Here is a 72089-nt window from a genome sequence, read left to right as displayed (position 1 = left end):
GCAATGAAAACAGCACTTTAACTCTGTAGTCTTCCTCTCAAAACCCACAATATCCATCTAATAGTGAGAAAAATCTCAGAAAAACCATAACTGAGGGACATTCTAAAAAATACCTAAACAATACTCTTTAAAACTGTCAGGGTCATCAAAAACAAGTCTGAGAAACTGCCACAGCCAAGAAGAGCTTAAGAAAATATGACAACTAAATATAATGTGGTATCCTGAATGAGACCCTGGAAGCGTTTGCACAGATGAAACTGTTCATAGTGCTCCATGTCAGGGTAGTTCTGTGACCTTAGCCATGTGACTGAATTCCTATACCTGAGGTTTCTTATTTTTATACTTGAGATAATTACAGTTATATATCTCATGGAGCAAATTGTGAGAATTAAATTAGACAATTCTAAAGTGCTTACATATTTAGTAGTAACAGTAATAGTTAATAGTAGTAGTACAAGCTCAATATGTCAGGTTCTTTTCTTCATTAGTTAAGGAATTGACAGTTTAACCTTTGTGTCAAAGCTACAGTTTTATCTCCTGATTTTGTATCTTATTTCTCTTCATTAACACCCGAGAAAGGAGATGAAGATGACAGCTGCACGTTTCTTCTCTTTTTCCCCCTTCTCTAATTTGATTTAAGTGTATATTACCAAGCATTCAGCATGGTGCTATACCCTATGAGAACTAAAGAAGAATAAAACAATTTATGCGGAGGTGAAAATTGGGGGAAGGAATGGAAAGGCATTATAATCAGGAGACAAAACATTATGTACAGCATCCCAGACCCTTCATAGCAATCTCATCCAAACTGTCAAGCTCCTAGCCTCTCTTCTTGAGATGTACCTACTTCAGCCACATGGGAAGGCTTTCCATGCCCCAAACTTTCCAATATCTGTGCAGTTGCTCATTCTATTGTTTTAAACTATAATGTCCTTCTCTCTTCTCTACCTATCAAAATTCTACTCACTCTTCAAGGACCGTCTCAAATGTTACCTCCTCTGGGAACCTTTCCCTGGTTCTTCCAGGTAAGATTAATTACCACCTCTCTCTGGCTCCACAGCTTGCTTATAGCACTACAGTAGCCCCAAAACTTCCTGAAAATGGGATCTTGTCTTATTAATGCATTTATCCCTAGCAAGAAAATTCAGTTAATTTTTATAGAAGATTCAAAAATAAAGATCTATATAGCAAGCATCCTACAATCACATTGTTCTTAAATTTATTTTAATAATATTTTATGATGTTGAGTGCTTAAAAGGTATTTCTTCCAGCTTGCCTACATAGCACCCAAATTTTAAGATTCCCTCATGTAAGCACAGTTACTAACAAGAAAGAGAGAGGTTTGGAGAAAACACTAAAATGGTAGACGGGAAACCTGGTTCTATCCCAGCTTTGCCACTCACTAACTGTATCACCCTGAGAAAATCATGTCTTTGTATCACAGTCAACACATTTGTAAAATAAGAAGTTAAGCTAGATGACTTCTAAGGTCCTTTCCAGCTGTATAGTCTACCATTCTACAAATACCAGTCCTCAGGTCTTACCATTACATTGCTTTCACCCAAGGATTTACTGATAATACTGACTTTAAGTAAAAGCTTAAAGTAAGATGAGGGCGGTGACTTCAAAACAACTGGAGAATAGTTATCTGCGGGACTTCCCTAATGGTCCAGTGGTTAAGACTTCGCATTTCCACTGCAGGGGCAAGGGTTCGATCCCTGGTCCAGGAGCTAGGATCCCGCGTCTGTGCGGCCAAAAAAAAAAAAAAAAAGAATTATCTGTGATTGGGATGCTGTGCCATTCCTTTTTTTTTTCTGAAAAGCTTGGGAAAGACACCACTGTTTGTAACCAAAAGCGGGGTCTGACTGCTCGCCACTCAAAAGCCAATAAAGAGGCCAGGTTTGTGGAAAGGAAAGTTTGCTTTATTTTGGATGCTGGCAACTGGAGAGTGGAGGGGGGGAGGGTGGACACCTGTCCAAAGGCCGACTCCCCCTGACCTTGACAATCAGGGGACAAGAGCTTTTATAGACAAAGGGAGGGGGCTACACATGGAAACGGTATAGTCAGCTCTGACAGTCATCATCAGTGGTCTGACCAGCGTCATCTTGACTATGTCAGGTACAGTTAATCTTCAGTTCCAGGGTCAGTTTGTTTCCATTTCTTTGAGGTCAGTTCTCGGAATTGTGGCATCTTATGTCATGGCTACAGCCTGGTCATCATGTAGTTAACTTCTTCCACCTGGTGGGAGTTTCAGTATCTATAAGACAGCTCACAGGATATGGCTCAGAATATTATCTATAGCCCTTAAGGAGGAACTAAATGTTCTTGACTATACTTAATGACTAAACTATTATTATTTGGTCTCCTTTGACCGTTTTCCTTTGTTCCTGCATTTTCTCACTTCTCTGATTAAACTTATTCTTTGGCTAAAGTTTTTCCACAGAAAAAAGGAAGGCTGAGGACATGGGGTGGGGAGGACAAGGACCATAGGTCCTGCTCCATTTCATGTTGACATGTGGTCTTGGTAGCTCTGAGTGTGCAATCGATGAGACCACGTTCCCTAGAAGAGTCAGAGGTGGAGATACCTATTCAAATGCCTTGTTGGAGGAGTGTTCTCAGGAGTGGGGTGGGGGGCGTGAGGGAAGAGGAATAGGCAGGGAAAAATAAAGCTGGCAGGGACGTATTCTCAGCTAAACAATAGCTTTGATCCCATGGAGAAGCTCTGGAATAGGAATTACACCACAGATTTCACCTTGAGGTGAAGGGGCTGACTTTTGGTCTCCTATGTCAGTCAGTCACTGGCCAAGTTTGGGAAGGTATAGCCTCCAAGGCAGGTCAGGTGGCTCCTGGCTGCCTCTTGACCTAGGGCAATTCTCTGTAAGAATTTCTCTATAAGAGAAAGGGGAAGCTTTGATTTGTTAGTAGTTAACACCTGGAGCCCCTGTAAGATGGGTGCTTCGGCTAACAAAAGGAATCTAGGCAAGCACCAACACCATCCTCTGATTAAAATTCCTTTACTTCCCAGAGCAGAAGCAAGTACTCAAAAAAGTAGAAGTGTTAATACTAGAATATTCTAAGTTCTGAGTGTAGCCATGCATGTACTCATTAATTTCTTCATATAATCAATTAATAAACATTGAGTCCTGCTTACTCTGACCTGCTTCAGTAAACAATGCAACTATGTTCAAGTCAGACACCCTTGAATGTGCCAAACTAATGGTTTTTAGTGATTTGGTATAAGAAATCGTTTTTTGTTGTTGTTGTTTTTTGTTTGTTTTGTTTTGTTTTGGGGGGGTTTTTTTGGCCGCAAGGCTTGTGGGATCTTAATTCCCTGACCAGGGATTGAACCCGTGCCGTTGGCAGTGAAAGCACAGAGTCCTAACCACTGGACAGCCAGGGAATTCCCAAGAAACCGTATCTTTTTAACAAAAGTGTTCATCACTGGATGGGATGGATCCTTACACTATCCTTTCTTCAAAGGGCCTCAGGAGAACTGAATGGACAGCTTAGACTGAGCTGTCCACCCAAGGCTGGACTTGAGCCTACCAGGAGCACCAACCACTGGCCTGTTGGTGTCAAAACCCAGGATCCATGGATATTACCTTTGATATAAACAGAGCTCTTGGCAGTATGAGTCCCTATATGACATAAAAGAACATGTGGGGCTTTGAATACATTTGCTCTAGAAGTTATATATTATCGGTTTGGTTTTGTCCTCTTGCATAATACGTGTTTTTTCCTCTTGATTAAACTTCTTTTGCATTATATGTGGCCAGCATGCTTGCAAGTAAGGAAGCTGTAGCCATCCTGCTGGAATACGCAGAGTTCACTACAACGCTCAATGTAAGCTAGGTTCTGTGGGTCAAGAATGTATCTAATAGCTATGGAAACATATTTAAATCACTTCTCTCCTGAAGGGAGTGACTGCAAAGAATGACTCCAAGGATTCTAGCATAATGGAGAACAGTACTGGCAAGTGAGACAGAAAATACTGGAAGAGGAAGCTTGTGAGTTTGAATTGGCTCAGAGAACTTAGTCCTTTCCCATGCATGCACATGTCTCTTAAGAGTTCTCCCATTGTGGAAGGCTTTGCTGCTGCTTCTTCTTTTTTTTAAACTTAATTTAATTATTTTTTATACAGAAGGTTCTTATTAGTTATCTATTTTATACATATGTGTATATATGTCAATCCCAATCTCCCAATTCCTACCACCACCACCACCCCACCACTTTCCCCTGTTGGTGTCCATACATTTGTTCTCTACATCTGTGTCTCTATTTCTGCCTTGCAAACTGGTTCATCTGTACAATTTTTCTAGATTCCACATATATAAGTTAATATATGATATTTGGTTTTCTCTTTCTGACTTACTTCACTCTGTATGACAGTGTCTAGGTCCATCCACATCCCTACAAATGGCCCAGTTTCATTCCTTTTCTATGGTTGAGTAATATTCCATTGTATATATGTACCACATCATTATTCATTCATCTGTCGATGGGCATTTAGGTTGCTTCCATAACCTAGCTATTGTAAATAGTGCTGCAATGAACATTGGGGTGCATGTGTCTTTTTGAATTATGGTTTTCTCTGGGTATATGCCCAGTAGTAGGATTGCTGGGTCACATGGTAATTGTATTTTTAGTTTTTTAAGGAACCTCCATACTGTTCTCCATAGTGGCTGTATCAATTTACATTCCCATCAACAGAGCAACAGGGTTCCCTTTTCTCCACACCCTCTCAAGCATTTGCTGTTTCTGGATTTCTGATGATGCCCATTCTAACCAGTGTGAGGTGATACCTCATTGTAGTTTTGATTTTCATTTCTCTAATAGTTAGTGATGTTGAGCAATTTTTTCATGTGTTTGTTAGCCACCTGTATGTCTTCTTTGGAGAAATGTCTATTTAGATCTTCTGCCTTTTTTTTTTAACATGTACATGAAATATTTTTATTGTTGCTAGTTTTACAAAATTCTGCCCATTTTTAAAATTGGGTAGTTTGTTTTTTTAATATTGAGTTGCATGAGCTGTTTATGTATTTTGTAAATTAATCCTTTGTCCATTGATTCATTGGCAAATATTTTCTCCCATTCTGATGGTTGTCTTTTCATATTGTTTGTAGTTTCCTTTGCTGTGCAAAAGCATTTAAGTTTCAGTAGGTCCCATTTGTTTATTTTTCTTTTTATTTCCATTACTCTAGGAGGTGGATCAAAAAAGATCTTGCTGTGATTTGTGTCTAAGAGAGTTCTTCCTATGTTTTCCTCTAAGAGTTTTACAGTGTCCGGTCTTACATTTAGGTCTTTAACCCATTTTGAGTTTATTTTTGTGTATCGTGTTAGGAATTGTTCTAATTTCATTCTTTTACATGTAGCTGTCCAGTTTTCCCAGCACCATTATTGAAGAGACTGTCTTTTCTCCACTGTATATCCTTGCCTCCTTTGTCATAGATTAGTTGACCATAGGTGTGTGGGTTTATCTCTGGGCTTTCTATCCTGTTCCATTGATCTATATTTCTGTTTTTGTGCCAGTACCATATTGTCTTGATTACTGTAACTTTGTAATATAGTCTGAAGTCAGGGAGCCTGATTCCTCCAGCTCTGTTTTTTTCCCTCAAGACCGCTTTGGCTATTTGGGGTCTTTTGTGTCTCCATATAAATTTTAAGATTTTTAGTTCTGGTTCTGTAAAAAATGCCATTGGTAATTTGATAGGGATTGCATTGAATCTGTAGATTACTTTGGATAGTACAATCATTTTCACAATATTCATTCTTCCAATCCAAGAACATGGTATATCTCTCTATCTGTTGGTATCATCTTTAATTTCTTTCATCAGTGTCTTATAGTTTTCTGAGTACAAGTCTTTCACCTCCTTAGGTAGGTTTATTCTGAGGTATTTTATTCTTTTTGTTGCAAAGGTAAATGGGATTGTTTCCTTAATTTCTCTTTCTGATCTTTCATTGTTAGTGTATAGGAATGCAAGAGATTTCTTTGCATTAATTTTGTATCCTGCAACTTCACCAAATTCATTGATTAGCTGTAGTAGTTTTCTGGTGGCATCTTTAGGATTCTCTATGTATAGTATAGGGTCATCTGCAGACAGTGACAGTTTTACTTCTTCTTTTCCAATTTGTATTCCTTTTATTTCTTTTTCTTCTTTGACTGCCATGGCTAGGACTTCCAAAACTATGTTGACTAAGTGGTGAGAATGGACATCCTTGTCTTGTTCCTGATCTTAGAGGAAATGCTTTCAGTTTTTCAACACTGAGAATGATGTTTGCTGTGGGTTTGTTGTATATGGCCTTAATTATGTTGAGGTATGTTCCCTCTATGCCCACTTTGCGGAGAGTTTTAATCATAAATTGGTGTTGAATATTGTCAAAAGCTTTTTCTGCATCTATTGAGATGATCATATGGTTTTTATTCTTCAGTTTGTTAATATTGTGTATCACATTGATTGATTTGTGTCTATTGAAGAATCCTTGCGTCCCTGGGGTAAATCCCACTTGATCATGGTGTATGATCCTTTTAATGTGTTGCTGGATTCTGTTTGCTAGTATTTTGCTGAGGAATTTTGTATCTATATTCATCAGTGATATTGGTCCATAATTTTCTTTTTTTGTAGTATCTCTGTCTGGTTTTGGTATCCGGGTGATGGCGACCTCATAGAATGAGTTTGGGAGTGTTCTTCCCTCTGCTATATTTTGGAAGAGTTTGAGAAGGATGGGTGTTAGCTCTTCTCTAAATGTTTGATAGAATTCACCTGTGAAGCCCTCTGGTCCTGGACTTTGTTTGTTGGGAGATATTTAATTACAGTTTCAATTTCATTACTTGTGATTGGTCTGTTCATATTTTCTATTTCTTCCTGGTTCAATCTTGGAAGCTTATACCTGTCTAAGAATTTGTCCATTTCTTCCAGGTTGTCCATTTTATTGGCATAGAGTTGCTTGTAGTAGTCTCTTAGGATGCTTTGTATTTCTGCGGTGTCTGTTGTAACTTCTCCATTTTCATTTCTAATTTTATTAATACGAGTCCTCTCCCCCTTTTTCTTGATGAATCTGGCTCAATGTTTATCAATTTTGTTTATCTTCTCAAAGAACAAGGTTTTAGTTTTATTGATCTTTGCTATTGTTTTCTTTCTTTCTATTTCATTTAATTCTGCTCTGATCTTTATGTTTTCTTTCCTTCTACTAACCTTGGGTTTTGTTGGTTCTTCTTTCTCTACTTCCTTTAGGTGTAAGGTTAGATTGTTTATTTGAGATTTTTCTTGTTTCTTGAGGTAGGATTGTATTACTATAAACTTCCCTCTTAGACCTGCTTTTGCTGCATCCCATAGGTTTTGGATTGTCGTGGTTTTGTTGTCATTTGTCTTTAGGTATTTTTTGACTTCCTCTTTGATTTCTTCAGTGATCTCTTGGTTATTTAGTAACGTTTTGTTTAGCATCAATGTGTTTGTGTTTTTTACATTTTTCCCCTGGTAATTGATTTCTGATCTCATAGCATTGTAGTCGGAAAGGATGCTTAATATGATTTCAATTTTCTTCAATTTATCAAGGCTTGATTTGTGACACAAAATGTGATCTACCCTGGAGAATATTCAGTGTGCACTTCAGAAGAAAGTGTAATCTGCTGGTTTTGGAGGGAAAATCCTATAATTATCAAGTTAATCTATCTGGTCTACTGTGTCATTTAAAGCTTCTGTTTCCTTATTTATTTTCATTTTGGATGATCTGTCCATTGGTGTAAGTGAGGTGTTAAAGTCCCCCACTATTATTGTGTTACTGTCGATTATCTCTTTTATAGCTGTTAGCATTTGCCTTATGCATTGAGGTGCTCCTATTTTGGGTTTATATATATTAACAATTGTTATATCTTCTTCTTGGATTGGTCCCTTGATCATTATGTAGTGTCCTTCCTTGTCTTTTGTAACATTCTTTATTTTAAAGTCTATTTTATCTGATATGAGTATTGCTACTCCAGCTTTCTTTTGATTTCCATTTGCATGGAATATCATTTTCCATCCCCTCACTTTCAGTCTCTATGTGTCCCTAGGTCTGAAGTGGGTGTCTTGTAGACAGCATATATATGGATCTTGTTTTTTTTTTTTTTTTAATTATTATTTTATTTTATTTTATTTTTTTTGCGGTACGCGGACCTCTCATTGTTGGTGCCGCTCCCGTTGCGGAACACAGGCTCCGGACGCGCAGGCTCAGCGGCCATGGCTCACGGGCCCAGCCGCTCCACGGCACGTGGAATCCTCCCGGACTGGGGCACGAACCCGCGTCCCCTGCATCGGCAGGCGGACTCCCAACCACTGCGCCACCAGGGAAGCCCTGGATCTTGTTTTTGTATACATTCAGCGAGCCTGTGTCTTTTGGTTGGGCCATTTAATCCATTCATGTTTAAGGTAATTATTGATATGTATGTTCCTATGACCATTTTTTAATTGTTATGGGTTTGTTTTTGTTGCTCTTTTTCTTCTCTTGTGTTTCCCACTTAGAAAACTTCCTTTAGCATTTGTTGTAGAGCTGGTTAGGTGATGCTGAATTCACTTAGCCTTTTCTTGTCTGTAAAGCTTTTGATTTCTCCGTTTAATCTCAATGAGATCCTTGCTGGGTAGAGTAATCTTGGTTGTAGTTTCTTCCCTTTCATCACTTTCAATATATTGTGCCACTCCCTTCTGGCTTGTAGCGTTTCTGCTCAGAAATTAGCTGTTAACCTTATGGGAGTTCCCTTGTATGTTGTCATTTTTCCCTTGTTGCTTTCATTTATTTTTCTTTGTCTTTAATTTTTGTCAATTTGATTACTGTGTGCATAGGTGTGTTTCTCCTTGGGTTTATCCTGCATGGGACTCGCTGTGCTTCCTGGACTTGGGTGGCTATTTCCTTTCCCATGTTAAGGTAGTTTTCAACTATAATCTCTTCAAATATTTTCTCAGGTCCTTTCTCTCTCTCTTCTCCTTCTGGGACCCCTATAATGCAAATGTTGTTGTGTTTAATGTTGTCCCAGAGGTCTCTTAGGCTGTCTTCTTTTCTTTTCATTCTCTTTTCTTTATTTTGTTCTGCAGCAGTGAATTCCACCATTCTGTCTTCCAGGTCACTTATCCGTTTTTCTGCCTCATTTATTCTGCTATTGATTCCTTCTAGCGTATTTTTCATTTCAGTTATTGTATTGTTCATCTCTGTTTGTTTGTTCTTTAATCCTTCTAGGTGTTTGTTCTTTTATTCTTCTAGCACTTTGTTAAAAATTTCTTGCATCTTCTCAATCTTTGCCTCCTTTCTTTTTCCAAGGTCCTGGAACATCTTCACTATCATTATTCTGAATTCTTTTTCTGGAAAGTTGCCTATTTCCAATTCATTTAGTTGTTTTTCTGGGGTTTTATCTTGTTCCTTCATCTGGTACAAAGTCCTCTGCCTTTTCATTTTGTCTGGTGTTTTTCTGTGAATGTGGTTTTCATTCCACAGCCTGCAGGACTGTAGTTCTTCTTCCTTCTGTTGTCTGCCCTCTGTGGATGAGGCTATCTAAGACACTTGTGCAAGCTTCCTGATGGAGGGACTGGGGGTAGGTAGAGCTGGGTGTTGCTCTGGTGGGCAGAGCTCAGTAAAATTTTAATCCACTTGTCTATTGATGGGTGGGGCTGTTCTCTCCCTCTTGGTTGTTTAGACTGAGGCGACCCTGCCCTGGAGCCTGCAGGCTCTTTGATGGGGCTAATGACAGACTCTGGGAGCAGTCACACCAAGGAGTACTTTCCAGAACTTCTGCTACCAGTGTCCTTGTCCCCACAGTGAGCCACAGCCACTCCCTGCCTCTTCAGGAGACCCTCCAACACTTGCCGATAGGTCTGGTTCAGTCTCCTATGGTGTCACTGCTCCTTCCCCTGGGCCCCGAAGTGCACACTACTTTCTGTGTGCCCTCCCAGAATGGTGTCTCTGTTTCCCCCAGCCCTGTTGAAGTCCTGCAATCAAATCCTGCCAGCCTTCAAAGTCTGATTCTCTAGGAATTCTTCCTCCTGTTGCCGAACCCCCAGGTTGGTAAGGCTGACGTGGGGCTCAGAACCTTCACTCCAGTAGGTGGACTTCTGTGGTATAAGTGTTCTCCAGTTCGTGAATCACCCACCCAGCAGTTATGGGATTTGTTTTTATTGTGATTGCACTCCTCTTACCATCTCATTACGGTTTCTCCTTTGTCCTTGAATGTGGGGTATCCTTTTTGGTGAGTTCCAGTGTCTTCCGGTTGATAATTGTTCATCAGTTAGTTGTGATTCCGGTGCTCTCACAATAGGGAGTGAGGGCACGTCCTTCTACTCCGCCTTCTTGAACCAATCTGCTACTTCTTTTTCTTTTTACACATTTGTTTTTTAATTAATTAATTTATTTTTGGCTGCGATGAATGTTCATTGCTGCACACAGGCTTTCTCTAGTTGTGGTGAATGGGGGCTACTCTTTGTTGTGGTGCATGGGCTTCTCATTGTGGTGGCTTCTCTTGTCGCGGAGCATGGGGTCTAGGCGCGCGGGCTTCAGTAGTTGTGTCTTGTGGGTTCTAGAGCACAGGCTCAGTAGTCGTGGCACATGGGCTTAGTTGCTCTGTGGCATGTGGGACCTTCCCAGACCAGGGCTCGAACCCACGTCACCTGCATTGGCAAGCAGATTCTTAACCACTATGCCGTGAGGGAAGTCCAGGCTTTGCTTCTTGAGCCTGATAACTCCTTCTTGCCTAACATCATTCCTATCATCCCTTTGGGTTCAGTTCTTACTTTTTTCTCCCTAATTGCAAAATTTCAACCTGTTTCTTGCTTCCTTATCCACTTTCACTAGTGTTACAATATGTGTTGTTCTGTATCCATGCTTCATTTATGCACGGGACTAACCTCATTTTTCCATGCATAGCATTGAATTGAGGAATTCCCCAGTCACCAGGGAGAGGAAATATTTTATTTATCCTGGGGCCTCAAGTCTTCAGGAGATTTTGGATCTCTGAGACAGTGGTTCTCAATCAGGGGCAATTTTGCCCCTGGAGAGACATGTGGCAATGTCTGCAGATATTTTTGATTTTCACAGTTGGAAAGAGAGTGCCACTGGTGCCTAGTAGGTAGAGGCCAGGGATGCTGCTAAGCCTCTAATGGTGCACAGGACAACCTCCAGGAACAAAGAATTAATTGGTCTAAAATGTCAATAGTGCTGAAGATCAAATCTAGGATACTAAGTATATTAGCCTCTCTCACTTCAAGCCTCCACAACTTGGCTCTTCTCTTTACTGAGGTTGCAAAATCATCTCTTCCAGGTAACAAGAAGACATCTGTCTTTACTAACAAAGGGCTCCCCAGTTTCTGCTCAGGCTACTTCCAGCTGCCGATGAATGAATTGACCAAGGAGTTCCTTAGTGGACTTGCTGCTCCTCTCCATGGTCTGATCCCTCCCTCTAGTGGTAAGCATTGCAAATGCAGCTGGAAGGACTGAATTCCCCATGTGCTGGCACCAATACAAGCAGGGTGGTATAGGGAATTGGATTATAATATTTAACAGACTATCCCCCCTGCCCAAAACTTCCAAGAACAAAGATATTTTAAAAGATGCTAAACACATCTTAAAAGATGTGTTCTTTCTTTCTTAAAAGAAAAAAAAACACATCAGGTAAGCTTGAAAGAAATTTCATTTATTCAGTTTCAGTGTAAAAATTATGCATTTTTTATGAAGATAAAAATGGAAACCTACCACTATCAAGTATAACTCGTCTGTTTCCTTTCAGCATTTTAGAAACCAACCCTGGGATTCAGAGCATGAATTTGAGCTCAGGCATTTACTAACTGTGTGATCTTGGTCAAGTAACTTTTCAAAGCCTCATTTCCTTCGTTTGTTAAAAAAAAGAAAAAAAGCTCCTTCATCTGTATAATAGTACCTATAGGGTACTATTTAGTACCCTATAGGGTTTAGTGAGGAGTAAGTGAACTGTTGTGTGTGAATCACTAAGAATTAAGTTATCTGGACACGCTAAGCTCTGCGTTTAGATGGGCAGCATTTGTCACCTTCTTGCTTTGCGTTAGGTGGGGAAAATAATAAGCATGCAGTGTCTCTCCTCTGTCCTGCTCAAAAACTACCCCAGGCCATTGCAGCCTGCTTTGTGACACTCTATAAAAACGTTCTCTCACAGTTACTGTTGACAACCCCATCAGAGGTTTCAACCTAGAAACCTCTGCCTACATCTCTTTCTTGTGACAGTTGGCTGCAGCAGTCTCCTTGGAGGTTTGGATGTACTGCCTCCCCAAATAATGTCCTCTCATGATCTGAAATTTCAGGGTGTGGCAGCCACAAACTCCCACCAGAAGATCCTTTGGTCAGAAAACTTTGTAACCTTTTATCCCACTTGAGCCAGCAGATGGAATGAAAATTATTCATAAATAAATGTGTAGAAAATAAACTCTGAATATATTTAATGTACATATAGTATATATATATATATAATGTATACACATTATATATTTAAACATTAATAACAGGAATTACAATAATTCCAAAATCTTGCAGAAAGACCATTTACATAATAAATGATTTTTATGATTGCAATTGAATGCTACTATACATGGATATAATCTCTTCACACACAATGGCTTTGACATAATTGCTGACATTCATGTAACTCTTCACTTACTTAAAGCAAAGAATAACTAACATATTCTAATCATAGCAAAAACCTGTTCACTGACCTATGATAATTTAAAAGCTTTCTTACCTTTCCAATTTTAGGAAATTTAGGGGTTATTTTTTAATCCCTTCAACAATTCATAGGTGGTGATTGGATGAATGAACAAATGAATCACTCTGTCAATCAACAGATTTTATTTATGGCTCCTATAGAAGAAAAATACTCTCGTGGAGCATATAGAGCTGACAACTGATTTCATAAGGGACACATTGAATGAGACAGTGTACTTGAAAGCATGATGAATGATGTTTGGAACATAGTAAGGATTTAAGTAAGGTTATTAGAATTTCAGTCTAAATGTAATGCACCTCTCAGTTGCTTATTGTAACATAGGTAAAAATATGGAAATTATAGAGACAACAATATTCTGAATAAAAATTCCTGCCATAAAATAAGCATTCCAAAAATATTTTTATGAATAAGTGAATTCCAACAGTTCTTAGAACTAATTATTATTTTAATAGGTTTTTCCTCATTTTTTCTGCACATTTTTTATAGAGGTGAGATCATACTCTATAAATTATCTCATATTCTGCTATTATGGCTTTCTATTATAAAATGTTCTTTCCTCATAAGCACTAAAAACCATTTGAAAATATTATTTTAATGACTCCCTAAAACACTTTATATCCCTTAATTTACAATTTCCCTGTTGTTGGACAATAAGATTGTTTAAGTTTTCTTGTTTTCTGTTTTTTAGCATTAAAACTAAAGCTGTAATAAACACTGATGTAAATCTGCATCTATTATTTCTTAACATTGATTCATAGGAGAGTTATTAAAGGGTGAAATTACGTAGTATCTATTGATTTTTCCTGACTGGCCTTTTTTCCCCTTCTTTTGGTGGCAGCACCTCACTTTGTATCCCAAGATGTTTGAGTAAAGTCATCTCCATCCCTCCTGGCTGCAGTTACTCATTCAGGACTGAATGGGAGACCCAACACAGGCACCGAGATTCAGCCCTGGTTTTTCTAAGAACTACTGTGGAAGAGTCATTCCCTTTCATTAGGGATTGCTAATGTGATCTGATACAATCCCAATTTTCTATTGCCACCGGAGAGAGCCAACCTTGGTATGAAGCTAACACAGAGGAAGGGCAGAAGCTAGAGATTTAAAAAGGCAGATTCCTAATAACAGAATTTCAGTAGCAGATTCCATCCTAAAACTAGGATATAATAATTTCTTTTTTGACCTAAGCAGGTGTAAGGTGAGAGTTTCTACAACTTGCAATCCTCAGAGACCAGACTAGTTAAAAGAGTGTAGCATGTTTAAGATTGATGCTTTATTGCTACTTTCAAGAAATTGTAATTTATATACACAGTACCATTTAATGAGGGTATCATCATATCAATGTTTCACATTGCTATTTTTAAATCTCTACTAATTTTATAGGGGAAATGCTATTTTATTTTAATCTATATTTCTTAAACTAGTGGTGGTAATTTTTAAAATGTGTTAACCATTTTAATTTGTTTGTTAATCAACTTTTCCCATTTATATATGATGATTATTGATGGGGTTTTATGCAACCTCTATTAGTTTTATACAAAGTTTTCTAGCTTTTTTTTCCCATATGTGTTACATTTTTTAAAATCTGTTGCTTAACTTTTAGATATGTGATATCTATTTTTTCCCCTAGTGAAATTTCTCCAATTCAAACTTGAGAAAGAGAGAGATTGGGTCAAGATGGCAGAGTAGAAGGACATGCACACATTCCCTCTTGCGAGAGCACCAGATTCACAACTAACTGCTGAACAATCATCAACAGGGAGACACTGGAACTCACCAAAAAAGATACCCCACATCCAAAGACAAAGGAGAAGCTGCAATGAGATGTTAAGGGGGGCTCGATCACAGTAAAATCAAATCCCATAACTGCTGGGTAGGTGACTCATAAAGTGGAGAACACTTATATGACAGAGGTCCACCCACTGGAGTGAAGGTTCTGAGCCCCAGAACAGGCTCCCCAACCTAGGGATCTGGCAATGGGAGGAGGAATTCCCAGATAATCAGACTTTGAAGGCTAGTGGGACTTGATTGCAGGACTTCGACAGCACTAGGGGAAACAGAGACTCCAATTTTGAAGGGCACACACAGGGTACTGTGCGCATCGGGACCTGGGGGAAGGAGCAGTGACCCCATAGGAGACTGAGCCAGGCCTGCCTGCTGCTGTTGGAGGGTCTCCTGCAGAGGCGGGGGGTGGCTGTGGCTCACCACAGGGACAAGGACATTGGCAGCAGAAGTTCTGGGAAGTACTCCTTGGTGTGACTGCTCCCAGAGTCCACCATTAGCCCCACCAAAGAGCCTGCAGGCTCCAGTGCTGGGTCGCCTCACAAACAACCAACAGGGAGGGAACCCAGCCCCACCCATCAGCAGACAAGAGGATTAAAATTTTACTGAGCTCTGCCCACCAGAGCAATACCCAGCTCTACCCACCACCAGTTCCTCCCATCAGGAAGCTTACATAAGCCTCTGAGATAGCCTCATCCACCAGAGGGCAGACAGCAGAAGTGAGAACTACAATTCTACAGCCTGTGGAACAAAAACCACATTCACAGAAAGACAGACAAGAGGAAAAGGCAGAGGGCTATGTACCAGATGAAGGAACAAAATAAAACCCCAGAAAAACAACTAAATGAATTGGAGATAGGCAACCTTCCAGAAAAAGAATTCAGAATAATGATAGTGAAGATGTTCCAGGACCTTGGAAAAAGAAAGGAGGCAAAGATCGAGAAGATGCAAGAAATGTTTAACAAAGACCTAGAAGAATTAAAGAACAAACACCTAGAAGGATTAAAGAACAAACAAACAGAGATGAACAATACAATAACTGAAATGAAAAATACGCTAGAAGGAATCAATAGCAGAATAAATGAGGCAGAAAAACGGATAAGTGACCTGGAAGACAGAATGGTGGAATTCGCTGCTGCAGAACAGAATAAAGAAAAGAGAATGAAAAGAAAAGAAGACAGCCTAAGAGACCTCTGGGACAACATTAAACACAATAACATTCATTATTATAGGGGTCCCAGAAGGAGAAGAGAGAGAGAAAAGACCAGAGAAAATATCTGAAGAGATTATAGTTGAAAATTTCCCTAACATGGGAAAGGAGATAGCCACCAGAGTCCAGGAGAAACAGACAGTCCCAGGCAGGATAAACCCAAGGAGGACCACGCCAAGACACATAGTAATCAAACTGACAAAAATTAAAGACAGAGAAAATTATTGAAAGCAACAAGGGAAAAACAACAAATAACATACAGGGGAACTCCCATAAGGTTAACAGCTAATTTCTGAGCAGAAACTACAAGCCAGAAGGGAGTGCTATGGAGAACAGTATGGAAGTTCCTTAAAAAACTAAAAATAGAATTACCATATGATCCAGCAATCCCACTACTGGGCATATACCCAGAGAAAAACACAATTCAAAAAGACACATGCGGGGTTTCCCTGGTGGTGCAGTGGTTGGGAGTCCACCTGCTGATGCAAGGGACGCGGGTTCGTGCCCTGGTCCGGGAGGATCCCACATGCCGTGGAGCAGCTGGGCCTGTGGACCATGGCTGCTGAGCCTGTGTGTCCAGGGCCTGTGCTCCACAGCAGGAGAGGCCACAGAAGTGAGAGGCCCACGTACCACCAAAAAATAATAATAAGACACATGCATCCCAATGTTCATTGCAGCACTATTTACAATAGCCAGGTCATGGAAGCAACCTAAATGCCCATCAACGGATAGAGAAGATGTGGCACATATATACAATGGAATATTACTCTGCCATAAAAAGGAACGAAATTTGTTCATTTGCTGAGACGTGGATGGATCTAGAGACTGTCATACAGAGTGAAGTAAGTCAGAAAGAGAAAAACAAATATCGTATATTAACGCATGTATGTGGAACCTAGAAAAATGGTACAGATGATCCGGTTTGCAGGGCAGAAATTGAGACACATATGTAGAGAACAAACATATGGACACCAAGGTGGGAAAGCTGTGGGGGGGGGGGTGATGAATTGGGAGATTGGGATTGACATGTATACACTGATGTGTATAAAATTGATGACTGATAAGAACCTGCTGTATAATAAAAAAATGTGATCAAATGTATTCTATTGGAAAGAAGCAAAAATAGACCATGTTTACTGTCTAAATTATATAATAATTTAATGATATTTAGCATCTGTTGCAGATGTATTTATTATTGCAGATTGTATTTGCTTTATCAATGTCTTTGCTTTTGTAATTAAAATAAAATAAAATAAAGTAAAATCTGGAAAAAAAAATGGAACACTTCATGAATTTGTGTGTCATCCTTGCGCAGGGGCCATGCTAATCTTCTCTGTATCATTCCAATTTTAGTATATGTGCAGCCAAAGTGAGCACTAGACTAGGTTTTATCATTTAGTACTGTGACTTCAGGCAAGTTACTTAACTTCCCAGAATATCTGTTTGATCGTCTGTTAAATAGATATATAATGCTTACCTAATTTAAGTAATATGAGGATTAAATGAGATAGCATATTGACATGGTAAAAAGGAAGAAGGGATTATGTTCCTGTGTTACATAGCAATCTTTCTAGATTTCATTGACATCTACTTGTCATTGTTCAATAATGCCAGGACTGTAGTGAGAGAGTCAAACACATTACCAAACCATTCAGTTATAACTAGCAGTCAACTGATGAAGCTTTTTGGGGGGTGAGAGGAAAATTTTATTTATTTTTTCGGTAAAAATAATTTTTCTGACCATCCCGGTCTTAAAAAAAAATGGATTCATGATTATTCTTCAGAGGAGCCTCTCCTTTAAATGCTCTGGTTCTAAACATTCCATTAGCTCAAGATTGGTAATAGATTTTGTGTGCCAAACAAACTAAAATGCAGCTTTTTTTTTTTTAAGACACCTTTTATAGAAAAATCTTATGGGAGCAGTTCCACTTCTAATGATGATGGAATAAGATCAAACCAGACTGAATCCTCCACAGAAAACAACCATAAAATCTGGACCTAATACAAATAGCAGCTACGTGAAGCACTGGAAAGTAAACAGAAAAAGATCGACTATAGTGGATTATACTTGTCTAGAAAAGTGGGGTCCCCATTTTTTGAAACTTTTAGCCTGAGACCAGGTGCAAATTGTGCTGAAGGCAGTGGGGACATGATGGAAAATGGCCTCTGGTAAACCAGAATACTGAAGCCAGAAAACTGTGAGAATAAGTAAACTCTGGAAGAAAAAAAAAATCACAAGAGCGTTATCAAATTCTTCCCTACCCATATCTTTGACCCATTAACCACACATGCATGAAACATAGAAAGCATCTTGGCCAGTAGTAATCGAACTGAACGGAGACTAAAGCTGCCACCCAAGAAACAAAGTTTGCATTTTCAATTTTGCATAGATTGATAATTGAAAGGATTTATCAGACTCCACAGAGCACACAGTTGGCCCTCTCTATCTGTGGGCTCCACATCTGTGGAATCAACCAGTCGTGGATTGAAAATATTCAGAAAAAAAGAAATTCCAGCAAGTTCCAAAGAGCAAAACTTGAATTTGTCTTGTACAGGCAACTAGTTGCATAGCATTTACATTGTATTTATAACTACTTACATAGCATTTTCATTGTATCAGGTATTAGAAGTAAATGTACAGATGATTTAAAGTATACCAGAGGATGTGGGTAGGTTATATGCAAATACTATGTCATTTTATAAAAGGTAATTGAGCATCAGTGAATTTTGGTATCTGCTGGGTGTCCTGGAACCAATCTCCCGTGCATACCGAGGGATGACTGTACTCATGTAAGACTTTTATTAAAGGCAGAGGATATTGTATGTCGAGAGGAAAAAAAGTTAAAAAAAAAAAAAAGCACTGAGGGTGCTTGAAACCTCCAGGCACAGCTCCCCAGGGTCTGTTATGTTCACAAAATGAATATGTATTTCACCTTGGGATTGAATTGCCAATATTTCTCTGATAAATCTTGGTTTCAGGAGAGCTGCCCAAAAGTTTCTGGCAGACTCTTTTATGCTCTTCTGGGTATAAAAGCCAAGCCCAAAAGTTTAAATGGTCATGTCAGGTGTAATTCATCAATAAACAAGCTGATCTTGGGTGCCTCCGGGGAAGTTTTGAACTTAAAACAGAATATTATAAATCATTAGTTAGCTGACTGATCTTTTCTTGGCCAGGATAAGGTGCCAAACTTCCAGATGTCCCTGGAGATAAACATAGAGCTGTTCTAGTCCAGATCTAAAATAATTTTATCCTACACAAATTCCAATAAGATAATTGCCTGCTAAAACAAAAGAAATGACACACATCGGGGGAAAATAATAGAATCCAGAATCTCAACAACTTAACGTTTATAATCCCTAGGGTATAATGAAAAATTGCCTGACATATGAGAAACCAGATAAATGGAACATATTGCCAATAGAAAAGAAAACCAATTAAGAGCAACTCTGAGATGACACAAGTGTCGGTACTAGAAATTAAAGGTTTTAAAGTGGCTATTTTAACTTACCTCAATGAAGTAAAACAAAATATATTCACGATTGAATAAAAAGGTAGGAGATCTCAGCAGAGAAATAAAAATGGTAAAAGAAAAACCAAATGGAAATTTTAGAACCAAAAAATATAATATGTTAAAAAAAAATCACCAATGGTTGGACTTAGAGGAATGGAGATGACAGTAGAATGAATTTGAAGATAGATCAAAAGAAATTAGCCAATATGAAGAGGAAAAAAGTAGAGAGCCTCAGAGATCTGTCAGATGATAGCAAATGGTTCTATATGCATAATGGTTCAAAAAGGATATGAGAATGAAACTATAATAGAAAAAAAATTAATTGAAGATATAATGGCCAAAATTTCCCAAATCTGATGAAAGACAGAAATTTTCAGTTACAGTAGTTGCACTATTGAAAATGAAAGATAAAGAGCAAATTGTGGGGAAGCAAGAGAAAAATGACATTTTACATATAAGAGAATAATAATCCAATTAATCAGCTCACTTCTCATAAATTAGGAGGCCAGAAAAGAGTGGAACATTATGCATGAAAATACTTAAAGAAAAAACTGTCAACCCCAGAATCTATAACCGGAAAAAATATCCTTGAAAATAAAGGCAGAATAAAAATCTATAGAACCATCTTAATGCCATCTCAATCAAAATCCCAACAGTTCAATTTTCTTGTTTATCTTTTAAATACTTTGTGTGTATGTGAAAACTGAGAAGATGGTTTTAAAAAATCATATGGAAATGCAGAGCCAAGTACAGTCAAGACAATCTTGAAGAAGAACAAAGCTAGAGTACTTATACTATCATATATTAGGACCTATCATAAAAGTATAGTAATTAAGGGAACATGTTATTGGTGCAAAGATAAACAAACTGACCAATGGAACAAAATACAGAGTTCAGAAATAGACCCAGATATGTATGGTCACCTGATTCACAACAAAGATAATACTGAGAAAAGGATGATCTTTTTAATAAATGATGCTGAGTAGACTGAATTTCTATAGCAACAAAAATGTATTCTGACCCCTAATTTATACCATACACAAATTCAACTTCACAGGTATTGTAGATCTAAATGTGAAAGATAAAACAGTAAAACTTTTAGAAGGAAACATGGGAGTATCTTTTTTTAAAAAAATATTTATTTGGCTGTGTCAGGTCTTAGTTGTGGCACAGGGGATCTTCGTTGCTTCGTGCAGGATCTTTAGTTGTGGCATGTAGGATCTAGTTCCCTGGCCAGGGATGGAACCCAGGCCCCCTGCACTGGGAGTGCAGGGTCACTGGACCACCAGGGGAGTTCCTAGAGAATATCTTCTTGATTTTAGTTGGAGGAGGCAAACATTTCTTTAAAAGATTCTAAAAAGTACAAACTGTAGAGAGAAAATTTGACAATTTAGACTATATTACATCTACAATTCTTTTTTTAATCAAAAGAAACCCTTAAGCAAGTAAAAAGGCAACCCAGAGAAAGAAAAGCTATTCACAATACACTTACCTGACAAAGGACTCATAGACAGAATAAATAAAGAACTCCTACAAAATGACAGACAACTCAAAAGACCTGTACTAGAATGTTCAGAAGATTTGTATTTATAAAATCCTCAAATTGGAAATTACCCAAAAGCCCATTAACAGTAGAAAAGATAAATAAATTGTGATATAGTCATACAAGGGGATATTACACATCAATAATAATGAATGATCTATGACGGCCTGCAAGAATATGAATGAACATGAAAGAAGGCAGACACACAAATAAGTTAACACATTAGCATTATTTTATAATCATAATAAAGTTTTTAATAATCCCCCCAAAAAAGCCAGACACACCAAATAGTACATTCTTTAAGATTCAACTTGATTATTAAAGAGAAGGGGAAAAGTAGGAAAGAATTAATAGTGATTATGCTTATGGAGGAAGTATTAATGAAAGGAAGGGCCTTCAAGGAAAGCTACAGGGATGATACTGATGTAATTTTCCATTTCTTGATATGACTGCTGGTTAAACAGGTGTATCTGATTTGCAAAAGTCCTCCAAACTTTACATTCAGGATATGTTCCCTCTTCTTTAAGTATGTTATACATCAAAAAGTTCGTATAAAACAAAAGAGAGGCAGAGGGAATTATCCAAAGCAAAATTAACTAGCAAGTCAGTGGCAAAAGAGGAGTTCTAACTTCTAGCCTGGAATGCAGATCCTTTCACTCAGAGGCTGGGGACAGAGTGGGGGCTGGACAAAAAGGCCATTATCAGAAGGACCATTTGGTCTGGACCTCCTATTCAGGAAGGGCCCCAAATGTGAAGTTTTTATATCACTTCCAAATAAGATTATACATATAGTTAGGAGATAAACTGACATTTTGAAGAGTATGTTCATCAAGAATCTTTAAAAATTACCAGCTCATCCTACCTTATGATAAACTACTAAACAATTATATACTGTTTTAGTAGATCCTGTAATTTATGATATGAATAGCAAAGTTATATATCTTTATGGGGGCTTATATTAAAGTTATTAACTAGTTAATTTAAATTTCAAAGTATATCAAGCATTTTATAATATGGCTTTGGCATGTCTTCATTTTTAAGGATATCGGAAGCCCCTCCAAATGAATCTGACTTATTAGAATTGCCTGTACGTAAAACCACAAAAATATTAAAGAAATAATAGGGTTTCCATAAATGTTTCTTGAATCTGAATCCAAAATTGCAGTTTTCATTGCCTAATTAAGGTCTAAAATAAAGATTGATTCTATGTCCTATCTGGTTTAGTGGTCAATTCATTAAAAATTTCTGTTAAAACTGGCTATAATTTAGAATTTAGTCTAAACACACAATATGCTATCTTTTTATGGATGAGTGTAATTGAAAAGTCTGATTCACAAACCTGTAGTCTTTTCCCCCAATGGATAAACTGTTTCATAAAAAGCCAAGAAAGTTACTGAAACTCTTTATATAGAAATCCATAAAAGGAGAATCATATCTCTGAGCTATATCCATTGCCTCTATTGATGCTTTGGAATTTAAAACAAAAACAAAAAAAACTTCTATAATCTATAATAATCAAAGCTTGATTTCTTTCACTTTCCACACGTTAATATTTTGAACTTTAATATTTAAAATCCATTCATACTTTATTCAAGAATGAAAATAAAAGAACTACTAAAATTATTGAGGGGAAATCAGTTATTGGAATGAATCCCATCTAATAGATTTAAAAAGTCACCTGAATCTTCCAAACACATCAAGTTTGCTGTTTTGACTGGAAATTTTATAAAACAGGATTGCCAGGAGAATACTGAAGACCAACTGTTGCTGATGCCTGTAAGATCAGAAGTTAGGTGATAACAACCTCCTGTCGGTATTTCAACATGAGTGGCCCAAGGCCAGGAAAATGACAGGGGTGCAGGGGTGGACTGAAGAGGGTCAGCGTGAAACACAAAGGAAAGCCCACTGAATATGAATCAGTCTGAACTTCACATGATGTAGGATTCAAGTTACTTATGAAGCAAATATTTAGAAAGCATTATGAAGCATTAAGAACACATATTAACTTCAAACAAAAAGCATTTAAAATAGCTATGCCATTTTTAAAGGTAGATATATAACGTCTTGAGATGGGGCCATTCAAATGTAAAATTGTTAAAATATCCCTATATGTTCTTAAGATGCTCCAGTTCTTCTGGTATCTCCTTTCAACTCATGGCTTTTGCTTCCATCTCTTAACACCAGGAAGCCAGGAGCTAATTCCATTTTCCAGGGTACTAAGTTGCAATATATAAGCAATACACAGTTTCCCTGTTTTATGATGTCTGTAATTTACTTTTAAAAACTTCAGCAAAGATGCAGTACTATAAACGTGTGTGTTGGTTGGTTGCATACAGAGTTAGTTACATGTAGAGTATGGGTACTTAATCAAGAATTCATGGCTTAGCATGGGTGGCAAACATACATCAAAAAGGCCACCTCAGAGAGGACTACAAGTGCTTCTGTATTCATGTCTTTGAAACACACCAGATATTTGCTAATTAGCATCCTGAATGTCAGATATGGATTTTTACTGATGAAATTAGTGATTTGTTAATTAGCATAATGGTTGGTAGAAACAGCCTCTCCTTGGCGAAATGAGTGGTATTCAGTTTGCGTAGATTGGCTATAATCTAGAGACATTTGCATGAACAGAATTTAAGAAACTATTTACTTGACCCCCAAATGGTCATGTATCCAGTCATTGGTTGGGAGGATATCTGGTGGCTGAGTCTTTCTATTACAATCAAGTGCTGTTTCTGGAATATTGTCGCTTCTGCTTTAAAAGAACTTTTCGGGCTTCCCTGGTAGCGCAGTGGTTAAGAATCTGCCTGCCAATGCAGGGGACACGGGTTCCATCCCTGGTCTGGGAAAAATCCCACATGCTGCGGAGCAACTAAGCCCGTGCGCCACAACTACTGAGTCTGCGCTCTAGAGCCTGCGAGCCACAACTACTGAGCCCACGTGCCACAACTACTGAAGACCGGGCACCTAGAGCCCGTGCTCTGCAACAAGAGAAGCCACCACAATGAGAAGCCCGCACACTGCAATGAGTAGCCCCCACTCGCCGTAACCAGAGAAAGCCCACATGCAACAACGAAGACCCAATGCAGCCAAAAATAAATAAATGTATTTAAAAAAAAAAAAGAACTTTTCATGCAAGGTGATAGTCTCAGCACCTAAAAAGAACAGAGAGTTGGGACGTTGTAGAGAATACAAAGCAAGTTGTATGAAATGTTTAGAGTCTGCTTACTAATAGGTGTTTATTAAATAAGTGTCTAAATGTGAAGCCAAACTTGGTCTAAAGCTTGTTTTGTTTTGAGCTGGTACTGGTGTCCTGAGGGAGTAGCTTTAATACACCTCAGTCTTTTGTGATGTGCACTAATAGGTGCCAAAAAGAACTAAAGGTCAGTTCTATCAAATTTAGGTGAGTTCACAGGCCCCTTGATTCATTTCTGCTCATTCCCATAAGAATTTATATCCTCAGGCTTTTCAAACTGTCTTTGTAAGTCACAACGGTAAACTAATTTTTGTTAATTTTTCTTTTACCCTTTCCAAGAATATACTTTCATCTCCATTTTCACCTTCTTAAAACTCCAGTGTCTTAATCCAAAGGTGGAACTTAATGATGGAAAACCTAGCCTCTACAGGGAATGAGTAGGTTGATGGTTTTGGTCTGAAAGAGCTTTGCATGTCCTTAAGCTGTACTTCACTGGGTGACAATATTCTGACTTTATATTGAGCTGACCTTGGCCTCTAGTGTTTTGTTGTAGGTGACAACATGAATCTCCAAGAATTTAAAAAGTCACCTAAAACTTCCAACAGATTGGACCTTGTTTTTATATCAGTAACCACTTTCCTGCATAACTAACAAACCCTCAATAGCATAGTTCCTGAGACATAAATATTTGCTAAATGAATTAATGTAAATATTCACAAATGATCCAAAAAATTAACCATGCTTAATGAAAAAGGTGAACAAAGTTAAAGTATTAAATAAATGGTTTACCAGTTACTTCTTCTGATGCTGATTTTCACTCTGTACAGTAGGTGGAGCCAAAGACATATTTATCTACTGGCTGGGAGTCTTTCCCATTAAACAAAACAACACAAAAGATTCTTCCCTTGACAAATACTTTGTGTGTAGCCTCACAGAAAAATTCACTTGGAAATAGGTGTAGGCTAGAGAATAAGTTCAGATTTTACCCAGGATGAGACAACCTTTTATCCTCAAACCCCTCTCAAGGATGACAGAATGATAAATAAATGGCAAGCAAGTTTCAGTTAAGTGAGTACTCTGGAGTTCCGAAGTAAATTGTCAGACCCCAGAAATATATCTATTGAAAAAGAAGTCTAGGGCTTCCCTGGTGGCACAGGGGTTGAGAGTCCGCCTGCCGATGTAGGGGACACGGGTTCGTGCCCCGGTCCGGGAAGACCCTACATGGCCGCTGAGCTTGCGCGTCTCGGAGCCTGTGCTCCGCAAGGGAACAGGCCACAACAGTGAGAGGCCCGCGTACCGCAAAAAAAAAAAAAAAAAAAAGAAAAAGGATTCTAGCACAAGTGGGTAATATATTGGGAAATCTACACTATTCCAAAGGAAATATGGTTGACCAACAGTCACTTTAAGAACTCATTTTCTGGCTGGTTTTACCAATTTGGGTAGAGTATTTGCGAATTTGCATACTTTTGGGGTTGCAAATTAACTTTTTCTCCTTCCTTACAGTCCAATAAACATTAGATAAAATGGAAATTTGGTACCTGGTTAGAATTATTCTGATGTTAATGAAAGGAAATCCATAAGACAATGCCATCTTAATCCAATACAAAATCATCCTAGACCCTCCCAGTATTTGATAATCCTTTTATTCTTCTACAGCTGCCTTTGAATTCCCACAGAGGTATTGCAAACTTCAACTCTGATCAACTTGTTCTAATCTGAGAGTCAGCTGATAACCTCATCTACTTTATTTGAGAAGTTACTTTTAAACCTTAGCTTTCTAAAGCATATACTCTCTTACTTTAAAACATTTTTTTTCCTTTATGGTCTTCATTCACTCTTGTTTGAAAGGAGTAACTGCCCTTTTATCCAAAGTCAAGACTCCCCCAAGTACCAGGGTGATATTTTCCTTACAAATAAACCCACTTCCCTTTACCTGATTCTACCTTGCCTCTTTCTTCATTCTTTTTCTTTGCCTGTATTAAATGAGGAAATCCACTGAGGCTGTGTGAGTGCTGTCTTTTTGGCACACTGCCTACATACCATCTCAGTTATAATACCTGTACCTGTGGTTTCAAATAGCAATTCTATGAGTAAAACCCCAAATCTCATAGCAATTTTAAACTGAACTCCACAGCCCATGTTTGAAACTGCCAACCAGATATCTTCACCAAGATGTTTCAGTTCTTCATACCAAATTTTCCAAGTTGAAATCATTAAATATCTTTCAGCAAATCAGTTCCTCCTCCGGACTTCCTTTTTGTGTGTGTGTTAGTAACATTTTCCCAATCAAAACTCCAAAATCAGTTTCCACACTCCTCTCTTGTCCTCCCCATTCAATCTATCATCAAGTTCTGGTAAATCTACCTTCTTGTCCTTTCTTACTCCTAGTACCCTAGTTCAGATTCTTATAACTAACTCACTCCTCTACCATTACAATATTCTCCTTACTAATCTTCAATCTTTATCCATCAATTATTTTTTAACATCCATGCGACGCATTGAAGTGGGAGTAATCCATCAGAGTTTGTGTGAGATAAGCACTCAAAATCCTTAAAAATTAATCCATTCATCTCTTAAAATTTCAAAAATTGCTATTTTGAAACAAAGGTAAAAATCAAAAAACGCAGTTGGTTTTCATATTAAGAAATACTTCGCACGATTCTGAAAAATAGTCTACTCTTCACTGTGCCAATAATGTGTGTCTCTCAATACACAGAGCAACATGGATAAAACGGAGTCCAAGGCCTGGCTCATGGTGGCACCTAAAGAAATTCTGCAGAGGACAGAACTCTAAGTGACTGTCCCTCATCTCTCAAAGAGCAGTGTTGCCTAGCACATCAGGCCGCATCCATTTCTTCTGCATAGACAGGGCCTGGCAGTCAGAGAATACACAGTTCTGAAAAGTCAGTGTCTATATTAATGAAATGGCATTGGCATTTTTAAGAATATGAGAAAAACATTAAAAAAAAGCTATCCCACAATTTTTGCAAAAGATTCCGATGGAGATAAGTTTCTAAGGTCAGATAAATGGGATACTTTTAAAAATGTATATTATTGGTCAAAATACAACTCACCAGCACTGCTACAGCATGAAGTATAATAGGAGTTGCTGCTAGACATTTGGAGAAGCTTCGAGGGGTCCATGAAAGGAAACTGTTGTCAATGTTCCAACAAGGAAGCCATTCAGCGGCCCAGGTCTTCTTGAGCACTCTTACTCATAGGATCAAATCTTGGTGGCATTATTCCAAAAGAAGAGAAGATCACATAGAATGTCTTCATCTTTTATGAAAGATTTTGTGGAAATCACTTTAGAAATAAAAGATATAGTACAGTCCATATGTTAGGAGATCTTATTATTTAATTGCTGGCTAATGCTATGACTAATCTCTTTGGCTTAGAAAATGGTTCAAGCAATTTCCATGAGTAACTTATTTTGGTATAAAGAAGTTCTGTCTTTCTCTTTCCAGTTGGTCACATAAGCAATAGACTAAAAGAAAAGGTTCCAGAATACTTAGATAACAATTTCATTTTATACACCTAACAGAATTGGAAATAAACACAATTTTTCATTTAAAAAAAACCCTGTTATAGAATAGCCAATTGCAACTTTTCTTTCTTGTAACTAATTCTGAATTAGCATTTTAGGAAATTTTTAAAAATAAAATGGATGATTTCAGTAATCATTGTACTTGATAAATCCTTTTACAAAAGTAAACCAAATATTTACGTAAATTAAATAGTTAGGACAAAACAATAAACTCATTTGAAGGAAAGGACAATGTAAATCCAGACCAAAACAATATTTATGGATTGCTGAGCATGAAAACTTGAAAGTCAGATTATAATTTCCATTTCTTTTTTCCCCTTCTTTAACATAAAGAAAAATGTACCCTTAGAAATAACATAGCCAGCAAATAAGAGAACAAAACTCTGTCTTAACACTACAACATTTCAAAAGGTGTTTTATTACTTATTTCAATGAATTGAAACTTAGGGAGAGGTATCTATCAGAAAATATTTGCCATCCTCTCCCTTTCTGATATCTGTACTACTGAGAAGAGGAAAGAGTATTAAGCCTGGATGAGTTTGCTTTGTTTCCAGAGAATAATGGCCAAGAGATTTCCCTGCCCAACCTCAGGAGCATCACTGAAGCCAGTTTATGGGAATTGTCCTACCACAGCCCTCTAGTATGGCATCTGGAGAGTCCTCAAAGGACCTACCCACTCTAAGATTGAGGCCCCATGACTCAGGCTATTATAAACCCTAATGCAGAGTGCTGAAGAGGGAGGACCATGGAAGTAGTGGAAAAGCACATAAAAATTATATGCAGACCTCTGCGGTCATCAGGCAGAAAACTATCCAGTGGGTTTTAGAGAGGGAGATGGTCTCAAGGAAGGTTGATAGTTTTGGGACCCACTTAATGCCAACTTAACATATGAGTATTTCATAAAAATATCCTGACATTTCACTACAAAAGAGATTTCATTTTTAGTGAGTTGGCATGAATGGGGCTGAGATATTATAAATCTTCAGTTCCCTGGAGATCTGGCAGAGGTTAGATATCAAGATTTTCACAGTCAAAATGTATTATATATTATACAGTTATAACTATTGTTACATAAAACTACATTGGTTTTGCTAAACTGCAGTAAAGAAAAAAATTCGAAGCAGTCACGGGGATGGAAGGTGGATTTGGGATGGGCATACCACCATAAAATGTTCATTTCTGACATTTCTCTCTCCCATCTCCATTTCCTCTGTTCACTCTCCCTACTTAAACTAAGAGGAAAGGAATTAGCTCATCAAATAACTCACTCACACACACCTTTAACTTCACACACCTTGGCCAATAGGCAACAAGTATGCCTTGGCTATACTCTTTTCCACCACATTAATTTACTGTAATATTACAGTAAGTAAAATTTTAGAAGAGGTAGTAATATTCTAAAATACACTGCTTTTTATCATCCCTGGACTTTTGGTGAAAAAAGCGCTAACTAAAACCCATAATTGTTTTTGTAAGGAGCAACTACAAGCAGTGGAACTCACGTCTCTAATGCTATTTCATTTCTCTAGTCAGCAGATTTAAAGTACAGCTTTATCCGGGCTGGTTACTCCTCTTTGCTTCTTCTCCCCCACCCGTCCACGTTCGCCGGCCTCCTCTCCACTCTCCTGCCCGCCTTTCCTCTTCCCCGCCCCTTTCTTTTAGTCCCTCCTCCTTGTTGAGTCAGTGGCTTGAAACTTTTAAAAGCTCTGTGCTCCAAGTAAGAAAAAAGCTTTTATGAGGTATCAGCACTTTTCTTTCATTAGGGGGAAGGAGTGAGGAAAGTACCAAATAGCTGAAGACTTTTAAACTTTAAATAGACAGGTCTGAGGGCCTGGACTTGTTTTTGCATTTGACTTCATTCTCTGAGGAGTTCAATCACTTGGCGTGACTACTTCACTTCTTTCAAGAGAAACAGTAAGTTTTTTAAAAGATCTTTACCTATTCCTTTCTTTTTCTACAAGAAAAACTTTTCTAAAGTTTTAAAATTTGTTAAATGTAGCTTTCACATGATATTGTAAAGGGAATGATGAACTTGAAAGTGTCTATAGTTTTAAACTTAAAATTGAACTTACGGTATTTACTTTTTGACTGTTAAAAAGTTTTCTTTTAATAATGCAACAGGTAAATAAGATTCAGATCTTTCTGATTAGAATCAGAATATTAGAATAAAGTTACTGGATATTTGGTTCTCCATTTTAGAGGATAATTCTACGTTTTTGGGTAATCAGTAATAGTCTAGGTGCTTTGTAACTTTGAGGGGGGCGGGGTTAGGGGGCCTAGGTTGGGGGGTTTGACTGACAACAGCAGAAAAATCAAAGTGCAAATTTGCTTAGCGTGCTTGCTATAGAATTCTACTCTTTGTACTTTTTCATATGGAAATCTTGATTGATGTTCTATAGCCTTGCAATGCAAATTTCTTAACAAAGTGCTTTGTTAAGACCTTGCTGCTTGACTTCCACGTGGTCCCTTCCTAGAATTTTACCCGGTAAACAAAAAGGTATAAAAATCAGAGCTGTAATATTGAGGTTCTTAAAGCAACAGTAAAGGGTTACTTTGTATTAGCACCCACTATGCAAAAATCTTGAGAACCTCAGGAGAGCCACCACTGAGTCGACCACGCTGGCAGTTCCGGAGGTGAAATCCCTTGAATGGGTGGTGGTTACTTAACAAAGCATTAACAGAGAGAGAACGGACGTTTAGAAGAGAGTATATGCCAGGGTGCATTTCCAAAACGGTCTCCTAAGACAGGGGCTCCTAGAAAGAATAGGAAACGAAATTTCTTAAATCGGCGCCTTAGAGGGAGCTACCTCCCCCCAGCCCCACGCCCCCGCCGCCTTCCGCTTGTCCGAACCTGTAGCAGACTTCAGAGCTCTTGGGCAACATTTTTGAGTTTGAGCCGCAGGGTGCGGTGCTGCCAGTAGGCAAAGATAACACTGATTTGTTATTTTAAAGGGCTCAATTTCTTACATGCTCTTATGGGTAACACACACACACAGCCAGAAATGCAACCGTGCGTTTTCGTGTCCGGTCGGGATTTTGTCTGTTCTAACTCCACAGACTAATTAGTTTAAATTCTTGGTGTGACCCTGCAGTTTGAAGTATTTGCACCAGAGAATGCTGAAAAGCAAATAAAAATGAAAGCTTTGCGGAACGAGGACGGGGGCCTGGGGCCGGGAGGGCTCGGGGAGCTTCCTGCCATCTTATCATCTGCCCGGCTCGCCCGGGGCTCCTGCACTGCCGAGCCTCCGCGCTTTGGAAACGTTTGCTGAGAAGTTTCCCTCAAATCCTCACGGTCAAACCCAGCGCAGGTCCGAGTTCCGCCACTGGAAAGGAAGGGGGAGGGGGAGAGAGGCGGGGGTGGGGGGAGAGATGGACTGTGGCCAAATGGTAAAAGAAGAGCAAGTGATTAATTGAATTAAATGTGTCAATCTAATTTCCCTTCCAAAACCCGCACCCGCAGTGTCCCTTTTTTTTTTTTTTGAACTTGTTGAATCCTACTGTATAAAGCATAAGGAAATCTGAGTACCTTGGGAATTACCGTGCCTAAATGGCACTTGTAACTCTTCTGTAAGTTCTCAAAACTTCCCAAGAATAGGGATGGGGTGGGGAGAGCGGAGGAAGCCCCATAATGAAATGAGTAAAGAGCTCATGACGTGTCCAGAGGCAGATCAGAATTCGGAAACTCAAACCTTGAGTTCCCAGCAGCGGCTCGCCCACCCTTATCCTCTTGGCTGGCCATCCAGATATTTACAGAGCATCTCTGATAAAGCTTACCAAAAGCTCTCCTTGACCAACCTCATCCTCACCCTCAACCCTAGGGCGTGCCTGTGTTTCTCTCCAGGAGTACAAAGTGGGGGTGGGAAGAGGAGAGCTACAAACTGTTGGAAAAATAGACGTGGCTTTATTTGGAGGTGGGTTTAATTTCTTCTGCTTCCCAAACCAAGCTGGTAATGAAAAGATGCTTAATCTCACCCTCTGATAATTGGGCACACTTGAACTCAGTCTAAAATGCCTCAGCCAGTTTGAAGAGTAGATTATGAAAAATTTTTAAAAAGCCTAACTTATACAAGGATTGCCAAGAATAAAATCCTGCAGTAATGCAGAGACCTCATTAAATTAACCCTGTCTCAAAGAATGAAAAAAGCCAAGTAGAAAACCCTTCAGGAGAAAGGGTAATTCTTCTATGTAGGCCAGATTGCCAGAAGGTTATTCCGTCCTAGCAGTGTGCATGTCTGGTGCTTTGTAGTTTCCAAAGTCAGTATAGTTATCACCTGTCCTTTGCCTGGAAAATGCAGTGGTAATGCTTTGATCCTACTCTCTTCACTGTTTAAATATGTTCCACATTTTTCTACTACCTTTTATAGTTTATCACTGCCACCCCATCCACTCAATTCCTGGCCCTTTACAGTGTAATTCTTACATTGCTGACCCTGGGAAACACAGTTCCAAGCAAGTGTCTGAAAGGGTGTGTTTTCAGATATCGAGAGTTGTTTTGTTACGTACATGTTTCCAGTTCCTGCGTAGAGAAGGATGGAAACCTCACATTACAGTGCATTCCTTCATTTCTCTGATGATATCCAGAGGGGTAGCTTGGTATGAGCCTCAGAGCCTCTATGTATGATACTGAGGGAAGGGAATGATAGGAAAGTCACCAGTGATTAATACCTTCTACTCCACCTTTCCTGTTCTGATCTGACTTCCCTTCAAGATTCTTAATTGTTTGAATAGATTGTTGGAGCATATTCACACACGTTAAGTTGGTTCAGCTCTGGGGAGACAAGTTATTAATTATTAATTATCTAGTGTTTACCATTAATGTCAATATTCAGTATAGATAAGTCAAGTTCAAAAAAATATCCCCAGAATTTCTCAACAGAAGTCCCCCCCAACCTCCTTCGGGTAACTACATAAATTCTTCACTTTGTCTCCACTTTGCCTGTCTAGATTCACCATTTGACTATGTGTGTACATACTGTCTTTTGCCAAAGTTAAAACACAAACCAGGGTGAGCCATATATATATATATATATATGTGTGTATATACATATATATATATATACACATATATATATATATATATATAAATTTTTTCTTTAAGAATTTCTTAACTTTCAATAATTTTCACATCCAAGTTTTCCTAGCTTTCTAAATAGTTTCTTAAAAATATGTGTTTTGGGACTTCCCTGGCGGTCCAGTGGTTAAGACTCCGCACTTCCACTGCAGGGGGCACGGATTTGATCCCTGGTCAGGGAACTAAGAACCCACATGCCACGCAGGATGGCCAAAAAAAAATGTGTTTTATGGAATGTTTAAAATTTACAGTAATATAGAAAATATATAGTGTTTTTTAGCAATTTCTGTAAGGCAGATACATTCTATAGTATATGACTTTTTCCATGATTTAGAGGAGATGCCTCCAAATAGAAACACAAAGACCCTCTTCATGGTCCTTTCTCCCTATTAATTGATAAAGGGTAAATTCCTCCTCATAAATCTCTTTGAGGTTGCTAAAATAGCAATATTGTACTCATTACAGGAGCATCTAGAAAACTAATTTTGATTACCATTAGGCAAATGTTAATCACTTCTTAGTTGCTATTTTACTAAAGAAAGGATGCCAAAGTTAGAAAATAAGTGGGCTATATCTACATCTAAAATTCATTTAAAGAGTAATAGCTAAACTTTATTGAGCTTTTATTAAGAGCTTCATGTGCATGAGATATTCATTCAATGCTCATTAAGGAAAATAGACTGTTCTTAATCAATACACTTGTGAGGACTCTAAGAGTGTGTTTATATGATGACAAAATAACTAGGCTGTTCAATAAAAATAGTAAATTTGGAGGTGACATTTGGGGGAAGCACCAAAACTGATAGAAATAGCGTTATTTTAAAGTCCATCCAATCACAATCTAAGAACATGGCTTTTAGCCTGAAGCTTCTGACTTAGGCTCTTTCCTCTAGCACCCCTCAAGTGACCATTAGAAACTTCCGTTAGTAGGGGAGTTGAGTGGTAGCTATTGGACTAGGGGAGGGGATTGTCTCTTTGGATGGAGTCCCTCACTCCTCAACTCCCATCTCATCTCATTGTTCTGTGGAGGCTGATGTGTGCTGACAGGGTGATGAAAAAGGGTGAGGGCCGTGGAAAGAAGGCTTGTTAGTGTGTTCCCCATCCTACCTCCCTCAAAAAAGCAATGCCACACACATCAGATACCTGCAGAAATGTAGCAGTATTTCAGTCTTTACAAAGGAATCTAAGGATAATCAGGGAGCCATGAGACAGAATTTTAAATAGAACAGAGGTTTACACGGAATAGGTTTGATACATCACAGAGTTAGGCTAACTACCCAGGTATAAGGAAGCAAAGGTTGTATATTACCTGATGAACTGGGAAGATACATTTTCTATGGTACCTGATTCAAATCACTTAACTGCCTAACATACACTCAAACTATATAGAGATGTTATATTAACCAGGGTTGATATCAGCTGTTATTCTTCCGTTCAGAGCCCCAATCTTACCCCGAGATTTATCATTCTTAAAATATACACAAGTTTTAACAGATTATTTCTTCTATTGCAAGACACTGTGGGGTCTCTTTCGGCGACAATTGAATTGTGTAGTCCAGTCAGAATTAGAATACTGCAGAATTGGACCGAACAAGTTTTTTTTTTGGTGGTGTTGTTTTAAAATCTTAACCTGTAAAACAGCATAATAGTGAAACTGCATAAATATCTATGATACCTGGTGCAGTTCTGCAAGAATCCCAAATCACTATGACCTTGTGTAATAAATTCAAGACCTTGTTTAACAAATTCTTTGTTAAAGAGTCTGTTTTCTTAATTCAGTCATATTGCCTGTTCAGGAATCATTTAAAGTATGTTGTTTCAGACAGTTCTCTGTTACAGCAATTATCACTTGAAAATTTAATAGTCCGTGTAATATGAGATGCTGACAATTACCACTTTTTTTTTTTTTTACTGTGGAAGTCTCTTTTTAATTAATTTGAAACTTCAGAAGTTTGGGATATATAACTATAATTAAGAGAGTCCCAAGGAGATAGTAAACAAACAAACAAAACTGGTGAAACCTAGTGCCTTTCTTTGTACAAGCCGCTTTTAATTCATTCAATAGATATTCACTATCTCTTAACTCTTTTAAGCACTGGAGATACCGCAGTGGACAAAAGAAACTCCCTCATGGAGCTCACATTCTAGCTGAGGAAAGCAGATAGTGAAAAGTCCTTGTCATGGAGGCAGACAAACAATAAACAAGTAAATACATAATGTGCCAAGTAGAGCCAAGGGCCATTAAAAAAACAAAAACAGAACAAGGGGAGTAGCAAGTGACAGACCTAGAGTGCTGGCTGATGAGGTGATACCAGAACAAGCCATGGAGATGGAACCAAGCTGATCAAGGCAGATCGGCTTGTTAGTTTTTCAAGACTGACTGAGGAGAATAGATTGGCGAGCAGGGTAACTAGGGTCTTGACATACAACCTGAAGAAAGGTGACAAGTAACCTGATGATGGCTGAGATCAGGCTAAGAGCAGGGGTGGTGGTGAGACTCATAGTCTGTTTTGGGTGGAAGATAAAACCTATAGAATTTGCAGACAGGTTGAATGTAGATTATGTTAATTATGTGTGGGTATGAATATTACCAAAAACACATCTGGCTGTTGTAACTATAGAGGAATGGTCACAACTGAGCCCACTCAAAGACATTTACTGCAAGGGAGAGGGGTTCTTACAAAAATTAAAGAAAAACATTAGGAGAGTTTACAGTTTAGTTTTGGGGCTTATAGTTTTTTTTGTTTTGGCCGCACCCTAGGGCATGCTGGCTCCTAGTTCCCCAACCAGGGATTGAACCTGTGCCCCCTGTGCCCGGAGTCTTAACCACTGGACTGCCAGGGAAGTCCCAAAAGGCTTATAATGTTTGGTTTAGGATATTAGAAACACACACAGTACTTCTGCCCCGCCCCACCCCCCAAATCCATTAAGTGGATTTTTATCAGGAAGCACTCCTATTTACCTTTATTTTATTTTAGTTCCCCACTCTCAACTCATTACAGTGTCTCTTGGGAAAATCTTTAAAATTGGGAGTAAAATATATTCTAATTCTCCTAATAATTATTAGAACATTAATGACACAGCAAAGTGTCTAGCTTTGGCACAGTGATTTGTTTATATGGCTCTGGAACAGGGGACGATCAAAAAGTAACTTAAAATAGAAGTTTTTTTTTTCATTTTGAATAAAGCATTTGAGTCCTTGTGCTCTTGGGGAGCAGCCGATGGAGGTGGAGGGACAGGGGGCTGTACAGTAAAGGGTAAGCTCAGTTCCCAGTTGCCCAGAGACCTCTGCCCCCCATACTAACCCTGCCCCCCCATCCCCTTGACCTTTTTAGACACTCAATCCCTTTCTGCTCTCCTGCCATTTCTCCACTCCTAAATATTTTGAATGAGAGACGAGACAGAGCACCAAAAAATGTCAAGAAACATTTGCCTCTTGGCCTGAAAACTTACTTCAGAATCACCTGGTGCATTTGTTTAGAAAAAGAAAAAAAAAACAAAAGAATGATTCACAAGCCACCCCCCACCCTCACCCCATGATATTCATTCAAACTGGTGAGTGTCAGGAATGTGTGTTCTTAACACATGCTGCTAAGTGATTCTGATGCCCTTCGGGAACCTGCAAAGGGCCCAGAGGGTCCTTGGGTGGGTCACACCTGGCGTGACTGGTTTTTGGCTTCTAGTCTAGAGGGCCATGAAGAGCAATGGAAAATGTGATCTAACATGGTACATAGAGGACACAAGAAGGACGGTCCAGCTACTGTCAAGCATATGCTCCTAATAAGAAGTTTGTACAACTCCTTAACCTAGACCTTAATCTACATATAAATTTCCACCCTGGGAACCTAGAGGTGAAGGCATGAATATACAGGATATATGCTCAACTGCCATGATGTTATCATATATCAAATAAGGAATATACCTGTCTCATACTAGTGAATGTGAATGGGGTATATAGTCTATAAATCAATGCTAGGGATTCTGTAAACATAATTATGACCTCTTCTTATAAAAGGGCATTACTTTTTCAATTATGACTTGGAAAAATGAAAATGATAATGGGGATGAGGGGACAACCGGTTGATAGAACTTTTAATTCACAGCAAAGTGAATGACTACCAAAAAGATAACGGCATTATAAGCCATCACATTAAACATTATCTGATGGTCTCTATGATAGTGCTAATAACAGGTATCTACATGTTGCAGGATATTAGGTGTCCAATTGGATAATTCAACTCATTCAGGTAAAAGAGTATAACTCAGTTAATGCAAATGACAACTGGGTGGCTGCTTAAAGAAAAGACAACTTCGCTACTACCTAGAGAGCTGTCCAGTGACCCAGTTCACATACTGTGGCACTATAGGGTATTTTTGTGGAATCTCAGAATTATAGGAAACTCAAGTTTTATTTTTCCATAGAGTGTAAAGAAACTTAGTAATTAATTGCCACAAGCATCTACATATTTTACTTTGAATAATAACGAAACACTGACTAAAATGACAACTTCTCAGTGTACCTGAAGCACGTTAAGTTTTTCTTGAGCTCGATCATCGCGTGAATGTGAAGAGATGTGTGCAGTTTATCATTTTATACTTGATTGTTTTTGTCATTCATCCCCACCCCCACCCCCCCAAAACTGGAGTATTGAGCAAAAGCAGATGACACTGGCAAAATATTGTAATTCTCTACACAGAATTGGGACCAATTTACACATCATCACATCGAAACTGTCTATTGATAGAGCTTCAAAAATTCTGTCCTCACGGACTGTGCTTCTTCATTGCCAGTGTAGTATCTTCTGCTAAATTGTAGTTTCTTTCTTTTACATTCTGTCATATCAAACCGTCCGTCAAAGCTAAATTACTGTCTCTCTTCAAGCTTCTCAAGCTTTCCCCCGGCTATTTCACTCTCTTTGTCAGTCCTACAAGCCTTTGTTCTTGTTTGACTGCTTTCCATACATCAATTTCACTTTCGATTCACAATCTAAAATGGCCCTTCCTAGAGGTGAAGCTCCCTTTTTTATGACCACTGGCAGGGTCATAAAAAAGTTATTTACTGTAATTTGCCCACCCACCTCCAATCTTTACCACTCACCTCCAACCTTTACCCATCACCCACCCCCCTTTCTTTGGCACCAGTCTCTGGGCTGTCATCAAAAATACTCACTGACTGCTAATTTAGATAGCTGATACATTTTCAGTTTATGAATCAGCCATCTCTTCTTTGTTCCATCCAGGAAATCCCAGGCCAGTATCCAATTCATTTTTTTCTGCCCTCTGTAGCCAGGAGGTACAGGCATTAGACAGAAATGTAACATTGCTTGGTGGGGAAGAAGATTCCCATGGACCTCATTTACTTCCCACAAGGAGAAGATGGCTTATAGTTTAATACCAGGTGAAAAATTCTTTATATCCAGACAACAAACATATTTCTAGGAAGTCTATATAATCCTACTTTTAGTTATACTATTTTTTTTGTGGTACGCAGGCCTCTGTTGTGGCCTCTCCCGTTGCGGAGCACAGGCTCCGGACGCGCAGGCTCAGCGGCCATGGCTCACGGGCCCAGCCGCTCTGTGACATGTGGGATCTTCCCGGACCGGGTCACGAACCCGTGTCCCCTGCATCGGCAGGCGGACTCTCAACCACTGCGCCACCAGGGAAGCCCTAGTTATACTATTTAAAATTCAGTAAGCTCCTGAAAAGTCTTTGCTTTGCTTGTTTTTAATGATTAAATAATCTTTGACTACTTCATCCCATTCTGAACCCTCCAATTACTCTCTGCTGAAAATTAGACTATATTCTCTCTGGCTGCCACATGCAATGTTATTCATTTCTTACCAGATTTCAGCCCCCGCTAAGATTGTATATGTTAAAGCACGGAAACATTTCTAACGTTAACCCAGCTTTGCTATAATTTTAAGACCAGTGTCATGCATTGGGATGCCTTGGTCTTGGGATTGAAAGTCTTTTTCTGGCTCTACGGATAGCTGAATATTTCCTATATACTTAAGACCTCAATTTTCATCAGTTAAAAGGACTATTGGCATTAGAAGAATAAATTGAACTAAATAACTTTTGGGATTCCTGTCATATCAGCCCCAATAATGGGTAAGTCCTAGGCTTGAGATATCTAGGTATTGATAGGAAGTTAAATAGAGTGCGTGGGCTGAGGACCCAAAGCCCAGTAAAGGAACTTACTTGTACAGCAATCCAAAGATTAAAACCAATCCTTTTTACTAGAGATAACACTAAAGTTGTCTTTTTATTTCTCAGGCTATAATTAGTATCGAGGTCAATTGAACTCTTACTTGAAACGTGATGTGCATTTAGTCTTGTTTTTTGAAAGTACGTTCCTGCATCTAGGGACACAGTGTGTCAAAATGGTGTGTTTCAGCACAACGTATTTTCCTCTGGGCAGAAGACAGACTTCTGAACCACATGAGTCACTGCTTAAGAAGAAACAGAGAAGTATAAATGACTACACTGTAGAGTATGCACAAATGACACTTGAATTACCAAGGAGAAACATTTCAGGATACAATTAGGAATAAAGTACTATATGTAATAGGAATGAGGTTTGAAAACAGGTTGCATGCATGTGCCTGGGTATGGGTGTTCTTACCTCAATTCTTAGGTACCCATGCTTTTTGAATACCACATATCAGCATTTTGCTTGGGTGTGCATGCAGACACAGGCCTATCAGGTAAGAACAGTCCTCTAATTGGACCGTCCAGGGGGATAAAATAAGCAGAGACACTTAGCGCAGACAACTTCTCAAGTCACGTGGTAAGACAGTGGTTGAGCAAGTAATACATCTTCGCAAGGTTAAGATCGCAATTTACTCTGCACATAGGCTCTGCTGTTTCGAAGATTTAGCGTATCTCAAGAAAATTTGAGAGCTCTTTTCAGGGGAAAATGGAAGAGTTTGCACTTGTGGCTTTTTTGTTTGTTTATTTGTTTGTTTTTGAAGAGTGCTAGAAAGATAGGAGATCTTTTACAGTACTTTGACTGCCGGCTGAAAGAAACTGTATATTAAACTAACAATCTGTGGCCTATGATCATTTAGTTGTCTTTTTCTTTTCAGGTGGTGCCCAGGCAACATGGGTGACTGGAGTGCCTTAGGCAAACTCCTTGACAAGGTTCAAGCCTATTCTACCGCTGGAGGGAAGGTGTGGCTGTCAGTCCTTTTCATTTTCCGAATCCTGCTACTGGGGACAGCAGTTGAGTCAGCCTGGGGTGATGAGCAGTCTGCCTTTCGCTGTAACACTCAACAACCTGGTTGTGAAAACGTCTGCTATGACAAATCTTTCCCAATCTCTCATGTGCGTTTCTGGGTCCTGCAGATCATATTTGTGTCTGTTCCCACACTCTTGTACCTGGCTCATGTGTTCTACGTGATGCGAAAGGAAGAGAAACTGAACAAGAAAGAGGAGGAACTCAAAGCCCAAAATGATGATAGGAATTTGGAGATGCACTTGAAGCAGATTGAAATAAAGAAGTTCAAGTATGGCATCGAAGAGCATGGCAAGGTGAAAATGCGAGGGGGTTTGCTGCGAACCTACATCATCAGTATCCTCTTCAAGTCTGTCTTTGAGGTAGCCTTCTTGCTGATCCAGTGGTACGTCTATGGATTCAGTTTGAGTGCTGTTTACACTTGTAAAAGAGATCCCTGCCCGCATCAGGTGGACTGCTTCCTTTCTCGTCCCACAGAGAAAACCATCTTCATCATCTTCATGCTGGTCGTGTCCTTGGTGTCTCTTGGCTTGAACATCATCGAACTCTTCTATGTCTTCTTCAAGGGTGTTAAGGATCGCGTGAAGGGAAAGAACGATCCTTACCACACTACCAGCAGCCCACCGAACCACGCCAAAGACTGTGGATCTCCCAAATATGCTTATTTCAATGGCTGCTCCTCCCCAACCGCTCCCCTCTCACCCATGTCTCCTCCCGGGTACAAGCTGGTTACCGGAGACAGAAACAATTCTTCCTGCCGCAATTACAACAAACAAGCAAGTGAGCAAAACTGGGCTAATTACAGTGCAGAACAAAATCGAATGGGGCAGGCAGGAAGCACCATCTCTAACTCCCACGCACAGCCTTTTGATTTCCCTGATGACCACCAGAATTCTAAAAAGCTCGATGCTGGCCATGAACTACAGCCTCTAGCCATTGTGGACCAGCGGCCTTCCAGCAGAGCCAGCAGTCGTGCCAGCAGCCGACCTCGGCCTGATGACCTAGAGATCTAGGTCCAGTCTTGAGAGCATAAAGATTCCACTCAGTTGTGGAGAAGAAAAAGGTGCTATAGAAAGTGCACCTTAGGTGTTCATTTTTTTTCCAGTGGAGGTGGTACTCAACAGCCTTGTCACGAGGCTTAGAAAACACAAAGACATTAGAATACCTGGTTCACTGGGGGTGTTAGGGATAGGCAGGTGGAGAGGGAAGGGATGAGAGAGGTACATGTTGGTATTTAATGTAGTTGATTCAAAGAACTTAAATTTTAAATAAAAGTTGCATTAGGTGATCCATAGTTAAGGGCTTTTTCCTCCCCACACACCCTTAAGAATACTTCTGTGTATGTGAAAGACTGGGTGGGTGATATTTTTGGTTAAATACTTTTTTGTTTTACCAAGAAACTGAAATAACTTTGGCCAGGAGAAAATACTTCCTGAACATCCTACTTCTCTTTATCAAGAAGAAGACAGAGGATTGCCCTTATGTCCCTGCTAAAACATTCCATTGTTAAAATTTGCACTTTGAAGGTAAGCTTTCTAGGCCTGACCCTCCAGGTGTCAATGGACTTGTGCTACTATATTTTTTATTCTTGGTATCAGTTAAAAGTTCAGACACGGCCCACAGAAGAAGACTTTCCATGCATTTGCAAATCTCAGCCAGTTTTACGTACATTCTTTTTTACATCCACGTTATTATTACCATCACTTTGCATCATTCCTCAACTACTATTCACATTCATTTAATGATTTCTGTAGACATTTAAAAAACAGTTGGGATATCACTTACCATTTTTTGAGTTAAAGTCAGGGAAGCAAGCCATGCTCAATGTTTAACAATCACTTGTATGTGAATGTGTGTGGAAGAGTGTGTTTTATTTGTCATGTATTGGTACAAGCAGATGCAGTATAAACTCACAAACACAGATTTGAAAATAATGCACACATGGTGTTCAAATTTGAACCTTTCTCATGGATTTTGTGGTGTGGGCCAATATGGTGTTTACATTATATAATTCCTGCTGTGCAAGTAAAGCACATTTTTTTTTTTCCCCTAAAATGTTTTTTCTCCATGTATCCTATTATGGATACTGGTTTTGTTAATTATGATTCTTTTTTTTTTTCTTTTTTCTTTTTTTAGAATATAGCAGTAATGCTATTGCTGAAATGAATGATTTTCTTTTTCTGAAATATAATCATTGATGCTTGAATGATAGAATTTTAGTACTGTAAACAGGCTTTAGTACTTAATGTGAGAGACTTAGAAAAAATGCTTAGAGTGGACTATTAAGTGTGTCTAGATGAATTTTGCAGTAACTGGTATTCTTGGTTTTGTCCTACTTATGCACATTAATTCAGAACTTTTATTCTATCATGAGTTTGACAGTCTTCTGGAGTAACCAGCAACTTTAATGTTTGCACTAAGATTTTATTTGGAATGCAAGAGAGGTTGAAAGAAGTTTCAATAGTACACATGTAACTAATTTATTTGAAATCTATCCTAAAGAAATCTACCAGTTTCTTCAAATGTCTTTTTAAAATTCATCACGGATGATTAGTGAAAATGCAGAGTATCATACTTTTCTTCTTGCATGTCAACTACATAAGCAGTTTTGTACAATGAGAAATACTAATTTGTTTGACATTCCATGTTAAACTACTGTCATGTTCAGCTTCATTGCATGTAATGTAGACCTAGTCCATCTGATCATGTGTTCTGGAGAGTGTTCTTTATTCAATAAAGTTTTAATTTAGTATAAAGATAGCCTTTATATCCCATGTGATTTTTTAAAACTTCTATTGCATCAATTCACAATTATCAAAGACATTTCCATTGGTTATGAGGATATGGGCAAATAAGGTTCACAAGATTCCAGAATCTTTAAAAGGACAGTATTTATTATTAGCTAGATTCAGTGCAACATTGATGAACATATTTGGATATTTATTCAACAGAGAAGGTAAAGTATTAGAGTGTTGAATTTGAAATATAAAATTAATGAGATGTGTGATAGACTCTAAAGTGAGTAATTTAGTAGATCCATACATGACAGAAGTAAGCATAAAAAGATGAGGGTGCTAAAATTTTAAAGCTATAGGGCCTCCCAGATATAAAAGAATAATGCAGGGTTGGTTTGAGTATGGTTATGCTGTGTGACAAAAGAATGAAATAGATCTATGATTCTATTTTTCCAAGACATTGTGAAAACACAGAAAATATGAATTTTAAAATTCTTAACACCCAAGAAAAATTGAACCATTCATAGGGACAAGAACAATTCTGGGCAACTGATAGTATTGCTGTAGTTTAAAATATAAAATGTATTATCACTTTTAAGTCACATTTCAACAAAGTTTTTTTTTTTTTCCACACCATGTGGCATTTGGGATCTTAGTTCCCAGACCAGGGATCAAACCCATGCCCCCTGCAGTGGAAGCACGGAGTCTTAACCACTGACCACCAGGGAAGTCCCAAAAGCTTTTAACTTACTAACATTGTTTACATGAACACATCACAAAGCAAACTAGTAAATGCCTGGAACATAAAAATATTACTAGTTTAGAAATAACCTAGTTCAGTTCAGTGGCTTCTTTTTTTTTTTTTTTTTAATTAATGAACAAATGTTACAGGATGCGCCTAAAGTCAAAGGATTGTCTACTAACCAGTTTCTGAGTCAATATAATTGGTAGTATCAACATGTCTTCAAGTATTACCATTTGTCTGGCTGAGAATCTGAAGGGAGAGGCAAGTTTTCTCTGTGCATGTATGTGTTTGCATTTACTACGGGGAATAAAGAAATGTGGTTTATTTGAATGTGTGTGTGTATTCACAAACAGTTCATAGGGTACAGATGGACAAATAGACTACTGAATGTAGGTTTCTGATGTACGTGTGTGGAGGTGGGAGGGCAAGTTACATCTTTAAAAAATAGTCCATCTTAAACATTTCCCAAACTTTAAAGCTTCTCACTATTTAAAAAAATAAAATCTAAGTATATTATAAATATACAGTTTTAAACTACAGTTTTAGTATACGAAATTGAAAATCAAACCTCAGGTCTCCCCATTCTCCAACAGAGACATCAGCGAAGTTCTAATTCCAGAGGAAATCACTGTTAAAAATTTGAGACACCAGCCATATATCAGACACTTTGTTAAGTAGTGGTGATTATTAGAATGACCCCATAGTCCCCTGCTCCATGAAGCTTACAATGTGAAGCCTTCCAGAAGTTTTAATAATGATGTTCCACTCCGTTTTGCTTACCTTAATTGGCTGCCTATTTTCCACAACTAAAAATTAAATTGAGCTGTGTTTTAAAATTATGAGAAAACTATGCAGTTTTATTCCACAAATTTTTATTAGATACTCATTTTTGGCATAAAATTTCAGGTTTAAAAAATGGGAAATTTTTGAATCTTCTAGAAGTAGTAGAACTTTCTGTTGTGGAAATGTTCTATTCTGTGCACTATGGTAGCCACTAGCTACATGTGGCTATTGAAACACATGAAATATGGCTAGTGAGTCTGAAGAAAAGGATTATTATTTTTTTAATTTAATTTAATTATTTTTTATACAGCAGGTTCTGATTAGTCATCTATTTTATACATACCAGTGTATACATGTCAATCCCAGTCTCCCAGTTCATCACACCACCACCCCCCTCCCCCACTTTCACCCTTGGTGTCCATACGTTTGTTCTCTACACCTGTGTCTCTATTTCTGCCTTGCAAACAGGTTCATCTGTACCATTTTTCTAGATTCCACATATATGCGTTAATATATGATATTTGTTTTTCTCTTTCTGACTTCACTCTGTATGACAGTCTCTAGGTCCACCCACATCTCTACAAATGACACAGTTTCGTTCCTTTTTATGGCTGAGTAATATTACATTGTATATATGTACATCTTCTTTATCCATTCATCTGTCGATGGGCATTTAGGTTTCTTCCATGACCTGGCTGTTGTAAATAGTGCTACAATGAACATTGGGGTACATGTGTCTTTTTGAATTATGGTTTTCTCTGGGTATATGCCCAGTAGTGGGATTGCTGGGTCATATGGTAATTCTATTTTTAGTTTTTTAAGGAAGCTTCGTACTGTTCTCCATAGGAGCTGTATCAATTTACATTCCCACTAACAGTGCAACAGGGTTCCCTTTTCCCTACACCATCTCCAGCATTTGTTGTTTGTAGATTTTCTGATGATGCCCATTCTAACTGGTGTGAGGTGATACCTCACTGTAGTTTTGATTTGCATTTCTCTAATAATTAGTGATGTTGAGCAGCTTTTCATGTGCCTCTTGGCCATCTATATGTCTTTGGAGAAAAGTCTATTTAGGCCTTCTGCCCATTTTTTGATTGGTTTGTTTTTTTAATATTGAGCTGCATGAGCTGTTTATATATTTTGGAGATTAATCCTTTGTCCATTGATTCATTTGCAACTATTTTCTCCTATTCTGAGGGTTGTTTAGAAAAGGATTATTTTAATTTTAATTTAAATAGCTATATATGGCTAATGGCTATTGAATTGGGAGGTGCAGTTCTAGAATCTGCTGGGGAAAAAATAATTAATATTGGGTGGAAATGGAGGAAAGGATGGTCATGTTAGAAACTGGAAGGAGAAACTTCAGGGTCATTTTTATAGTCTTATAATAGTGTTTCTTACTCTGTAAACAATAGGAAACTTATTTAAGCAAAGCCTCTGCTTTTACATGAAATTACCTAGTCTTGTTAGATAATCATATATTTTATATTACCATCATTTTACCTCAGAATTTCATGCACAAACTTATGCTACCTATTATTAAAAGTGGTAGGATTGCCCCAAGTCCTTAAATATTGGGAAGAAGTCTAGTGAACCCTCTTGGTTCACTGCATTATCATCCTAGCCCCTGTGGGTCCTCACGAAGCTTCTAGGCCATGGGCTGTTCTTTCACCTTATTTTGAGAAACTTGCTGAACCTCTACCTGCCCAGGGTGCTAGGTCCTTGCCCACACACTGCCTCTCCTAAAAATTCCAAACTTCATATTCCAACATGCCAAAACATCTGTGCTTTGTACTTGGAGGGAGAGCAAAATAATGAAGTTTGGGGGCTTATTAAAGTCTTAAAGTGGGTTCTTTTTATAAACAGCACACCCAAAGTATAGAAACATGTTTATAATCTTTACTGGCTCCAAGATTCTGTTTTTACCTTTTCTTGGTTGGGCAAATATAGCTGAGCCCCTTGGCATGTCAGAATTTGCAGCTGGCAATTTTCAGAACTCAAGAGCAGACGTGGAACTTTGCTTCAAGGACAGTAGAGTAACAAGAATATCACATAAAGAAGAAAGAAAATTTGGAGGAAAATGTTTGCATTTGTTTCCTGGTCTTCAAAGTGTTGAAATTTTAAGTCAGATTATTTCTTCTGGTCTCCGGATGTTTCTCTCAAATGACCCAATGCTTATTTGGGCTGTGACGTGTAGAGTAATTTCAATGCCCACACACTTTCCTGTTGAATATAAAATCTGTCTCAAGAGGCACCCACTTTAGAAAGCCAACCCTGGTCTCAGGCCTTATTTAATGTAATGAGCCATCTGTCCCTACAAGACATGGAATGAAATGGAGCCTGGGCGGGTATTTGTGCTGGAATCTCTTAGTCAGTTACTTTTAACAAAACTGTTCATCAGAATTAGTAGAGACAGTAAGAGAGCTTTCAGTTGCTATGGTAGCAGAAACCATGAGGGTTATTTTATTTTAAAAGTAAATGGAGAGAAATGTAAGACTGCCTTCTGCTTTGAAAAGCTTGGGTCAGAGTTATATATTTCATATATTCAGGTATATTTATTAATTCTGAACACAGTTAACTAATTTAGAAACCCTTCCCTGAAAAAATTTAAACTGACCTTAAGCCTGTGAGAAAACAACTTCAACTGAGGTTAACTCAAAGAACTCTGGAGGGTAAAAGGTATATTTTGAGATTCTTTAAAACACCACTTGAAGTCTCAACTCCACCCAGAGTCCTAGAGTATAAATTGGCCATTGCTTTTGAATGTGATTGTGGCTCACATTCAAGTTTTTCTCAACTCAGAGCAACTGGAATTAAACTGACCTTTATAATTCATTAACATATTAATTTCTAATCATTCAAGCTACTCCCTATATAAAGACATTTTCAAAGGTAGACACAACCAGAGAGCTAGTTAAAGAAAATGTTTATTCTGAGACAATTTTTCATATTTTAGCCAAGCTTGTCAATGACTGCCCTTCCTTGGGCAGGTTAATTCAGAAATATTTGGGGGAACCATGAGTTTCAAATTTCAGTGAGACTGAGTAATTTGGAAGTTAAATGTAACTATATCCAGCATCCTGTCATTTATAATTCAAGGCAAATATAAAACTATAATAGATATTTTCCTGTTATATTATTTCTGTATACTTGAAATATCATATAATTGATAATTTTATAATTCATAATTTGTAAAATAAAAATGACAGCAGATGCAATAAATTATAATGTTATTTAAGTTGTTTCTTTCAGTTTAGAACTTTCAATCATATTTCTTCTCCATTTTCACATTCTTTATTTCTTCAGTCTAATCTCTCACTAGAATTTTCTGACTTGTGATAGCTTAAAATATAATATATACATTCTATTCCTCTCAGGTTTTGTTCATAGCTGGAGTTTCAATTATGGAATTTGTTTCCTACCATGAATCTACTGTAGAAGTTAAAACAATTTCGGTGATATAAAGCTTCCACCAAATTCCTTTCTTTCTTTTTCTTATACACATTTAGAACAATTTTGTTGTTGGGTTTTGTTTGTTGATTTTTTGTATCAAATACTTCCTTTTGCCATATATAACTTATAGCTTGTTCCCTTAAATATTTACCTTTTAACAAACTAGTGCAAGTTAAACATTTAGATAGTAACTCTGGAATAATCTAGCAGAAGTTTAACATTTGTAATTAAAGAGTATCATCAGAAACCATCAAAAAAATTGTTTAATGTTCATTTTTACTCTCGTCCTCACTTGTCTGGAGGACTTGCAACACTTTATGATTAAAGAGTGTAAGAGCTGTACGTGATGGTTATCCAAACTTCCAAACGCGGCAAATGCGGGAAGCAGGCTACCATTTGGCATTTGACCAGTCTTTTTAGTCAGCATTATAGCCAAACTCTGCCTCTAAACTGATGATTCTACGTGATAAATAGCTATGATGTGTGAGAGAAAGAGAGCTAAAAAAGCTATAATGTGTTATAAGTAACATCAAATTAAAGAAAGATTTCTGTGTGGGAATATGTTCATATAAAAGTATTCTAATCTTGTAAGATAAAGAAGAGTAGTTCTAAGAGAAAAAAAGTGTAGTTAGCTAGTTGACTAAGGAACTTACTGCTTTTTTGTTTGCTTACAGCAGCATTTTAGCTTTGGAAATAAATTATTAAAACAAAATTTCACTCTCTCAATTTGTTATGAATCAGTCTACCATAGTGCTAACCCCATAGTTTGTGATGACAAAAATAATCTGATTCGTTTAGGTATTTAGACAGGGTTTTGTTTTTCATTCAAAAAATATTTTGAACAATCCTCTCAATTTGTGGTTAGATGCAAGATGACCTTTAAAAAGCAGGCACTGTTTTTAAAAGCCACATTACATTAAAGCTGCAAATGTTTTCAAGAATTAGAAACAGGAATGTCTTAAGATTTTCCAAAATTCCCAGGACTTCTGGGGAATTTCCAATATTTGTGAGACATACACTCTGTTGTCTCTTAAAAAGTATTCACAGAACTTGGATAATCAATAAAAATGTGCTCTGTGGTGAAATGATATGTCAAGCAAAAATGATGTAAGTGGAACTAGATGAGAAATTTATAAGAAAAGGGTGTCTGAAAAAATTCTTACCACATTAAATAAGATTTGGTCTTGTGTTCATCCTTGCACGCTACACATTTTTAAAAGATGCTGCTTTAAACAAGACTTCTGCCCTTTCTTGTTATTTTTAGTATCTCCTCAAACCATAAATACAACCATGTGTCAGGGCAAAGCTGTACTGATGGTTTGGACGTGGAGTACTCACTTTTATTCTAACCATTCAGTTCCATTTATAGCAAGTAATGTGTATTTTTCATCAATGATCAGATTTTGCATATTTTTAGTTGTTTGTGGACCAGAGGTTTGAGGAGTAGAATACCCTTCCTCTCACCTTCTTCAGTGCCTATAATTTCAAACATGAATTTTTTGAGTCTAGGAATACTTTTTTAAAAAAATTTACATTTATGGTTCTAGGGACTTTTGAAGTTGGCAGAAGCACAGGTAAACTGAAACTGATGATTTAGGGAAATGTTTGTCATTTATTTACCGTGTGACCTTGAACAAGATATATAACCTCTGAGCCTCAGTCCCCCAACTCTAAAGAAAATAGAAATTCATTCCTGCAACGTTATTGTGATGATTAAATGAGATGTGAGTGACGTGTATAGGACAGTCCTTGACAAATGGGTGGCATTAACTAATGGCTACAATTTCTTTCAAAGGAAATGAACAAAGGGAAAATTAGTATGGCTAGGAAAAAAAAATCCAGCGTGGTCAAATTCTGAATGTCAAAATATTACCTCCGTGTTTTCTACTTCTGTAAAAACCTGTAATAAGTAAAACACTGATAGGACAATTTGTGTAATCAGAAGCCATTGAAAAACAAACCTTAGTGTCTGACACCACATTTGGTGATATACATGAGGTCTAGAAAATTACAAATATGAAAAGAACACAAGGTGAGAATACTTTAAATAAATTCAGTTCTTACAGTAGATAGGGACACATGGTCACTTTCAGAACTCTGAGAATTTGATGAATAAATATTAACCTTATGAAGAATAAGGGTCAGAATGTGTCCCCACCATAAGACAGCTAAAAGGAGTATTATTCACATAAAGGAAAAGAATGGAGAAGGGAGACAGCATGAATTTCCAGTTTAGAAATCTTTAATGACTCCTTTTGTCTTTGTGGAAATGACTGCAATCCCTCAGTCTGCCTCTAAGCAGACTGGATCTGACATTTTTGCAGTCTCATCGCTCTTCATAGCCCTCTGTCACAGCTGTTCTCGACTTTTCCTAGTACCTCCAAATCTCTCAGTTTCTTCCCACCTGTGGTCCTTGCACAAACGGTTCCTTCTGCCTGAGTCACACTCCTTCTCTTTGTTGACCTAAAGCTAATAGGCCGCCAGTTATTTCTCCAGCAAAAATGGGTTTATTTGGGATCAGCAGAGAATTGCAATTCGGGGTCTGCAACCACAGGGAGCCACAGGCAAGGCCCACACAGCAAGGGAAGGAGGATGCTTTTATAGAGGGGAAAAGGAAGTTGGGAGGGCTGTAGTAAACAAAGAGTCCATGGTTTTTCCTTGGCTGTGTTGTTGTCAGGAAAGAAGAGGAGCCTTTCTTCTTCCTGTTGGGCTCTGCTATTGGAGCTGGGTGTGAGAGTCTTCTGACTTTATATTTAATTGAGGTTTCTGCTTATTAATTTCTTACATCTTTCACTTAGCTAACTCTTACTCACCCTTCAATTCTCAACTGAAATGTTGCTTCCTCCTGGGACCTTTCTCTGATTTCCTGGGGCTGCCCATGTTATACTCCCATGGCACCTTGCTCTCTTCTTTACAATGTGGGTCGAATGGTTTAGTGTTTGACTTCCCTAATACAGATTTTCCTTGGCTTAAGATGGGGTTACGTCTTGATAAACTCATTATAAGTAAAAGTATATTTAATATACTTAACCTACTGAAAATCATAGCTTAACCTAGCCTAACTTGAACACGCTCAGAACAACCTAGCCTAACTTAACATGCTCAGAACACTTACGTTTAGCCTAGAGTTAGGCAAAGTCATCTTTACACAAAGCCAATTAAAGATAAAGTGTTGAATACCTCACATAATTTATTGATTACTGTAATGAAAGTGAAAAGCAGAATGTCTGTATGGGTACAGAATCGTTGTAAATGTATTGGTTGTTTACTCTCGCGATTGCGTGGCTGACTGCAGCTGCCCAGCATCATGAGGGAGCATTGTACTGCTATCGCTCACTTGGAAAAGATCAAAATTCAAATTCTGAAGCATGGTCTCTACTGAATGCGTATCACGAAGTAAAACAGTCATAACTCCAACCATAGTAAGTCAGGGACTCACTATGAAAACAGGAGCCTTTTTTTGTCTTTTTCTCTGCAGTATTGTTACTGCCTAGTGTTTTGTCTGGCAAAGTAATAATATATTGACTGCTAATTAGTGAATGCAATTGTAGCAGATACAATTCTCTGGCTCTAAGTCAGGTATACCTCCATTAGGGAAATAGACATATAGGTTGAAACTAGCCACCCACATCAAATTCTTCCCCCATTTTCTATGCTCATCAAACTACCTCCTCTGTATATTCATATATGCTTTTCTGCACAACAAACCTGAGAGATAATGATTATCTTCTTTTTACAGATGTGTAAACTGAGGTTAAGAAACTTGACCAAAGTCAGTAGCAGTAAGTGGCCCAGTTAAGTTCTGCAACCATATCTGCATCCTTGCCCACTCTGCTCTCCCAAAGGCCCTCGTTAGTGAGGGGACGAGGTTGATCAGAGAATGTGAGGCTCTGGGCCAATATTTACATCTATTTCTAATAATAAATGTATGCAGTGGTTTCCTAGTTTTTACATCTGCCTCATATTTGGAAAAAACATCAGGCCTCAATTTCAGAAATAGATCGGCTCTTGGTAAACTGATATTTGAGCTATAAAAATTTAGAACCATACCGTGACCTACAGTGATTTCACTAAGACATTGCTGTTGTGTGACACCCTCTGTGGATAGTCAAGACCAGCTCTGGAGAATGGCTCTGCATCCATCTGGTGGCCTCAGTTGCAAATTCTCCTTCCTTTTTTCCTTTCTTCTTTTCCTCCTTCTTTCCTTCCTTCCTTGCTTTGTTGCTGCTCCTGTTACTGTTGATTCTTCATCCTCCTCTTCCTTTTCCTCCTCTTCTTTTCCCTCTCCTTCTTCTTAAGTTATAAAAGCAACATCTTCTCATCACAAAAATGCAAAGGCAGGGCTTCCCTGGTGGCGCAGTGGTTGAGAGTCCGCCTGCCAATGCAGGGGACATGGGTTCGTGCCCCGGTCCGGGAAGATCCCGCATGCCGCGGAGCGGCTGGGCCCTTGAGCCATGGCCTTCTGAGCCTGCGCGTCTGGAGCCTGTGCTCCGCAACGGGAGAGGCCACAACAGTGAGAGGCCCACGGAACGCAAAAGAAAAAAAAAAGCAAAGGCAGAAGTATGTAAAAAAGTGAAGGCCCCTTCCAACCCACCCCCTAAAGAGAATGAAATTATACACAGGTATACATATAGCTTGTGAATTATTTTATTTATTCTTTACAAGAAACTTCCATGTCAAAGTATATGGACCTACCTCATTTTTAATGGTTATATAATATTCCACAAGGATGAATAGTCAGTACTGTATTTAATTATTCCTCTATTGTTGGGCATTTCAGTTTTTTCCCAATTTGCCATTATTACAAATAATACTACAATACTTGTATGCATATTTTAGCCATGTTTTTAAAATTAAAAGAAGAAATTTTAGTAGGCAGAATGCTCTTTTTTCCCTAAATAACATATCTCAAATATTTCACTATGTTCCATGATCAGCATGTGGTTATTAACATTATTGACATTGTGTTAGGCTCATGACAGAAAATGTCTTGATCATGATGGCAATTTTTGGTTCAGTATAATATGAGGCATTACCTTTCGGAATCTCCAAGAATTTTGCTAAGGGAAGATCAGTAGCTCTGCCAGAGACCTTTATTTCATCTTCACCCAGCAATTCCTTTTCACTTTCTGCCTAGCTAGCTGCTTGATACAAAGATCTATAACTAAGGGAAAAGATAAATTTCAATATGACATACTATAACACTATGAAGACCAAGGAACAGCTCATACTGCCAAACTTCTATGTCATTCTTTCCTAATAAACACACAGTGTAAAGTTGTTTACACTGCAAGTAGAGCACACATCTTTTCCTTTGTTAAATTATATTTAACAAAATAATAAAAGTAGTATTTATTAGAGAAAATTTGAGAGAAATTTAAAAGTTAACAAAAAACAGGAAAGAACAAAATCATTTAATCTCAACATCCAAAGGAAAGAATGACTAAATAGATTTTATTTTGAATCTATGAAAAAGTTAGCCTTTAATTTGAAAATATTAGTGACCATTTTCATATTAAAATCTACATCCTTTAATTTTTTTAGACTTGATCTTAAAACATAAACATTTTTGCATTAACAGAATCTTTTACAATGTCATTAAGCATTTGAATCATTATTTATCTAATCATCTTCTACTGTTGAACATTTAACTTGTTTTCAGCTTTTTACTGTGATAAGCAAAATTTAATGAACAATTTATTTTTTTAATAAGATTTGTTTCTTTAGGATAAATTCTAAGAATTAGAGTCAAAGATTTGAATATTTTAGAGATATTTTTGAACTGAGTGAGAACTATATTTGATACATTTTTATTGCTGTTTTGGTAGGTAAAAATTCTCATTTACCTTACAATTACATTAATTAATAGTGGCAAGAATAATATAGATATTTATGTAGATATGCCTATGATATTTTTCTCATATGAAATGACTATTTATGACCTTAGCCTTTTGCTCTTCTGTGATCTTAGTATTTTTAAGAGCTTTTTTTAATAATAAAATGTTTGACCACTTGTCTTTTTTTGCTATGGCTCTTTTTCTAGCTTATTATATGATTTTAACCCTTAAAACATTTGTATGTTTTGGGTATGAAAGTTTTTAGACTTTGTATAGTAAAGATTTTGATTTTTGCTTTCAAGATTAGAAAACCCTATCTTTTACCTAGGTATGTTGTACCTTGATATTTAACCACAATTTTATTTTAGCTGTTCATTTTATGCTTTTTATTTTACATTTGACTTTTTACTACTCTTGTATTTTTGGAGTAGAACCTAGCTAAGGCATCTATTGACTTTTTTTCTGAGTAGTTGACCAATTGCCTCCACACCATTTTCTTTTTAAAAAGCATCCTTTATTAAAGTGAAAACTATGGTTAGTCCCATGATAAAATATTCTGCATATAAGGACAACAAATCAAAAGATGAATAGCATATTTACCAAATTCTCAGGCACCAAGAGCAAGGGAAGGGCTGAAGTCAAAGTGTATACAGGGAGATCCCTACCTGGAAAGGTGAAGAGGGGTTTGTGCAGGAAGGTGAGTATTCCTATAAAAAGATCAGCTATGGGATGGGAAGAGTCAACTCGGACACCGTGGTGCTTGGAGAGAGCTCTGCTGTCTATCAGCTGAGGGAGTTGAACCAGATGCTGCTGTTCTCATACCATGCTCCAACAGAGACATTTCAGGGACTCTCCTGGGAAAGGGTCAAGAGCTAGGAGTTTGTAGCTCTCTTCTCTCTCTTCCTTCAGCCAAACACTCTGCTTTGTTTCAATGTGAGATTTATTTGAAGAAATAATTCCAGTGTTTTTTAGAAAAACGTTTTTACAGAAATTTTCAAAACTACTTGAAAGTAGCAAAAATCATATAATGAATCCCTATACTTTCCCAATGATTATTTTGTCTTTCTTATTTCATTTCTCCTTCACTCCTTTTTTCTTTTTTAATCTTGAATATTTTTTTTTTAACAAATCCCAGGTATCTGGTCATTTCACCTGTAAATAATTGAGTATACTTTTCTACCTGAGAAAGACACCTCCTTTTTTCAAAATATAATTACCATGCATTTATCACATGTAACAAAATTAAAAATAATTTCTTAATATTGACTAATACTCAGTCCATAGCTCACGGTTGTCTTTTTACAATTGATTTCTTTGCATTTGAGACAAGACAAAGTCCATATGTTGCATTTTGTTGTGTCTCTTCAGTCTCTAACCGTCTCTTCCCAACTTTCTATGACATTGAATATTTTGGCCAACACAGTTTTTTAAACTGCCCATCTGTTTCTAATTGATTTGACACTTCCCATATTATATTATAATTTACATATAATAGAGTCAGTTCCGGTCCATCAAATCTGTTTTATTGAACTGTGTCTAGTGTTGTGTTATAATGGCATCATAAAAGTTATTTTGATTTCAGAATAGGTTTTATTATCGAGGATCTTTTAGAGCTCAGTCTACTATTTCACAGTCTATTTTTATTAAATGTTCTTACCTACTTATTCTTCTATATGTTACCTTAGATCCTTAACCTTTCTGAAAACGAAAAAGGTGTTTTTAAATCCAAAGGTTTGGGGCAGAGGCTCTTAACAGACATAAAACTTGACATAAATGAATAATTTCTAGAGTTATCTATTATTTTCAACTTTCCTCCACATAAATATTTTCTGGTACCAAATCTAGAAACCACATCTACTCAATACCTTTATTAAGTTCAAAGGGTAATGTTGAGGAAAGAAATTATTTCCTAGTAAACCAACTGAACTTAATGCAAAAGAAAAGAAATGCCATGAAGGAAAATTGGGCTTGCTGTGGTTTAAGCAACAGGTAAAGATACTTTTCTCTGCTGGATTGAATCCAGGGGAAAAGTGAGATGGGAAGCTAGAGATAATAATGTTTATGAAATCAAGGTAAGAGTTTAAAAAATTTTTATTGATTTAATAATCTCGATCAAGAAGGAACAGAATAGGAATGAAAGGCAAGGGGTTAAGCATAAGCATTTTCACTCATGCTTTAAAAAATTATTCTCTTTGAGATCCAGCCCCCCATTGCAAAGAGAACTTTAGATGACCAATTATTTTCATTTTATCCTCTGTCTTGGCATGCTAAGTCCACAATTTATTGCTACGTTTACATACTGTGAGGATGAAATCCCAAGCTTTGGCAACTTGTTTAACTTGTTTGTAGGATGAGATCTGATTGATTTTGACATCTATGGTTGCTTAGGGATGACTGGCTGATTTCTCAACTTAACGTAGGACACTGTATTAAGGTGAAAGGCAATTAAAGATAAATTAGCTAAATTTTCTGAGGATACCAAAATGTGGGACCCCAAAGTATGGGCCTCAAAAACACAACTGACCCTCTTCTTCCTGGCAAACGTCTTGCATGTTAGGCCAGCAGAATGACCAAGACTAACACGGGACATCAGATGATTTCTGCAGTTGTTTTTGCAGCAAAGAATGAGAATTCACTGGATTGGGTCATATTAGGAAAGCCAGCACCTGTCATTTTAGTCAGTTGCTGACAAAGGCTTGTGTTTTCTCATATTTTAATTTGACAGGTATTGGCATCTCTCACAAATTACAAATATGTTAATACAAATTTCTTCTTGGCATGATGGATTGAATACCATCTCCCCACTCTACTTCTTGGCCCAGAACCAACAAAATACCTGGAATATGGTACCTCCTGAGATTTTTGTGGGGGAAGGAAGTTAGGTTTTATCTCTTTTCTTCTCCATATTTTACCTTTCACATTCTCTTTTTAACAATGTTATTGAGTTTTACTCAGACACGATTCCATCTTGCACTTTAACTATTAATCTTCAGTTTAAGAAAAGTCCTTGGATGTCTGGTGGATTGAGGTGCAGGCCCAGACAGAGGTCATATTGTAAAAGGAAGCAAGGAGCCTTCTGGAAAAGAAATTATCCTAAGAGTGCCAGCACAGCCCTGAAAATGTCAGGCTCTCTTCCAACTCCCTGTTTCTGCATATGTGATTCACATTGTCTGCAGTATATTTCTTCACCTAACTAACCCTTTCCCATCTTTCACAACCTATCTTGGTCATCATATCTGTTCTCACTAGCCCTTCCAGTCTAGGTTAAGTACTTTTACCCTGTGCTTCTATAGTCATATACTCCTCTCTGTCATAGCACTTATTATACTATGTTGTAATCGTCTATTTTTGTCCCCTACCTTTTCTACTAGAATATCAAGTAATTGATGGCAGGAACTGGGTTTATATTCACTGTTGCTCACCAGTCCTTCCCATCGTGTGTTGCATGCATAATAACTTCTCAGAATAAATGGAGTTCTATTTAAGGATATTATCTCAGGAAGAGAAAAAAGGGACAGTGATTCTGAGTGAAGGAATGTGTCTGTCATTGAGACAATCTTTTGGCCCAGTTTCCATGGATTCATTACTTTGTCCTGAGAGAAGTGTTGGTGAATGAAAACTGAGAGGTGTGTTTTATTAAGACTCCTGTAAGATGCAAGGAGCTCATGGCAGCATTGCTTTAAGATACACATAACTGGGCTTCCCTGGTGGCGCAGTGGTTGAGAATCTGCCTGCTAATGCAGGGGACACGGGTTCGAGCCCTGGTCTGGGAAGATCCCACATGCCACAGAGCAACAAGGCCCATGAGCCACAACTACTGAGCCTGCACGTCTGGAGCCTGTGCTCCACAACAAGACAGGCCGCAATAGTGAGAGGCCCGCGTACCGCGATGAAGAGTGACCCCCGCTTACCACAACTAGAGAAAGCCCTCGCACAGAAACGAAGATCCAACACAGCCATAAATAAATAAATAAACAAAAACAAAACAAAAAAAGATACACATAACTGAATATAATACATTCTTTTCACTCTCCTGATCACCAGTAGGAGCAGGCACAGCATCTAAGTATCAGAATCCTTAGCATCTGGTGACCAAAGTGATCCAAATAGAAAAGATGGTAAATCTTCCACCACCATAGTACCAGATAGTTTTGTTTCTGAGCACATGGGAGACAAATTGGTAACTTTCTATTCATCCCCCTTGTTCTTTGTTTCTTTTCTGCTTCCCATTTTTCTGTCTTCTCTAGTGTTAACTGAGCCTTTTATGATTCCAGTTTCTCCCTTCTCTTAACATAACAATTATACTTCTTAAAAACTTTTTAGTGGTTACCCTAGAGTTTGCAATATACATTGACAACAAATCTAAGAACATCTTCAAGTAACACTATAATGCTTCATGGACAGTGCAGGTACCTTTAATAACAGAGTATTCTCAAGTCACCTCTCCCACTCTTATAACATTGATGTCATTCATCTTACTTATTTAAAAACTGTAATTGCCCAATACATTGTTGCTATTATTACTTTAAAATAGTTGTCTATTAGCTCGATTAAGAATAAGAAAAATAAAATATTTTTATTTTACTTTATTTATTCCTTCTCTGACCCTTCTCTTTATGTAGTGCCTGGTATTAGGTCTGTGCTGAATGATAATAACCCTAGATTATAACATAGTTTTGAAGGTAGAGAGGGAGAAGAAAGGTAAGTGGTGGTTTAAGCACATTAATTCCCTCACTTTTCACAGCTGGGAATAAATACATAAAGAAACAGGGCTCTATGATTTAAAGTTATAATGGAGAATTCCCTCGCAGTCCAGTGGTTAGGACTCCACGCTCTCACTGCTGAGGGCCCAGGTTGAATCCCTGGTTGCGGAACTAAGATCCCACAAGCCGGGTGGTGTGGTCAAAAAATTTAAAAAATATTAAAAAAAGTTATAATGGAACCACTGTGTCCTTATATATCTCTATAATTTTCTGAGCACTTCTTTACTTTTTGGCACCAAAAGATATTCAAGGCTCATATTTAACTCTGCCTATACCAGCCCCAGAATCAGTCATTACTTCAAGTAGTCCTGGGGATATCATTGTTTTAGACTCTTTCAGTGGATAGATTTAAGAAGGATGTATGTATCTACTAATGTACATGGGCCGTGTGTACATGTGTGCGTGTATCTAATAGTCATTTTGAATTTAAAATCATAAAGGGAGAACCACAGAAATTAGCTGTTAATGTGCTTGGAAATGTAACACCATCTCCTTCACAAACATCTTCTTTATCATTTTCTAGTTAAACATGTTTTCCCTCCAGAACTACTATTCAGCATAAACTATGATATTTTTCATTCCAATCCTTTTGATTATTTTTTGTTGACATTTCTGAGATGGTGTTGTTATCTACCTTTTTTTTTCTTCCTTAAAAATAAGTTCTTACAACTTGTATGGAAAAATATATTCAATTATTTAAAAATCTACTTAAAAACAAAATTTTGGAACATGTATAATTTAGGGAATTTTATACTTTATAATCATAAAATGTGATACTTTATACATGCTGAAAATTTTAACCTGAGGGAAGAATATTACCCCGAATATATATTCAAATTTTATAACTGGGGTTTTTTAGACAATTTTGGTACTGTACGTCAAGTTCAAATGACCTCATCAATGATCTTCTTCCAAAATAGATACATTATTTGCAAATGACAAATGAAAGATTTGGGAGAGGGGAGAAAAATATTCTCACTCTCAGTTGTTATCTCACAGCCATTTGAACTAGGCAGTTGTTTATGCTGATCTTGAAAACCCAGTAAAATTCTGGAACTGTTATCTAGGGGTAAACTTTTCCACTATCAATTTGAAAACTCAAGACATGTTTTAATATCATTACTCTATCATCTCACTGTAGAGTAAATATTTAAATCTTGCTTCTGTTTAATAACTTATATAATTAGATTCTTGTGGAAGTATCATTAAATTTCAACCATACCTTGTAACATGAAATTAATCACTGAAAAACTTACAGTACTTTTTTCTGTCATAAAAATTTAGGTTGGACACTAAACATAATATGAAAACTTGTACAAGTATCCAGTGCCTCTTTAATTTCTCAGGTAATCTGAATAAGGTGAAAATTTGAGATATTAATATTGGTTTGTGATGATTAAAGATTTAATAATAGAACAGCATGGCAACTGGATATACATAGACAATTTTATGAGACAAATGAGTTAATTTAAGAGATAAATTTTGTGTTTTTAAAATATTTTTACTGTAATTATAATATATTTTATTTATATTATAAATATAGAGGGGAATATCTCTTAGGTCATTTAGAGCAGAGGACCCCAACATTTTTTGGCACCAGGGACCAGTTTTGTGGAAGCCAATTTTTTCACGGAGCTGGAGGTGTGGGGGATGGTTCAGGCTGCGATGCGAGCGATGGGGAGCGGCAGATGGAGCTCTGCCCGCTTTCCTGCTGCTCACCTCGTGCTGTGTGGTCCGGTTCCTAACAGGTACTAGCCTGGAGGTTGGGGACCCCTGATTGAGAAATTTGCAATTGCTCTTAAACATGTCTTTTCCTTGATAGGTAATCTTATCTAAGAACCATAACTAATTTTCTGTAAGAAACATGCATCATCTCTGACTTGTCAATCAACCAATAAGCAAAAAGTACCCTATAGGAATTAAGACAGTATATGTAAGCTGTCTATCTAAGATATATTAGGTATATCTTTTTTCTGTCAAATTGTTCCATTAAGCTTAAAGAGAAATGGATCAATGGTATCCTAAGAATGTTCTCAGGTTTATCTGTTTTTGTTTCAAGCAAAGTTTGCAATTTTCACATAACTTTTTATTTTTACTTTAGGAAAAAGAAAAGATAATGAGAAAAAAGTTTGTAGATGTCTTAGTTCCTTTTATGAAGTATTGCAACAGAAACCAGCAATCACATGTACAACCATCAACTCTGAATATAATATGAATTATATGTAAGAAGTAGAATTTACCTAGATTAGTCTGCCTGTTTTTTTTTTTAAATTATACAATCATATTATAGAACACTGTGGCTTCTACAATTTGAGTCAATTTAGGAACGCAAACTCCTGCTTCCATAATATAAGGAAATAAGAATAATTTTTCTATGTAAGTCATCTAGTATAAACAAAGTTCACAGACTGATTTACTTTTATCAAAAGGTAAAATGATTCACTGTTATATCCGATCCTAAGTAGTTCTGAAACACAAAATAAATTTAGCATGTACTTATACTATTTGGGTTTCCCAAAACAAGATATTGATACAAAATGTGTTAAAATGGCTGAAGTTTATGGCTAAAGAAAAGGGAAATGAATAATTAAATATAAAAATTTACCAACTTTATTATTTCTAATTTTACAACAGATTCAGGTGTTTAAACCTGATTGGTTTCTTGATCCTACCCACTATGAACATTACTCAGTCTTATATTTTAACACCCTCAGTGTCACCTTTTCTTTGGTGTTTCATTTTGCAATTTATATGATCATTGCATCCAACTGCAATTGTTCTTCAGAAGGTTTCATTCCACTATCATAATGAATTATATTATCTTTAGTAAGTTGAATATATACTTGTTTTTGGGACTGGGCAGATTTTTTTCAGTTTTCACTTACAGTCATCAGCTTTGCCTATGATGAACCATCCTTAACCTTTTGGAAGCTTTCAAACATAAAAATGTTATAAGCTGAGCAAGGTTTTCCATACATTGTTATCTCTCTCCCTCTTCTCCCTTTTATTAATTCTTTCTTTTTTCTTAATTTTTAATTTTATTTATTTATTTTTGGCCTTGTTGGTCTTTGTTGCTGTGCACAAGCTTTCTCTAGATGCAACGACAGGTGGCTACTCTTCGTTGTGGTGTGTGGGCTTCTCATTGTGGTGGCTTCTCTTGTTGTAGAACACAGGCTCTAGGTGTGCGGGCTTCAGTAGTTGTGGCTCGTGGGCTCTAGAGCGCAGGCTCAATAGTTGTGGCACATGGGCTTAGTTGCTCTGCGGCATGTGGAATCCTCCCGGACCAGGGCTCAAACCCGTGTGCCCTTCATTGGCAGGCGGATTCTTAACCACTGAGCAACCAGGGAAGCCCCTAATGCTTTCTTTTTAAAGTTTTTGCATGATTTCTTTTTCCAAAGCTATAATATGACTTGGAGTTAGCTGTTCTTGAATTCTGCTGCCTTTTGCATCTTCATATACCTGAGTTCCAAACTTTAAATATGGGTAGCTGTTCCTTAGAAAATTGAAGGCATGAAGTCAAAGTCCAAGACTTCTTTGTTTTTTTTTCCTGTCACTTATTCTTTAACTTTTTTCTCTTTAACTTTTTTTTCTTCTGTTTTATTAAGATATAATTAACAGGACTTCCCTGGTGGTCCAGTGGTTAAGACTTAGTGCTCCCAATGCAGGAGGCCTGGATTCAATCCCTGGTCAGGGAACTAGATCCCACATGCTGCAACTAAGAGTTAACATGCTGCAACTAAGAGTTCACATGCCGCAGCTAAGGATTCTGCATGCCACAACTAAGACCTGATGCAGCCAAATAAATAAATATTATAAAAATTGACACAGCACTGTATAAGTTTAAGAGTTCAGCATAATGGTTTGACTTACATATATCATGAAATGATTACCACAGTAAGTTCAGTGAACATCCGTCATCTCACCTCACTAAATTAAAGAAACAGAAAATTTTTTTTTTCTTTGTGATGAGAACTCTTAGGATTTACTTTCTTAACATCTTTCATATATAATATACAGCAGTGTTGATTATCAAAGGCTTCTTTGGATAACTGCACAAGGTGGATGAAAATCATCTGGGTACATAGACCAAACTGACGCGTAGCCCATTTCCACAGCCAGTGCAGAGCTCTGCTCCTGACTTTTCCTGGACGCTCAGTGAGCCCCACATACCCAGAGAAGCACCGTCGCACGTGGGGATGGTGCAGATAGCCACCCTGACACAATGAAACAACCCCAACTATGACACCTGGAGTCCATGTGCCCCTCCTGAGTTTATCACGCTTGCTGCTCTGGTTTTGTTTTGTTTTGTCTTTTTTGTTTTTTTAAAAAAACATCCCTCTTAGAAAACATCACATGATTTTGTTTTAGATTTGGGTAACGCATAAAATGACAGCAATTTGGTTAGTCTCTGTGCAAATATTTGTAATGTTAATATTTTAAGATACAGTCTGCAGTATCTTCAGTATGTTTTCTTTAGGCTTTCATTCAGCATTCAAACATGCCCAAGTCTCTCCCATAAAGAACACAAAACAAAGAAAACAAAAAATAACCTTTCTCAACTCAGCCTCTGTCTCTTTTTTCCTCTCCTTCACAGCCAAACTTCTTAAAATAATCTCCTCTATACTCTGTTTAAACATGTCCCATTTACTCTTCCAGCCACTGAAATCCACTGCATGTTCAAGAAAAACCATTCTCATGTGATCATTGATGACATAAATTGTCATAACGAAGGAACAGTTTTCTATCCTTGCTTGGTCCTTGGGAAGCATATGTCACTATCAACAGTTCCCTCTTTGGGGCTCAGAACTGTCTTCTGGAAAATACTTGGATGTCTCAAAGGAATGAGAAATACAGCACATTCAGGATAGGATCAATGACATTCCCCAAAACTGTTCCTTAGCTGGAGTTCTGCAGGTCATGAATGGCACCACTATCTACTCCATGGATGGATATAATTTCAGTCAGTAATATTTACATTTTTACTACTTCACAGTATGTATATACATTGATTTGGGGGACACAAGGATATTTTTTGGAGTAAAATGCAAAACATAGCATAATTTCATTAACTAAATAAGAAAAAATGTATACTTTTTTTCCCCAGTCAAATTGAGAACTTGTTTTGCAACCAAAAATAAAGTTTGTAAGTAGAACCTAGAATGTGTGCTGCTCAAGCACTTGGAAATTAGGGAAGAAGATGGCTTCTGAGAGTTAAACTAGTAAAATCTATAATTCTTCAATAAGATTAGTTATCTATGGGAGTAACCAAAAGTTGCTTTAAATTTTTCACTAAAGACTTGGGAAACACCCAATATACTAACATAGCATTCTGGGTGTAATCTCACTGGAATGTTTAGTAAACTCAAATATAATCAATTGTAAAATGTATGGAAAGCTAAACTGAAAAGATATTTAGCTAGAAAACAGAAAATAAAATTGCAGCGAGTCAGACATTGACATGTATCTAGTGAAAGTCTTGAGGCAGGTATCCCATCCATTTGGTGCAGATGTAGGCCTCAGACTTTTGGAACTTAGTGCCACTAGATATTTCAGTTACATAACAAATTCCCCCTTCATGTTCGACTATCTAATCATAAACTGACTTTCTTAAACTGACTTTCCATGGAGACCAGTCTACATGAAAAGAATACAGCTATGCCACACATATTTACAAGTTCCAAAATATAAATAGTACACAAATACATTAGCCCTGAAGCTATACCTTAGTCTCTTTTGAGTTAGCTAATCCAGTCATCTTTGACTTCTCAATTTTAAACTCATCCATGATTTCTAGGCTCAGACTCTAGAATATGGAGGTCTAATTAAATAATTAAATGTCTCTCCTTGCAGGGAGACAACATTTATAGTAGCCCCTCCTCTGCAGTTTCACTTTCCTTGGTTTCAGTTTGGGACCCTATGTCAGTCTTGGTCCCAAAATATTAAATAGAAAATTCCAGAAGTAAACAATTCATGGGTTTTCAATTGTTCTGAGTAGCACAATGAAATCTTTCGCCCTCCTGCTCTGTCCTTCCCAGGATTCCCAGGTATCACATCATCTGCTCCTGATGTTCAACCATTGACATCATCAAGGCTTACTGATCCGGGGATCACCTGAAGCTAATGATCCTCCTGACATATTGTCAGAAGGTCAATATGTCCAGTGCTACATCATGATGCCTACATCATTCACCTCACCTCATTTCATCAGGTAGGCATTTTATCATCTCACATCGTCACAAGAAGAAGGGTAAGTACAGTATAATAAGATGTTTTGAGAGAGACAAAGGCCATATTCACATAACTTTTATTAGAGTACGGTGTTATAGTTATCTACTTTATTATAACTTGTTAATCTCTTACTGTGCCTAATTTTTAAAAATAAATTTATTTATTTTATCTAGTTATTTTTGGCTGCATTGGGTGTTTGTTGCTGTGCCTGGGCTTTCTCTAGTTGCAGTGAGTGGGGGCTACTCTTCTTTGTGGTGCACGAGCTTCTTATTGCAGTGTTTTTTTTTATTGTGGAACACGGGCTCTAGGCGCACGGGCTTCAGTAGTTGTGGCACGTGGGCTCAGTAGTTGTGGCTCGTGGGCTCAGTAGTTGTGGCTTGTGGGCTCTAGAGTGCAGGCTCAGTAGCTGTGGTGCACGGGATTAGTTGCTCCGCAACATGTGGGATCCTCCTGGACCAGGGCTTGAACCCGTGTCCCTTGCACTGGCAGGCGGATTCTTAACCACTGTGCCACCAGGGAAGCCCAGTGCCTACTTTTTAAATTAAACTTGATCATAGATATGTACGTATAGGAAAAAAGTAGTATATATAGGTTTTGGTACTATCCTTGGTTTCAGGCATCCACTGGGGGGTCTTGGAATGTATCCGCCATGGATAAGGGGAGAAGACTACTGTACTAGCGAAATCCTTATACATTTGTGTAATTGATCAAATCTTTTTTTTTTTTAACATCTTTATTGGGGAATAATTGCTTTACAATGGTGTGTTAGCTTCTGCTTTATAACAAAGTGAATCAGTTATACATATACATATGTTCCCATATCTCTTCCCTCTTGCGTCTGCCTCCCTCCCACCCTCCCTATCCCACCCCTCCAGGCAGTCTCAAAGCACCGAGCTGATCTCCCTGTGCTATGTGGCTGCTTCCCATTAGCTATCTACCTTATGTTTGGTAGTGTATATATGTCCATGCCTCTCTCTCGCTTTGTCACAGCTCACCCTTCCCCCTCCCCATATCCTCAAGTCCGTTCTCTAGTAGGTCTGTGTCTTTATTCCTGTCTTACCCCTAGGTTCTTCATGACATTTTTTTTTCTTAAATTCCATATATATGTGTTAGCATACGGTATTTGTCTTTCTCTTTCTGACTTACTTCACTCTGTATGACAGACTCTAGGTCTATCCACCTCATTACAAATAGCTCAATTTCGTTTCTTTTTATGGCTGAGTAATATTCCATTGTATATGTGTGCCACATCTTCTTTATCCATTCATCCGATGATGGACACTTAGGTTGTTTCCATCTCCAGGCTATTGTAAATAGAGCTGCAATGAACATTTTGGTACATGACTATTTTTGAATTATGGTTTTCTCAGGATATATGCCCAGTAGTGGGATTGCTGGGTCATATGGTAGTTCTATTTGTAGTTTTTTAAGGAACCTCCATACTGTTCTCCACAGTGGCTGTACCAATTCACATTCCCACCTTGATCAAATCTTTAACCAGGGTTTTGCTGTTGAAACTCTAGAAACAAATATATACTAATAAATGTTACTTAATTGACTTACTCCTTTGCCATTTCTACAAGAACAGTACCTTTAATGTGTAACTTCTATTAGTTTTAAACTTTACAATTTTCTTATTATATCACAGACTGGTAACTATGTCACACACTTAGCATTAGTTACTCATATAGGTATTATGCCTATTCTTCTTGCCCCACCATTGTTAATTACCAGGATGATCTCATTTCATTCCATTGTTCAACATGAATTACTGGTTGAAGCCTAGTATGCTATTTCAGAACACATCCTGTGGTCTGATTCTAATCTCTTGACTTCTCTGGACATTTCATATTGTATTTCTCATCATTTATTTTCCAAAGTTAGGAAACTGAGATTTTAATTTTTCTTTTTAAACATATTAATGTTTAATAAGCATCATGATCAAAAACATAATATAATTGTTTTCTCTTTTATATTTCCAACTCTCAATATATCTGTCAGCTTGGATTCCTTTTTTTTTTTTTTCCTTAACTATTTTCCCTCTCCTAGTAAACTATAGTTTTACTTTCTTTCCTTCATTTTTTTTTTTTTTTTTTTTTGCCTTTTCTTCTGAGTCATCTCCAATATTCAACATAAAGAATGTCATTCTGGTTGCTGAAGATGCAATTTACTGTTCTTTGATACATAAAGACAGGTTAGCTCTCTATAAATTAAGGGATTTAATTGAGGATAAGCACTCTTCTTGTATCTTTGAATTTTCAGTGCTTTGCACACGACTTAAAACAAAGTGGGACCCAATGGTAAGTATTTTCACTCATGAATAAAACCCTTCATTTTCTCACATCAATGTAATAAAGAAACATTGACAAAGCTATATATTTTACTTCCTAGCCATATCTGAAATGTGTAATTATGTGGCTTGAAAGGTGTTAAAAAGTAGACAGTTACATATGAATGAGCCCCACAGCTAAATATGTCTATATTTAAAATTTTTTTCTACTCTTACATTTAACAAAAAATAGTATGGGTGTATAGTCCTGTGATGATGAAGTCTATAAAACCCCATTGAAATACTGAAAATTTTGCCATTTTATATTTCTCGTTGTGTTTGTGCATTCACCTTTGTATTCTTTTTTATGCCTCATCTCATTTTCTCCATCAAACTTAAAAAAGGTCAGAATCATCACTTGCCATTGAGGTGGTCCTAAAGACAATATTATTTCCATATAACATAGAACATAGTGTGCTATGAAAGAGATTTTCATGGAAAAAGAAGTTTTTCTCATCTGCCTTTTCCTTCTGCCATTATCTTCCCACAAACCAAAATTATAATAGTTACTGGTAGTATTTATTAATTTTTTGCTCTGTGCCAAGTACTGTTCTGAGAATGTGTGTATATTTAATTTCAAAACAACCACAATTTTTATTCTCATTTTTTTTCCCAGAAAAAAAGAGGTCAAAAAGCTTCTTTGCTAAGCATCATACAAAGGCTTTTTATTTATTTATTTAAGTACTGCCCTTTGTATGCTAGAGGCTCCATACTTCCATAGCATATAAGGTGTATAGACCTTCTAGCATCCTTGTTAAATTATCCTCTTACTTGGTTTGCTCTAACCTGTTCCAACATTTTTTTTTCTAACTTTTATTAATTAGTATTTTTGCTATCTTTGTAAGGCATTTCTGGGCCTACTACCAGATATAAAAAGTACAACATAAAGTATTGTTAACCTTTACTTACTTGTTGATACACTAACCATGAAATGGCAGTGCATTGACATGGCATCTTTATTCTACTGAGATGATAAATTTTTTATTTGCTTATTATGTTTCATCGGTGAGTGGTCAAACATTTATTAAATAGAGATGAAGTAGATTAAGCTTAAGCTTAGAATGCTCTTTTCTTTCTGAATAATTTTATATTATTTCCAGTAGATACCTGCATTAATGCCTTTTTAAAAATTAGTTTCAAAATAGCATCATAACTAAAATTTTATCTATGTAGCTTTGTAGAGATATGGGTAATATTTAAAGTTGCTCATATAATCTATTTTAAGAACCTAATAACCTGGATATTTTGTTTTCTGCTACAGTTTTTAAACTAAATAATAGGCAGAATAAGTAGAGTCACTGCCAAATCTGAATTTTTTGCAAATTTTTATCACATCTTCCTATTGTGCTCTTTCATTTCACTTTAATTCCTTTGTTTCATTTTAATTCTATGTAATTACTAAATATAACAATGGATGATTATAATTTTTTAAAGATAACAATTTAATAAACTTTAGAAGAATTTTCCTGGTCCCATGGCTAACGAATTCTCTCTCCAGGATACCGTTTGTCTGGCTCGTTCTTCAGTTTTTACAACAGAATAATTTAAATTTGGAAGTTAATTGTGGGAATAAGGGTAGGAATGATGTTTACCTTTATGCAAAGCAATGACCTATAATTACAGGAACCTAGAAAAAGCTGTTGGGGGAGATAAATGCATCTATTGAGAAAGTGTTTGCATTCATTTAAGGTTGAGGCAATCTGGTTAGTTTGCATAAAGGGAGGTTTTTATGATGAGGTAGGTACTTAATTCTTTCAGAGAGATTGGGTGTATTCAGGTGTGGTCTTGTCTCTACAACCTGGAAGACAGTTTCACCTCCCTGTTTTTTAAAGTCCAGTGTGTCTGGTAGATCTACATCAACCAAAGCTCTGCTAGGAATAGCTCTTCAAGGACATTATTGAAATTTGAGACTTGTTTATATTGTCCCCTCCCTCTGTGGATTAAATGATAATAACCAGTTTTTTCTTTCTTCAACTTAGATCTTTAAAGGCTATATCTGTTACTCTGAGTCAATAGAAGGGGTATGTTTGGACCAGTAGCTGTGCAAACTTTTTTTGCAGTAGATAGCAGTAGGAAAAAGTGTAGGCTTTATGCTTGTAAAAACATTTACGGTCTCCTAGCAATCTGCAGTGATGCTATGCAAGTCTGACAATAGATGAATGTTTTCTAATGTCATAAAACTTTACAGTAATATGGGAAACTTACTTAACTGTTTGCCTCAGGAGTTGATGTTCTGCTTCTAGAGTTTCAGAAAGACTTGACTATAAACTAACTTTATCATAGAGTCATCAATTATTAACAGTAATATATACTTAAAGCAATAGACATTTTGTCCAACCTCTATATTTTTTTCAGATGGGAAAATTGATATGTTGAAAGATTAAATAAACTTTTAAAGTCATATGATTATTTTAGGTATTGAACAGGGATTAAAATACTCACTATTCTCATTTAAAATCACTGCTTTTCCACTATAGCTTTGTATGTCACCTAAAATGCTTAGGGCTGAGGCTAAATTGACTGGTGGGCTGGAAAAGAAAGCAAGAACTGTAGAGTATCTGAAAAATAACTTGTATATTTGAGGCATATATGATAGGATACAACAATGCATAATCAGTACAAATGTGTGCAATTCCATGAAAATTACCTGCTTCTCAGCTGGAATTTGGGCACAGTCTGGATGCAGCTGGTAGGTGTATGCAACTACCCAGTTTGTAAACATAGAGAGCGGATTGGACCACTGTCAAAAACTCATGCCTGTAGGATTCAGGAATCAGGAGTGGGCCAGGTGGCGACTGTGTTGAGCTAGAGAGCAAAGGATCACCTATAGAATGGGCAATGCATGCTCAGCTCCAGCTGAAGTAATGTAAAAATGTGAGCCCAATGTTGCCAAATCTTCCTATTAAAAACGAAAAGATAACTGGATTTTTAAAAACAGTGTATTTACTAAATAAAACCAGCCTACATTTAGAGTTGCCAGGTCTAGCAAGTAAAAATACAGGACCTCCCGTTAAATTTGAATTTGTTTATCTGTTTACCTGCATTTTATCTGGTACACCTAACTGACTCACCTGCCTCTTTGCAAACTCTTGTTTAAGGAAACAGTAGGTATGTTGACGCTCATGATATGTATCCACCACTGAGGGTCAATTGTGTTCACTTAGTTACCACATATTATTTTCAAGATTTTTGGTTCAGAAATGGTTAAAGCCTTTCACACAACAGTAAATTGTTCAAATATTATATTTTTAAGGTAGCAAATTTCACATTAAATATGTCAGAACAAAATATCTGAGTTTTTAAAAATTACCTAAAGAATATAGCAAAAGTGAATAAAAAGACACTTTTATTGTTAGCTTCCAGGGAAGATTAATGCTTTCAATATAAGAAATAATTATGTGAAGATTTTCTGGGAAGAAAAAATTCCTATATATTATTACAAGCAAACACGATAATAATAGAGGCAGAATGCTCAGTCTCCTTGAAGCTTTGCCCCTGTCTGCTCATAAAACCAGATAGGCTGAGAACAAGCTACAACGCATCCACCAAAGTTATAATTAACATTAGCTTGAGAAAGAGTCGTGGATCCACTTCATGTCGAATTCCGTTTGATCTTAATTGAAAGGAGGCGCGGAGTTACAGGAAACAGACCCTCGCATTGAAAAGGCCATGGTAATATGTTTAGAATTTCCCAAGGAACAGAAAAAGGTCTTGAGAGCACAGACGCTTGGAAGCGGAGAAGTTAAGCCTTTAACACCTCACAGCAACAAAACTCATCTGTCAGGCTTTGAAGGCCTTGGCTCTGGGATTTATTTTCTTCTCATCTAAGATAGGCCCAGAAACTTAATTTTGTTTTTGAAACGAGTAATTCTCCCCAACATTTCATCAGTTTGTTTTTGATTACCTTCTAATGCTTAGCTACCTCTCACAGGGTACCCACCTAGGACCTTCTCTGAATAGAATAGCTTTTCCAGAGAAAGTGCTAAAATAGAAACAGACTGAATAAAGCAATTTTTTAAAAAGTAATTAATTAATTAAATTACGACTGCTTTTGGGTCTTCATTGCCGCGCGCAGGCTCTCTCTAGTTGAGGCGAGCGGGGACTACTCTTCGTTGTGGTGCACGGGCTTCTCATTGCGGTGGCTTCTCTTGTTGCGGAGCACGGGCTCTAGGTCTGCGGGTTTCAGTAGTTGTGGCTCCTGGGCTCTAGAGCACAGGCTCAGTAGCTGTGGTGCATGGGCTTAGCTGCTCTGCGACATGTGGGATTTTCCTGGACCAGGGCTCGAACAGGTGTCCCCTCCATTGGCAGACAGATTCTTAACCACTGCGTCCCCAGGGAAGTCCCTGAATAAAGCAGTTGTAAAGACAATCAACTCATCAAATGTTTATGTTTCCCAAGCAAGAGGCATCCTTCTAGGCTTGGGTTCCTGCTTTCAAGGAACATAAAATTTGAAGGAAGAGATGGAGACACAACAGTAGACACATAGAAAGGTATACAGGACGAACCTCTTCATTCCTTCATAGGAGAGGGGTGATATTCACTGAAGTTGATTTTTGACTGGGTTTTTAGTGGGATCTCAGTTTCCCAACCATGGATTGAACCTGGGTTACAACAGTGAGAGCTCCGAATCCTAACCACTAGACCACCAGGGAACTCCCCTTGAAGGGGGTTTTGAATGCTGGATAGGAATTTGCTAGACCTATAAGGGAAGGAAAGTTCTTGTAGCAGAGTGACACACTTGAGCAAGAGAATAAAATTGTGTGGTGTGTGAGGTGTGTGAGGACTAGTAAGCAGTTTTGAATCGTGCATAGACAATATTATTGAAAAGAGAGGGGAAGAGGCATGCAGTCTGGAGACAGGCGGCGAAGGTCATTTCATTTGCTTGCAAGTACGTTTAGACTTTCTTCTGAGCACTGGAGAGCAAGAGATGATTAGATAGATTGTGTTTTAGAAAAAGACTTGGCCACAGAGCATAGATTGGCAGGAGAGAGGGGAGGCAGAGGGGCTGTGGTTATAAAGCAAGTTAGAAATTTAAGGTGTGAACTGGGGCTGGGAAGTGGGGATTAAAAAGTTAGGAGCAGTGAGCTGATGACAGAGAAGTTTCAGCATGAGAATGAGCCTGGAAATAAAATGAGAAAGAGGAAGGAATCCTTCTAAACCAATTGCAGACTAGGGCTGGTCTATAGGCTAAATCTGCCTCAGTCAGAGGTTTATAAATTAGGAGCATTTTTTTGGAGGAGGGAGTGTGGTTCAACAAAGTGTTTTTCTTTTATTCTTCTGATCCTAGGTAACTTTTATTTAGAAAAAAATTGTACAAGGACACAATTGTTTAAGGATACCCATACATACGCCATATTGCTGTCAATTGATAATTAACAATTATCAATTGTTAATTTTTCTACATTTATT

At 37.5% G+C, this 72089-nt stretch overlaps 1 protein-coding gene, 1 long non-coding RNA gene and 1 other non-coding gene across 3 annotated transcripts; 1 reads left to right on the top strand and 2 right to left on the bottom strand.

Annotated features, from left to right (window-relative positions):
* Positions 1–16968: 16968 nt before the first annotated feature.
* Positions 16969–17075, bottom strand: LOC132437442 (U6 spliceosomal RNA). Its single transcript, XR_009522025.1, has one exon. It is a non-coding gene; the product is annotated as a U6 spliceosomal RNA (small nuclear RNA).
* Positions 17076–20249: 3174 nt separating this feature from the next.
* LOC132437290 (uncharacterized) lies at positions 20250–29107 on the bottom strand. The gene is made up of 3 exons (XR_009521995.1): positions 29002–29107; positions 27027–27258; positions 20250–20577 (listed from the first exon to the last, which is right to left on the bottom strand). It is a non-coding gene; the product is annotated as an uncharacterized lncRNA (long non-coding RNA).
* A 141-nt stretch (positions 29108–29248) lies between these two features.
* GJA1 (gap junction protein alpha 1) lies at positions 29249–43611 on the top strand. The gene is made up of 2 exons (XM_060030025.1): positions 29249–29413; positions 39659–43611. Exon 2 carries the CDS (start codon positions 39675–39677, stop codon positions 40818–40820), a length of 1146 nt encoding a protein of 381 aa, XP_059886008.1. The 5' UTR covers positions 29249–29413; positions 39659–39674; the 3' UTR covers positions 40821–43611.
* Positions 43612–72089: the final 28478 nt, after the last annotated feature.

This window comes from Delphinus delphis, chromosome 14 (assembly GCF_949987515.2).
Source record: "Delphinus delphis chromosome 14, mDelDel1.2, whole genome shotgun sequence".
In the NCBI taxonomy this organism is placed as follows: Eukaryota; Metazoa; Chordata; class Mammalia; order Artiodactyla; family Delphinidae; genus Delphinus; species Delphinus delphis.
The sequence above is the reverse complement of the archived record's forward strand: the minus strand, read 5'-3'. Positions and strand labels throughout refer to the sequence as shown.

Excerpts from the sequence above, each read along its gene's own strand:
- GJA1 (XM_060030025.1), top strand. The coding sequence starts at position 39,675 with ATGGGTGACTGGAGTGCCTTAGGCAAACTCCTTGACAAGGTTCAAGCC.